Source organism: Physella acuta, unplaced genomic scaffold, assembly GCF_028476545.2.
Source record: "Physella acuta isolate Inbredline_101_S28 unplaced genomic scaffold, ASM2847654v3 ptg000604l, whole genome shotgun sequence".
In the NCBI taxonomy this organism is placed as follows: domain Eukaryota; kingdom Metazoa; phylum Mollusca; class Gastropoda; family Physidae; genus Physella; species Physella acuta.
In genome coordinates, this window is record NW_026732123.1 from 434,278 (window position 1) to 505,670 (window position 71,393).

At 33.1% G+C, this 71,393-nt stretch overlaps 7 protein-coding genes and 1 long non-coding RNA gene across 8 annotated transcripts in view; all 8 read right to left on the reverse strand.

Moving 5' to 3' along the window:
• Positions 1 to 6,589: 6,589 nt before the first annotated feature.
• Positions 6,590 to 9,713, reverse strand: LOC131947648 (uncharacterized). Its single transcript, XM_059308888.1, has 10 exons — positions 9,660 to 9,713; positions 9,467 to 9,529; positions 9,098 to 9,318; positions 8,831 to 8,972; positions 8,367 to 8,587; positions 8,099 to 8,240; positions 7,796 to 8,016; positions 7,462 to 7,624; positions 6,964 to 7,184; positions 6,590 to 6,714 (listed from the first exon to the last, which is right to left on the reverse strand). The coding sequence occupies exons 1-10, from the start codon at positions 9,711 to 9,713 to the stop codon at positions 6,672 to 6,674; spliced, it is 1,491 nt and encodes a 496-aa protein (XP_059164871.1). The 3' UTR covers positions 6,590 to 6,671.
• A 10,230-nt stretch (positions 9,714 to 19,943) lies between these two features.
• Positions 19,944 to 26,805, reverse strand: LOC131947650 (uncharacterized). The gene is made up of 12 exons (XM_059308889.1): positions 26,762 to 26,805; positions 26,417 to 26,576; positions 25,702 to 25,922; positions 25,166 to 25,307; positions 24,849 to 24,917; positions 24,512 to 24,732; positions 23,046 to 23,187; positions 22,389 to 22,609; positions 21,132 to 21,273; positions 20,695 to 20,915; positions 20,442 to 20,586; positions 19,944 to 20,180 (listed from the first exon to the last, which is right to left on the reverse strand). Exons 2-12 carry the CDS (start codon positions 26,561 to 26,563, stop codon positions 19,944 to 19,946), a joined length of 1,908 nt encoding a protein of 635 aa, XP_059164872.1. The 5' UTR covers positions 26,564 to 26,576; positions 26,762 to 26,805.
• A 3,320-nt stretch (positions 26,806 to 30,125) lies between these two features.
• LOC131947651 (uncharacterized) lies at positions 30,126 to 32,760 on the reverse strand. Its single transcript, XM_059308890.1, has 5 exons — positions 32,743 to 32,760; positions 31,292 to 31,512; positions 31,028 to 31,169; positions 30,289 to 30,509; positions 30,126 to 30,185 (listed from the first exon to the last, which is right to left on the reverse strand). The coding sequence occupies exons 1-5, from the start codon at positions 32,758 to 32,760 to the stop codon at positions 30,140 to 30,142; spliced, it is 648 nt and encodes a 215-aa protein (XP_059164873.1). The 3' UTR covers positions 30,126 to 30,139.
• Positions 32,761 to 34,280: 1,520 nt separating this feature from the next.
• On the reverse strand, positions 34,281 to 35,315 carry LOC131947652 (uncharacterized). Its single transcript, XM_059308891.1, has 2 exons — positions 35,172 to 35,315; positions 34,281 to 34,505 (listed from the first exon to the last, which is right to left on the reverse strand). The coding sequence occupies exons 1-2, from the start codon at positions 35,313 to 35,315 to the stop codon at positions 34,281 to 34,283; spliced, it is 369 nt and encodes a 122-aa protein (XP_059164874.1).
• A 4,294-nt stretch (positions 35,316 to 39,609) lies between these two features.
• LOC131947666 (uncharacterized) lies at positions 39,610 to 40,890 on the reverse strand. Its single transcript, XR_009387909.1, has 3 exons — positions 40,789 to 40,890; positions 39,903 to 40,044; positions 39,610 to 39,796 (listed from the first exon to the last, which is right to left on the reverse strand). It is a non-coding gene; the product is annotated as an uncharacterized LOC131947666 (long non-coding RNA).
• Positions 40,891 to 42,037: 1,147 nt separating this feature from the next.
• On the reverse strand, positions 42,038 to 57,729 carry LOC131947653 (zinc finger CCCH domain-containing protein 13-like). Its single transcript, XM_059308893.1, has 19 exons — positions 57,586 to 57,729; positions 56,892 to 57,112; positions 55,863 to 56,004; positions 55,427 to 55,699; positions 55,137 to 55,265; positions 53,307 to 53,446; positions 52,726 to 52,867; positions 52,350 to 52,620; positions 51,855 to 52,189; positions 51,159 to 51,693; positions 50,865 to 51,067; positions 50,235 to 50,793; positions 49,233 to 49,567; positions 48,687 to 49,071; positions 44,228 to 44,388; positions 43,256 to 43,476; positions 42,999 to 43,140; positions 42,359 to 42,579; positions 42,038 to 42,080 (listed from the first exon to the last, which is right to left on the reverse strand). Exons 1-19 carry the CDS (start codon positions 57,727 to 57,729, stop codon positions 42,038 to 42,040), a joined length of 4,602 nt encoding a protein of 1,533 aa, XP_059164876.1.
• Positions 57,730 to 63,081: 5,352 nt separating this feature from the next.
• Positions 63,082 to 65,379, reverse strand: LOC131947654 (zinc finger CCCH domain-containing protein 13-like). Its single transcript, XM_059308894.1, has 4 exons — positions 65,272 to 65,379; positions 64,915 to 65,135; positions 64,616 to 64,688; positions 63,082 to 64,419 (listed from the first exon to the last, which is right to left on the reverse strand). The coding sequence occupies exons 1-4, from the start codon at positions 65,377 to 65,379 to the stop codon at positions 63,082 to 63,084; spliced, it is 1,740 nt and encodes a 579-aa protein (XP_059164877.1).
• Positions 65,380 to 70,260: 4,881 nt separating this feature from the next.
• The window catches only part of LOC131947655 (uncharacterized protein DDB_G0283697-like), a 3,538-nt gene continuing 2,405 nt past the window's right edge, over positions 70,261 to 71,393 (reverse strand). Inside the window, exons 7-9 of the mRNA XM_059308895.1 lie at positions 71,322 to 71,393; positions 70,495 to 71,044; positions 70,261 to 70,304 (exon numbers count right to left, since the gene is read on the reverse strand). The exon at positions 71,322 to 71,393 is cut by the window's right edge and continues 4 nt beyond it. Coding sequence (XP_059164878.1) covers positions 70,261 to 70,304; positions 70,495 to 71,044; positions 71,322 to 71,393 — 666 coding nt within the window. The remainder of the gene's footprint in view (positions 70,305 to 70,494; positions 71,045 to 71,321) is intronic.

Consider the following 71,393-nt stretch of genomic DNA (forward strand, 5'->3'; position numbering starts at 1 on the left):
CAAGTTAATGCTATTATGAATCTTAAACTTAATATTGACATTTTTTCATAATGGTTACAAAGTTTGATATGTTAAAAAACAGAGAAATCAAATTTACGAATTAGCAGCGAAAAACAACCTCCCCACATCATCCAAATTTTCATTGTTTCGTTTTGGATTTTAGGTTTAACTTGCTAAAAATCACACATAAAAACATAAACAGCGAATGTGTACTCTCAATCTTAAACGAAGTATAACAGTTTATTTCATTCATTTTGATTGTTTATTTTGAAATGCGTATTAAGTTTTGAACGGAAAAAGTTTATATTTTATCCACTTAAACTCAGACGACGTTAAACAAAACGCTTTTGGTGAAAAAAGAACAATATCAAATTTAATTTGCAATAGTATTTTTATTTCAAACGTAAAAAAACTATAAAAGTATAAGTGTATCATTTTTTTTTCCAAATACGTAGTTTCCTCTTTAAAGACGCAATGCTTAGCAAGTGTGACATTTAGAACTGTATGTCTCTGTCATGAATTAGCATCTTTGTGTAATCAGCCCGGGCATCGATCCGATATGTCTAAATAGAAAGAAAGAAATATTTATTTTATAATTCATGTGCAAAACGTTTATTGTATTGAGTATTTCCCGTTATAAATTATATAATAAGTCATTGATTCAAGTTTTCTGCATCATTGTATTAGCAAAAGGAAGGCAAATGTATGCTAACAAAAAGAATTATGAATTCAAAATAAACGTACAAAAGAAGAAATAAATATCTTATTGTTTTCTGTTTTCCATATAAATGACATTTTCAACTCGAACTTACACGGAAAACTCAATGTCTGAGATGTGGTTATCTCTGTCAGTGTCGATCTCATCAAACATGGTTTCAATGTCGCTTCTTTCCCAAACGCCATTTTTGTTTGTGTCCAGAATATCGAAGAGTTCCCCCAGTACACTTTTAATTTGAGGATCAGTGTGTACACCATTTACCCAGTCTTCAAATTGGTTAATTGTTACTTGTCCGGTCTTGTACACATCTTTTTCCTAAAAAGGTAAAATAAATTTCACTCTGAGAACTTTCTCTTTCTAATAACGTTTTTGTATGACTCTTAACACTATTGATAGAAAATGGCAAAGTACATTTCAGTACAGATGCTATTTGTATTATTTGCAATGGCCTCTTTTTTATATTATAAAAGCTGATGGATATTAAGATGTTCATACTAGAAACATGCAATATGTAAACAAAATAAAAGAAAAGAATATCTAAACGTATTGTAACACACATTAAATTTTTTTAGTAACACATATAAACTCTTACAAGTAGTTTATCAAGCATTTCAAGTTTTGAAACAAGTCCATCGCCATTAGTATCCATAGTTCTAATAAGTAAAGGTGTGATCATTTTGACATCCATCAACACAGGAGATTCACCGATGCAGTCTGATACAGTGGGTCCACGAAACAATTGTTTAGCAATGTATCTGTGGTATATCGTTGGATAAACATATAAATTAATCTACAGTCAATATCTATTTGTAAAACTGCAGTCAAATATTTATTTGTAACGGCAAAATATAATTTTGAAGCCAGTGATGTTACAAAATAAAACCGTTATAAATGAACTATTTGATACGACGAAAAAAATAACTGACCCTTTATACTCTTCCTTTGTAACGAAGTTATCATTGTCAGTGTCGATCTCTTCAAAGATGATGTCGACGTCTAGACTGTTGAGCACTCCATTCTTATCTTTATCTAAATGGTCGAAATGAGTGGCGAGAACACTTTTAGTAAAAATGTCTGGTTGTTCTACATCCACCCAGCGCTCATATTCACCTCTGGTCAGTTGTCCGGTAATATCCAGATCTTTCTCCTGATAAAATAACTGAAAGAGTATAGCAAACAAAAACACTGCAAGTTTGAAAATACGATATTATTTTCACAAAGCTACTTACAAACAGTTTTTGTTCCATCTCGGTCCTGGAAACAAGTCCGTCGCCATTCATGTCCATCTTTTTAAATGACTGGGAGATCAAAATTTTTACTTTCATTCCCAAGGTCAAGGCTGGGATACGGTGCACCTGCTTAGCCAGGAACCTTTGAAAAGTTTCAAGTATATATTTTAACATGTTTTAAATATATAAAGTGGCTCAAATTAGTTATATTTGAAATTTTCTCGATTGTTAATGAATATATGAAAGCTAATTCTATAAAGATTCTGACCTTTTGTATTCATGCTCAGAAACCTTGAAGTCTCTGTCTATGTCAATCTCATCAAAGATGACTTCAATATCTACACTGTCCAAAACACCGTTCTTGTCTTTATCCAAGTCATCGAAGTGAGTCAATAAAACTCTTTTGGTTTGGGGATCAAAGCTGACAACATCAACCCAGCGTTCATACTCGTCTTTTGTGATCTGCTTGTTCATATCCCAAACATTCTCCTGATGAATCATTTTTAAAGCTGATTTAGTTTAAAGACGCAAGAAAAGAAAAAAAAAACCACTTTTTTCTTGCAAATTTCTTTAAAAATAACAATCGTTTTCCCATGAACTTTGTTTTTGTAAAGAGCGTATGTAGATTTAAAGTTGTAATTATTAAATAGTCGTACTGTGTACACAATGGTATATGTTTAAAATGTAATTGTTATGTTGCACATGATAAAGGTTATTTATACTTTCAAAACTTACAAAAAGTTTATCTTTCATCTCTGATTTGGAGATAAATCCATCATTGTTAGTATCTAACTTTTTGAATGATAGGATGGTCACAAAGTTGAGTTTCATCCCCAAAGTCAAGATTGGAATGTCAGACATTGTCTTAGTACCGTAACTAGATAGAGAAATCGACGTAAAATAAAAATTACATTAAGATTACTTAGATAATTTTATGAACTTTCTACTATTTTAATTAAAATATGATAGAAAGATTTAAAAGAAAAGAAAACAACATTTTACCTCAAGTAGTTATTGCCATAAAGACTTGTGTCAAGCCCGGTTAAATCCGAATCAACCAACATTCTATGGTGAGTACTATCTAAAACACCGTACTTATTGTTGTAACTCTTGCCAAGGAGGTTTCTTAGGTAAAGTTTTGAATGTGGGATGTAGGTTCGTGCGTTAGCTCGGCTCCAATGGCCAAATGGAGTCACAGGACCTAGCACGCTGCCATAGTTGTCCTAAATTTATACATATTTTTATTTTTATGTAAAGTTAATAGTTTATGTATTAGTAATTGACATACAAATATAATTTATTCATATATTGTATATTTATTATTATTATTATGAATTAAAACAGCGAAGCAACTCTTAAATTATTACTTACTCCCCATCCAAGAACCGATCTATCATACTTAGTCATCGGACCCAAAATGCCTCCATATTGATCCTGGAATGAAGTATTTATAGAGTGCTTTAGCCAAAATGCATTTGAATTACACTCTTTTTAACTTAATTCGTAAACATATAATAATTTAGAATCAGCAATCATATGACAAAATAAATGGAGAACTACTTACTCCCCATCCATGTACTGATCTATATGAGAGACCACCAGGGTAAATACCCGTCAAACCCACATATGGTGGATAGAGTCTATCCACATACCTCCCTACGCAAAGGGCAGGTAGGACGAGAAGAAGAGACAATGCAGCAAACATTATGCGGTGTATTACTGAAAGACAAAATGTCGACATATAAAATCTACTAACTTACTTCTGAAATTCAGTCTTTGCATCCTAAATTAAAATCAGGATATTTAAGTGTTTCCAAATAATATGGTGGCCTAACATTTAAATATGAATCTCTGTAGATATGTTAACAAACGTTCAAACATTAGTGTTCTATTTCTGTAAAGGATGACTTACCTGATAGCTTCTAGAGTTAGCAGTGATTTGAAAATATGGTCCAGTCGGCTTTTATTTGTTTTGATATGTGGACCAGATGATTCTTTTAAGAGGGCAGCCTGATAAGGACATTGAAAGTACTTCAAAACTCTCTTTTATCAGACAGAATTTACTGAATTTGCAATTTTGGTTTCACAAAAATCTGCAAGTGGTAAATAAAAAATATTAAGTGCCTCAAAACTTTAAAACGACTGTCCTTGACAATGTCACATCGTTTTTTTTTTCCAAATATTTTATTTTAAAAAAAATTTGACTTAATAGAAAATTAAAAGCTTATGAAAAGTATGTATACAATTTGAAGATTAAATATTTCAGGTCAAAATAATTTTTAAAGTTTTATCAAAACTTAAGACTATACGTATCAGTAAAAAATATTTCTTACAAAATGTTTAAAACATATTATGAAAGAACAAAATATTATAAGGCATAAATAATACATCGAAACACGGTGTATAGATTGAACAAACGATATAAGGAGAAGATATAACAACGCAAAAGATGATGAATATATCGTAAATACAAATTATGCTAAATATTTTAATCGAAAAATAAATAACAAAAATTATTTTTTATATAAAGCTTTGTAAAAAGAAAAATCCCTTCTTACAACTTTATTTCGAAGTAAATACAAAACGAAAAAACCAAACTCAGTATAGATAAAATGTGTATAACGTTTTTATCTATTCTACATGGAAAATTATTTCTCAACTTATTTTTATCATACAGAATCTACTGAATTTTCAATTTTTGTGAACAAAATACTGCAAATGATAAATGGTAAAAGTAAAACTTAGTGCCTCTAAACATTAAAACATACGTCCTTGACATTGCTTTGTTTATAATTAATTTTTAAAATATGTTACATAATAGAAAATTAAAAGCTTATGTAAATAATGTATACAACTTGAAGGCTAAATATTCAGGCTAAATATATTTGAAGAGTCATTATTAAAATTTAAGACTCAATGTATCAGTACAAATATATCTTACAAAATGTCTAAGCCACAATTTAAAAAGACAAAATAGTTTACGGCATAAAGTAATAAAACTAGGTACGTGTTTATATTATAAACAAACGATAGCAGGAAAAAACTATATCAAACGCAAAAATGCATGAATATTACGAAAATAAAAACCATTTTAGAAAACACATTATTTTAATTCTTATAAAAACCAACAAATGAATTGCATTAATTACTTTGTACAAAACGCATAGTGAAAAAAATTCATCTAACCACTTTTTTCGAAGTAAAAACAAAGTGAAATAAAAAACCTTATATTAAAAGTGTATATTTTTAATTCTATATTTATGAATGATCCGAAGATACGTAGCGATAATTTTGACTACCTCGCTTAAAAAAAAAATCAACAATAAAAGGTACTAAAACAAAAATTACCTTGCAAATACAAATATTTATGTTTATCAAATTCGACAACTCGTAAATATAAGGCTTCTTATATGGTAATTAATTTTTGTTCAATTTTCTGATCATAAAGTTTAAATGGGGTTTTCAGGTTATTTTGAAGGTATAATTTACGATTTCTTAAGGTGTCCTTAGTTTATTTCTACCCGGACGTGCATATCTTTAAAATGAAAACGCGTGGACAAATGATAAAAATTTAGTAAACGCCATTATTAAAATACATTCCAGTTTCCAAGATTCGTTTACTACATTCGGTTTCATTTTGAAATTTTTGTCGGTCCTAAGTTTCTTAAGCAGAATGGATAGTTTAACGTCAAGCGTATGTCTATAAATGAATGAAGAAAAAAATATATGTTAAGAGATAAATTCAATTTTGAAAAAAATAGATTGAAAGAATATTCAGAAAATCGTAATTTATAAAAATTAAAACATTCTTTAAATCTTATTAAAATGACATTTTGTCAATTAAAAACTTCTAGATGGTAAAATATAAATTTAAAAAAAAATTCATTACGCATTTATTAAACTTGAAGCATATTTGGAGAAACACTTTCTTTACTGATTTTGGTCTTGGTATTTTATACCTATCACTGAAATATAACAATCTAAATTAATTATGTAAACAAATGGCACGTTATTGTAAAATTTAAATGGTTTGATTTCTTTTATCAAACACGAATTCATTTTTTTTTGTTAAAAATAATAAGTATTATGATATTTTAATATTTTTCTTTGTCCGTTTACTTTACATAACGATTTTAAATATAGATTATTGCAGTATTTATATAATTTTCACGTTTTCGCCGTTAATCCTAAAATGTTTCTTATTTTAGCAAGTTAATGCTATTATGAATCTTATACTTAATATTGACATTTTTCATAATGGTTACAAAGTTTGATATGTTAAAAAACAGAGAAATCAAATTTTCGAATTAGCAGCGAAAAACAACCTCCACACATCATCCAAATTTTCATTGTTTCGTTTTGGATTTCAGGTTTAACTTGCTAAAAATCACACATAAAAACATAAACAGCGAATGTGTACTCTCAATCTTAAACGAAGTATAACAGTCTATTTCATTCATTTTGATTGTTTATTTTGAAATGCGTATTAAGTTTTTAACGGAAATAGTTTATATTTTATCCACTAAAAATCAGACGACGTTAAACAAAACACTTTTGGTGAAAAAAGAACAATATCAAATTTAATTTGCAATTGTATTTTTATTTCAAACGTAAAAAACTATAAAAGTATAAGTGTATCATTTTTTTCCAAATACGTAGTTTCCTCTTTAAAGAAGCAATGCTTAGCAAGTGTGACATTTAGAACTGTATGTCTCTGTCATGAATTAGCATCTTTGTGTAATCAGCCCGGGCATCGATCCGATATGTCTAAATAGAAAGAAAGAAATATTTATTTTATAATTCATGTGCAAAACGTTTATTGTATTGAGTATTTCCCGTTATAAATTATTTAATAAGTCATTGATTCAAGTTTTTTGCATCATTGTATTAGCAAAAGGAAGGCAAATGTATGCTAGCAAAAAGAATTATGAATTCAAAATAAACGTACAAAAGAAGAAATAAGTATCTTATTGTTTTCTGGTTTCCATACAAATGTCATTTTCAACTCGAACTTACACGGAAATCTCAATCTCTGAGATGTGGTTATCTCTGTCAGTGTCGATCTCATCAAACATGGTTTCAATGTCGCTTCTTTCCCAAACGCCATTTTTGTTTGTGTCCAGAATATCGAAGAGTTCCCCCAGTACACTTTTAATTTGAGGATCAGTGTGTACGCCATTTACCCAGTCTTCAAATTGGTTAATTGTTACTTGTCCGGTCTTGTACACATCTTTTTCCTAAAAAGGTAAAATAAATTTCACTCTGAGAACTTTCTCTTTCTAATAACGTTTTTGTATGACTCTTAACACTATTGATAGAAAATGGCAAAGTACATTTCAGTACAGATGCTATTTGTATTATTTGCAATGGCCTCTTTTTTATATTATAAAAGCTGATAGATATTAAGATGTTCATACTAGAAACATGCAATATGTAAACAAAATAAAAGAAAAGAATATCTAAACGTATTGTAACACACATTAAAATTTTTTAGTAACACATATAAACTCTTACAAGTAGTTTATCCAGCATTTCAAATTTTGAAACAAGTCCATCGCCATTAGTATCCATAGTTCTAATAAGTAAAGGTGTGATCATTTTGACATCCATCAACACAGGAGATTCACCGATGCAGTCTGATACAGTGGGTCCACGAAACAATTGTTTAGCAATGTATCTGTGGTATATCGTTGGATAAACATATAAATTAATCTTCAGTCAATATCTGTTTGTAAAACTGCAATCAAATATTTATTTGTAACGGCAAAATATAATTTTGAAGCCAGTGATGTTACAAAATAAAACCGTTATAAATGAACTATTTGATACGACGAAAAAAATAACTGACCCTTTATACTCTTCCTTTGTAACGAAGTTATCATTGTCAGTGTCGATCTCTTCAAAGATGATGTCGACGTCTAGACTGTTGAGCACTCCATTCTTATCTTTATCTAAATGGTCGAAATGAGTGGCGAGAACACTTTTAGTAAAAATGTCTGGTTGTTCTACATCCACCCAGCGCTCATATTCACCTCTGGTCAGTTGTCCGGTAATATCCAGATCTTTCTCCTGATAAAATAACTGAAAGAGTATAGCAAACAAAAACACTGCAAGTTTGAAAATACGATATTATTTTCACAAAGCTACTTACAAACAGTTTTTGTTCCATCTCGTTCCTGGAAACAAGTCCGTCGCCATTCATGTCCATCTTTTTAAATGACTGGGAGATCAAAATTTTTACTTTCATTCCCAAGGTCAAGGCTGGGATACGGTGCACCTGCTTAGCCAGGAACCTTTGAAAAGTTTCAAGTATATATTTTAACATGTTTTAAATATATAAAGTGGCTCAAATTAGTTATATTTGAAATTTTCTCGATTGTTAATGAATATATGAAAGCTAATTCTATAAAGATTCTGACCTTTTGTATTCATGCTCAGAAACCTTGAAGTCTCTGTCTATGTCAATCTCATCAAAGATGACTTCAATATCTACACTGTCCAAAACACCGTTCTTGTCTTTATCCAAATCATCGAAGTGAGTCAATAAAACTCTTTTGGTTTGGGGATCAAAGCTGACAACATCAACCCAGCGTTCATACTCGTCTTTTGTGATCTGCTTGTTCATATCCCAAACATTCTCCTGATGAATCATTTTTAAAGCTCATTTAGTTTAAAGACGCAAGAAAAGAAAAAAAAACCACTTTTTTCTTGCACATTTCTTTAAACATAACAATAGTTTTCCAATGTAACTGTATTTTTATAAAGATCATTTGTAGATTTAGAGTTGTAATTTTTAAATAGTCGTACTATGTACACAATGTTATATGTTTAAAATGTAATTGTTATGTTGCACATGAATAAAGGTTATACTTTCAAAACTTACAAAAAGTTTATCTTTCATCTCTGATTTGGAGATAAATCCATCATTGTTAGTATCTAACTTTTTGAATGATAGGATGGTCACAAAGTTAAGTTTCATCCCCAAAGTCAAGATTGGAATGTCAGACATTGTCTTAGTACCGTAACTAGATAGAGAAATCGACGTAAAATAAAAATTATATTAACATTTGTCAGATAATTTTATTAACTTTCTACTATTTTACTTTAAAATATGATAGAAAGATATAAAATAAAAGAAACCAAATTTTACCTCAAGTAGTTATTGCCATAAAGACTTGTGTCAAGCCCGGTAAAATCCGAATCAAACAACATTCTATGGTGAGTACTATCTAAAACACCGTACTTATTGTTGTAACTTTTGCCAAGGAGGTTTCTTAGGTAAAGTTTTGAATGTGGGATGTAGGTTCGTGCGTTAGCTCTGCTCAGATGGCCAAATGGAGTCACTGGACCTAGCACGCTGCTATATTTGTCCTGAATTTATACATATTTTTATTTTTATGTAAAGTTAATAGGTTATGTATTAGTAATTGACATACGAATATAATATATTCATATATTGTATTTTTATTATTATTATTATGAATTAAAACAGCGAAGCAACTCTGAAATTATTACTTACTCCCCATCCAAGAACCGATCTATCATACTTAGTCATCGGACCCAAAATGTCTCCATATTGATCCTGGAATGAAGTATTTATAGAGTGCTTTAGCCAAAATGCATTTGAATTACACTCTTTTTACCTTAATTCGTAAATATATAATAATTTAGAATCAGCAATCATATGACAAAATAAATGGAGAACTACTTACTCCCCATCCATGTACTGATCTATATGAGAGACCACCAGGGTAAATACCCGTCATACCCACATATGGTGGATAGAGTCTATCCATATACCTCCCTACGCAAAGGGCAGGTAGGACGAGAAGAAGAGACAATACAGCAAACATTATGCGGTGTATTACTGAAAGACAAAAATGTCGACATATAAAATCTACTAACATACTTCTGAAATTCAGTCTTTGCATCCTAAATTAAAATCAGGATATTTAAGTGTTTCCAAATAATATGGTGGCCTAACATTTAAATATGAATCTCTGTAGATATGTTAACAAACGTTCAAACATTAGTGCTCTATTTCTGTAAAAGATGACTTACCTGATAGCTTCTAGAGTTAGCAGTGATTTGAAAATATGGTCCAGTCGGCTTTTATTTGTTTTGATATGTGGACCAGATGATTCTTTTAAGAGAGCAGCCTGATAAGGACATTGAAAGTACTTCAAAACTCTCTTTTATCAGACAGAATTTACTGAATTTGCAATTTTGGTTTAACAAAAATCTGCACAAGGTAAAAAAAAAAATATTAAGTGCCTCAAAACTTTAAAACGACTGTCCTTGACAAAGTCACATCGGTTTTTTTTTTCAAATATTTTATTTTTTTAAAAATTTGACATAATAGAAAATTAAAAGCTTATAAAAAGTATGTATACAATTTGAAGATTAAATATATCAGGTCAACATAATTTTTAAAGTTTTATCAAAACTTAAGACTATATGTATCAATAAAAAATATTTCTTACAAAATGTTTAAAAGATATTATGAAAAAGAAAAAAATATTATAAGGCATGAATAATGCATCTAAACACGGTGTATAGATTGAACAAACGATATATGGAGAAGATATAACAACGGCAAAGATGATGAATATATCGTAAATACAAATTATGCTAAATATTTTAATCGAAAAATAAATAACAAAAATTATTTTGTATATGAAGCTTTCTAAAAAGAAAAATTCCTTCTTACAACTTGATTTCGAAGTAAATACAAAACGAAAAAACCAAACTCAGTATAGATAAAATGTGTACAACGTTTTTATCTATTCTACATGGAAAATTATTTCTCAACTTATTTTTATCAGACAGAATCTACTGAATTTTCAATTTTTGTGAACAAAATACTGCAAATGATAAATGGTAAAAATAAAACTTAGTGCCTCTAAACATTAAAACATACGTCCTTGTCATTGCTTTGTTTATAATTAATTTTTAAAGTATGTTACATAATAGAAAATTAAAAGCTTATGTAAATAATGTATACAACTTGAAGGCTAAATATTCAGGCTAAATATATTTGAAGAGTCATTATTAAAACTTAAGACTCAATGTATCAGTACAAATATATCTTACAAAATGTCTAAGTCACAATTTAAAAAGACAAAATAGTTTACGGCATAAAGTAATAAAACTAGGTACGTGTTTATATTATAAACAAATGATAGCAGGAAAAAACTATATCAAACGCAAAAATGCATGAATAATACGAAAATAAAAACCATTTTAGAAAACACATTATTTTAATTCTTATAAAAACCAACAAATGAATTGCATTAATTATTTTGTACAAAACGCATAGTGAAAAAAATTCATCTAACCACTTTTTTCGAAGTTAAAACAAAGTGAAATAAAAAAACCTTATAATAAAAGTGTATATTTTTTATTCTATATTTATGAATGATCCGAAGATACGTAGCGATAATTTTGACTACCTCGCTGAAAAAAAAAATCAACAATAAAAAGTACTAAAACAAAAAATTACCTTGCAAATACAAATATTTATATTTATCAAATTCGACAACTCGTAAATATAAGGCTTCTTAACACATGGTAATTTATTTTTGTTCAATTTTCTGATCATAAAGTTTAAATGGGGTTTTCAGGTTATTTTGAAGCTATATTTTACGATTTCTTAAGGTTTCCTTAGTTTATTTCTACCCGGACGTGCATATCTTTAAAACAAAAACGCGTGGACAAATGATAAAAATTTAGTAAACGCCTTTATTAAAATACATTCCAGTTTCCAAGATTCGTTTACTACATTCGGTTTCATTTTGAAATTTTTGTCGGTCCTAAGTTTCTTAAGCAGAATGGATAGTTTAACGTCAAGCGTATGTCTATAAATGAATGAAGACAAAAATATATGTTAAGAGATAAATTCAATTTTGAAAAAAAATAGATTGACAGAATATTCAGAAAATCGTAATTTATAAAAATTAAAACATTCTTTAAATCTTATTTAAATGACATTTTGTCAATTAAAAACTTCTAGATGGTAAAATATAAATTTAAAAATTATTACGCATTTATTACACTTGAAGCATATTTGGAGAAACACTTTCTTTACTGATTTTAGTCTTGGTATTTTATACCTATCACTGAAATATAACAATCTAAATTAATGATGTAAACAAATGGCACGTTATTGTAAAATTTAAATGGTTTGATTTCTTTTATCAAACACGAATTCATTTTTTTGTTAAAAATAATAAGTATTATGATATTTTAATATTTTTCTTTGTCCGTTTACTTTACATAACGATTTTAAATATAGATTATTGCAGTATTTATACAAATTTCACGTTTTCGCCGTTAATCCTAAAATGTTTCTTATTTTAGCAAGTTAATGCTATTATGAATCTTAAACTTAATATTGACATTTTTCATAATGGTTACGAAGTTTGATATGTTAAAAAACAGAGAAATCAAATTTACGAATTAGCAGCGAAAAACAACCTCCCCACATCATCCAAATTTTCATTGTTTCGATTTGGATTTTAGGTTTAACTTGCTAAAAATCACACATAAAAACATAAACAGCGAATGTGTACTCTCAATCTTAAACGAAGTATAACAGTTTATTTCATTCATTTTGATTGTTTATTTTGAAATGCGTATTAAGTTTTGAACGGAAAAAGTTTATATTTTATCCACTTAAACTCAGACGACGTTAAACAAAACACTTTTGGTGAAAAAAGAACAATATCAAATTTAATTTGCAATAGTATTTTTATTTCAAACGTAAAAAAACTATAAAAGTTTAAGTGTATCATTTTTTTTTCCAAATACGTAGTTTCCTCTTTAAAGACGCAATGCTTAGCAAGTGTGACATTTAGAACTGTATGTCTCTGTCATGAATTAGCATCTTTGTGTAATCAGCCCGGGCATCGATCCGATATGTCTAAATAGAAAGAAAGAAATATTTATTTTATAATTCATGTGCAAAACGTTTATTGTATTGAGTATTTCCCGTTATAAATTATATAATAAGTCATTGATTCAAGTTTTCTGCATCATTGTATTAGCAAAAGGAAGGCAAATGTATGCTAACAAAAAGAATTATGAATTCAAAATAAACGTACAAAAGAAGAAATAAATATCTTATTGTTTTCTGTTTTCCATATAAATGACATTTTCAACTCGAACTTACACGGAAAACTCAATGTCTGAGATGTGGTTATCTCTGTCAGTGTCGATCTCATCAAACATGGTTTCAATGTCGCTTCTTTCCCAAACGCCATTTTTGTTTGTGTCCAGAATATCGAAGAGTTCCCCCAGTACACTTTTAATTTGAGGATCAGTGTGTACACCATTTACCCAGTCTTCAAATTGGTTAATTGTTACTTGTCCGGTCTTGTACACATCTTTTTCCTAAAAAGGTAAAATAAATTTCACTCTGAGAACTTTCTCTTTCTAATAACGTTTTTGTATGACTCTTAACACTATTGATAGAAAATGGCAAAGTACATTTCAGTACAGATGCTATTTGTATTATTTGCAATGGCCTCTTTTTTATATTATAAAAGCTGATGGATATTAAGATGTTCATACTAGAAACATGCAATATGTAAACAAAATAAAAGAAAAGAATATCTAAACGTATTGTAACACACATTAAAATTTTTTAGTAACACATATAAACTCTTACAAGTAGTTTATCAAGCATTTCAAGTTTTGAAACAAGTCCATCGCCATTAGTATCCATAGTTCTAATAAGTAAAGGTGTGATCATTTTGACATCCATCAACACAGGAGATTCACCGATGCAGTCTGATACAGTGGGTCCACGAAACAATTGTTTAGCAATGTATCTGTGGTATATCGTTGGATAAACATATAAATTAATCTTCAGTCAATATCTGTTTGCAAAACTGCAATCAAATATTTATTTGTAACGGCAAAATATAATTTTGAAGCCAGTGATGTTACAAAATAAAACCGTTTTAAATGAACTATTTGATAAGACGAAAAAAATAACTGACCCTTTATACTCCTCCTTTGTAACGAAGTTATCATTGTCAGTGTCGATCTCTTCAAAGATGATGTCGACGTCTAGACTGTTGAGCACTCCATTCTTATCTTTATCTAAATGGTCGAAATGAGTGGCGAGAACACTTTTAGTAAAAATGTCTGGTTGTTCTACATCCACCCAGCGCTCATATTCACCTCTGGTCAGTTGTCCGGTAATATCCAGATCTTTCTCCTGATAAAATAACTGAAAGAGTATAGCAAACAAAAACACTGCAAGTTTGAAAATACGATATTATTTTCACAAAGCTACTTACAAACAGCTTTTTTTCCATCTCGGTCCTGGAAACAAGTCCGTCGCCATTCATGTCCATCTTTTTAAATGACTGGGAGATCAAAATTTTGACTTTCATTCCCAAGGTCAAGGCTGGGATACGGTGCACCTGCTTAGCCAGGAACCTTTGAAAAGTTTCAAGTATATATTTTAACATGTTTTAAATATATAAAGTGGCTCAAATTAGTTATATTCGAAATTTTCTCGATTGTTAATGAATATATGAAAGCTAATTCTATAAAGATTCTGACCTTTTGTATTCATGCTCAGAAACCTTGAAGTCTCTGTCTATGTCAATCTCATCAAAGATGACTTCAATATCTACACTGTCCAAAACACCGTTCTTGTCTTTATCCAAGTCATCGAAGTGAGTCAATAAAACTCTTTTGGTTTGGGGATCAAAGCTGACAACGTCAACCCAGCGTTCATACTCGTCTTTTGTGATCTGCTTGTTCATATCCCAAACATTCTCCTGATGAATCATTTTTAAAGCTGATTTAGTTTAAAGACGCAAGAAAAGAAAAAAAATAAAACTACTTTTTTCTTGCACATTTCTTTAAACATAACAATAGTTTTCCAATGAACTGTATTTTTGTAAAGATCATTTGTAGATTTAGAGCAGTAATTTTTAAATAGTCGTACTATGTACACAATGGTATCTGTTTAAAATGTAAGTGTTATGTTGCACATGAATAATGGTTATACTTTCAAACTTACAAAAAGTTTATCTTTCATCTCTGATTTGGAGATAAATCCATCATTGTTAGTATCTAACTTTTTGAATGATAGGATGGTCACAAAGTTGAGTTTCATCCCCAAAGTCAAGATTGGAATGTCAGACATTGTCTTTGTACCGTAACTAGATAGAGAAATCGACGTAAAATAAAAATTATATTAATATTTCTCAGATAATTTTATTAACTTTCTACTATTTTACTTTAAAATATGATAGAAAGATATAAAATAAAAGAAAACAAAATTTTACCTCAAGTAGTTATTGCCATAAAGACTTGTGTCAAGCCCGGTAAAATCCGAATCAAACAACATTCTATGGTGAGTACTATCTAAAACTCCGTACTTATTATTGTAACTTTTGCCAAGGAGGTTTCTTAGGTAAAGTTTTGAATGTGGGATGTAGGTTCGTGCGTTAGCTCTGCTCAGATGGCCAAATGGAGTCACTGGACCTAGCACGCTGCTATATTTGTCCTGAATTTATACATATTTTTATTTTTATGTAAAGTTAATAGGTTATGTATTAGTAATTGACATACGAATATAATTTATTCATATATTGTATTTTTATTATTATTATTATGAATTAAAACAGCGAAGCAACTCTGAAATTATTACTTACTCCCCATCCAAGAACCGATCTATCATACTTAGTCATCGGACCCAAAATGCCTCCATATTGATCCTGGAATGAAGTATTTATAGAGTGCTTTAGCCAAAATGCATTTGAATTACACTCTTTTTACCTTAATTCGTAAACATATAATAATTTAGAATCAGCAATCATATGACAAAATAAATGGAGAACTACTTACTCCCCATCCATGTACTGATCTATATGGGAGACCACCAGGGTAAATACCCGTCATACCCACATATGGTGGATAGAGTCTATCCACATACCTCCCTACGCAAAGGGCAGGTAGGACGAGAAGAAGAGACAAAGCAGCAAACATTATGCGGTGTATTACTGAAAGACAAAAATGTCGACATATAAAATCTACTAACATACTTCTAAAATTCAGTCTTTGCATCCTAAATTAAAGTCAGGATATTTAAGTGTTTCCAAATAATATGGTGGCCTAACATTTAAATATGAATCTCTGTAGATATGTTAACAAACGTTCAAACATCTGTGTTCTATTTCTGTAAAAGATGACTTACCTGATAGCTTCTAGAGTTAGCAGTGATTTGAAAATATGGTCCAGTCGGCTTTTATTTGTTTTGATATGTGGACCAGATGATTCTTTTAAGAGAGCAGCCTGATAAGGACATTGAAAGTACTTCAAAACTCTCTTTTATCAGACAGAATTTACTGAATTTGCAATTTTGGTTTTACACACATCTGCAGGTGGTAAATAAAAAAAAATTAAGTGCCTCAAAACTTTAAAACAACTGTCCTTGAAGTTCTTGAAGACCTTTCTTTTTATCAGACAGACTTTACTAAATTCGCATTTGTTGGCATAAAATGTGATAAAAGAAAAAGAAATATGTACCTCCAAACTTTAAAATCATTTGTCCTTGAGCTTTTTCTGTTTAGATTTTATTTTATTAGTATGCAGTCTAAAAGAAAATGAAAAGCTTATTTATGTTTCTGAAGATTAAATATTTCTCAGCAAGAAATATTTTTGAGAATATTTATGAATAATTGTGCAGTAAATGTATCAATTCGAAAAATATTTTACAAAATGTCTGAGTCACCATTTGAAAAGACAAGTTAGTTTAAGTCATAAGGAATAAAACTTAGCACTTGTTGCATAATTAGCAAACATGTTCATGAGAAATTTTAATAGAGTATAGATTTTGTAAATACATCGTAAATTTGATAATTCAATACATTTGTTTATTCTAAAAATTAAGATAAATCAACTATTTCTTCTAATATAGTGCATTGAAAACACAATGTCTTGCAACCACTTGTTTCATGGAAATTAATACATAACGAAAATATAAAAGTATATTTCATTATACGTTTTAGATAAGATCCAAAGATATTTGGAAACAGAAAATCGGGCGTGATTTATCGTAAACTATTTCGTATATTGTTTTAAAACAATAAGGGTTGAGATTGCACTTCCATTAAAATTGGTATTTCAGAAACCGAAAATAGAGTAAAATACCACTTCAGTATATTTGAGGTCAATTTAAAAGTAAACGAAATACAAGTATCATATAAACGAAATTTCTGTTACTTAATTAAAACATTACTTAAGATAACGTGTTCGCAGAAGGATACACAAACAAACCCAGACACAAACACATGCACATACAGAATAATTCTAAACATGCATTTTTTTTTTACTCAGGAAGGTGTAATACGTCATTTTGTATTTTGCACGATTACAGTATTTATCTCTATACTCAGTATACGAGAAAGTAAAAATTGAATTTTACTTAAGCGTATTTTTATTTTATTTCGAAAGAGGTAAACATATACACATACTTGTTTAAATGCTGATTCAGCAAAATGGAAAACAAAAAAAAATGATGAAACGTCTTGCCTTTATTTGCAATTGTACATAAAGTACTTTTACTTCTTGTAAACTCTTGATAAGATTTATCTTCATTTGGTATTAGTAAAAAAATAAGAATTTCATTTTAGAATACTTTAGAAAGGAAAAACAAAAGAGAGAAACAAACAGAGAGAAACAAAAAAAAAGAAAAAAAAAGAAATAAAGAAATAAAGCTGAAATGAAAAAAAAAAAGAAACTGTATGTTTGCACAAAATTGCTGTGTTGCTGGTAAGAAAGAAAGGAACAAATTAATTTATCAATGCATGATAGAGAAAATTGTGGGGACAGCTGTTGCCAACTACAAAATTACAAAAGTTAAAAACTTCATTAAGTTTGCGTCAATTAAAATAAAGGATTTTCTTAACTATTCTCAAATTTCATCATTAGGTTAAGTTAGGAAGGCTTAATTTTAAGGATTTTTAAAGTATTTTCTAAACTAATTCTTTTAACACATATTTATTTTGGATAAAACCAATTTATATGACGTTATCACATTTTCTAGTTTTAAATAAACTGCAACCAAACATCAATATTGTTGCAGTTTTAAAATGTACGCTGTTTAATGTGAAAAAAACGTCTTTTTCTTATATAATAATTAATGTCTTGCCTGTACCACACTGAAATATTATTCTCTATTTTACTGAAAAAGGTTCCGTAATTTAATGTGAATATTTTTGAAGCACATTTACTTAACTTTCATATTGGTTATAGTACTATTAATTGAACTACAAAATAATTATAAAGCCTAATGTCTACCTTTTCAAAAATCAAACCGGTTTACTTAATTTAAAAGAAAAACATTTTAAATAAAGATTGACATAGTCTTTATATTTAAAAGTAGTCTACTTAGATTTAAAAACTGAATTATTAACATATTGAACAATAAAACAGAAAAAAACGCCTTAAAAATAACTTCAGACGGAGAGATGCAAGGAAATAAAAATTAGAAAATAAATATTTAAAAACTTAATGTATCAACTTAAATACGTTCTTTCAAATTATGTTACGATGTTAAGAAATGACATGATTACTGTCTAGTAGTTAAAACATGTTTCCGATCAAAGACCTTTGACAACAAAATATTATTTTCTGCATCCATTGCATTACAGAGAGATAAACAGCATGTAGATGTTGCAGGGCTGACAAGGAAGAGGTGGGATATTTGGCACTGTTTTACCGAAATTTTACAAACCAAGAAATAATACAACAATAATTTATAATAATTAGGCATTGTTTTTACAAAATACTTTACTTATTTTAAAAATTATCAAAATAAGCGAATGTTTAAAATTAGACTACTCTGTCAATTTGTAATTAAATAAGTTACTTGTGTTAAAGAGTATGGAATAATAGTATCATTTTTTTCAATGCCGTTTTCAATGTAAAGTCTAAACAATATTTACTGCATCAATATTACTTGTATTATGCTTCTATAGTTTGAGGAATTTCGGATTCTTTTATTGGTTTTTGTGTTTATTTTACTATACATTTTTTTACACTTAACGAAATACGTTGATTGCAACATTGGTTTTAGCTATCTATCTATATCTATCTCTCTCTCTCTCTCTCTCTCTCTCTCTCTCTCTCTCTCTCTCTCTCTATATATATATATATATATATATATATATATATATATATATATATATTTATATATATATATATATATGTGCGTGTGTGTGTGTTTCTTTGAATATGCAATTAATTGTTTTTTATAGTTTTGTATTGATTTTATTGGATCTATGTTTATTGAAATGTCAATAACCTTGTTGATTAGTATGAAGTGTCCTCTAGTGTATGTTCGCACAACTATTTTTTACATTCACATTGAAGTTTTATTACCTAGCTGTTTACATATTTTATCATTTCCTATGGTGTAAATCACTAGCTTGTATATTTTATTGAGTTTCTATTTTTAAACACCTTTAAGTCTTACCAAAAACTTAATTTGAAACTTAATATTTTGAAATTGTAAGTGTTCTAATTCTGAGTTTTACTAAATATATGTGTTACAAAAACAAATCTTAAAGCAATGTAAGTAAGTAATTTACTTTATTTCTTGCAAATACAAAAATACAAAAATAAAAATGAAGTTTAACTATATAATATTAACTGACAATTCTAAAACACTTTACAATTGAAGACACCAACATTCCCTATATCAAACAAATTAAACTTCTTCAGAGAGTTAAACTTAAATGATGTTGTAATTTAAACTAACATCCTTCTCTCATGAATTTTTTTGGCTTTGTTTGCAGATATCTAAAACAAAAGAAAAATAAAATATATACAAATATTAACAATCAAATACAACATTCTACCTTTAACGTATATGGGTTCATATTTGCAATTAAAACGTGGTAAATTCGAGAACTTGATTTTTAAATAGTATTTTCTACTATTTGTTACTTGATTTAGAATATAATGATCTATTAATAACGTGCTTGCCTTTCAAACTCAGTCTCCGAGATGTGGCTATCTCTATTTAAGTCAGCCTCATCAAACAGCGAATCAATGTCACTTCGGTCCACAGTTCCGTATTGGTTTTTCTCCATACTGTCGAGACGATTTTTGAACATAGTTTTGGTGTGTGGATGTAAATATTGAGCCTGGCTCCAGCGATCGTTCTCATCTTGTGTCATTTCAACATTTTTGTCCTCGTCTTTGTTCTTAGATTTGTTACAAAGTCATTTTATCAAAAATATTTTGCTAATGCGTAATACATTTTTTATAATTCTAGTTATACTCATTAGCATAAAAATCAAAATTTTAAAATAGTATTTTTTTTTTCAAAGATACGTTTGTGTACAATTACTTTAAAAGAAACAAAATATTTTAATTTAAAGTAAGATTCTATTTTTTATAATTCTCTTTTTTTTTATTTTACATATTCTATGTGAAACAGCAAACAAAAACAAATTACTGCTTACAATCAACTTCGATTCCATCTCTGGCTTTGAAACAAGTCCGTCTCTGTTGGAGTCCATTGCTCTAAATTCGAACAAGGGAGTAATCGAGTCTTTTCCCATTCCACTGTCGTAAACACCTACGCAGCCTAATTGCTTAGAAATATATCTAAATAAGAAAAACAACATTTTTAATGGAAGCCCAGCTCAATATTTCAGCACTTGTAAACCTACTAAACTAATGTAATTCAGTAAATTATATATTGTTTGTTTAAACCTTTTATACTCGTTTTCTGAGATCTTTCCATCGTTGTCCGTGTCCGCCTGATCAAGGGTGATGTCTACGTCTTTGCTGTCCAGCACTCCATTCTTGTCTTTATCCATGTCATCAAAATGATCTTTGAGTATTTTTTTCGTTTGTTTGTCGAGATTTTTAGCATCGACAGAGCGTCTGTACTCATCTCTGGTGACTTTGCCATCTCTGTCTACGTCCTTTTCCTGGGGGAGTTCACAAATCTTAGTCTTATAACAACGTGTTATATGTTAGTACATTTATGGGGAATGAAATTCCAGTGCTATCAAAGATAAGTAATATTGAAGTGCGTTAATATAGAATTAAAAGAATTCTTTTTCATTATTCAAAATAAACACAATGTTTCTTGTGAAACATGAAATAAAGATTATTCAAAAATTTAATTTGTTACTGCTACTCACATGTATTTTATTAATAATTTCTTGTCTTGAAACATACCCATCCATATTTGTATCGGTTTTTAAAAATGAGTGCAAAATGAGAATTTTGACTTTCATTCCATGGCTCACTCTCGGATTTTGATGCATCACCTTACTAAAGTACCTATTGTATTAAAATGGACATTTATTCAACATGTATTTTGTCTATTACTGGCATTTCAAGTATGCATTTCAAATATTCAACCCTGTTATTAAAATCAATTTGACACTTATAAATTAGGTGAAATACCCTTCAACTCTACACTTAGATTAACTGACCTGTTCTACCCATCAACTCTACGCTTAAATTAACTGACAAGTTATATACCCTTCAACTTAACACTTAGATTAACTAACCTGTTCTACCCTTCAACTTAACACTTAAATTAACTGACCTGTTCTACCCATCTACTGTACGCTTAAATTAACTGACCTGTTCTACCCTTCAACTTAACACTTAAATTAACTGACCTGTTCTACCCATCAACTTAACACTTAAATTAACTGACCAGTTATATACCCTTCAACTTAACACTTAGATTAACTGACCTGTTCTACCCTTCAACTTAACACTTAGATTAACTGACAAGTTATATACCCTTCAACTTAACACTTAGATTAACTGACCTGTTATACCCTTCAACTTAACACTTAGATTAACTGACCTGTTATACCCTTCAACTTAACACTTAGATTAACTGACCTGTTCTACCCTTCAACTTAACACTTAGATTAACTGACCTGTTATACCCTTCAACTTAACACTTAAATTAACTGACCTGTTATATACCCTTCAACTTAACACTTAGATTAACTGACCTGATCTACCCTTCAACTTAACACTTAGATTAACTGACCTGTTATACCCTTCAACTTAACACTTAGATTAACTGACCTGTTATACCCTTCAACTTAACACTTAGATTAACTGACCTGTTATACCCTTCAACTTAACACTTAGATTAACTGACCTGTTCTACCCTTCAACTTAACACTTAGATTAACTGACCTGTTATACCCTTCAACTTAACACTTAAATTAACTGACCTGTTATATACCCTTCAACTTAACACTTAGATTAACTGACCTGTTATACCCTTCAACTCTACACTTAGATTAACTGACCTGTTATACCCTTCAACTTAACACTTAGATTAACTGACCTGTTATACCCTTCAACTTAACACTTAGATTAACTGACCTGTTATACCCTACAACTTAACACTTAGATTAACTGACCTGTTATACTCATCCTCAGTGACCTGGTTATCTTTATCCCTGTCCGTTTCATCAAAGATGGCGTCAACGTCTTGTTCGTCCAGAAATCCATTCTTATCTCGGTCAATATTGTCGAAATATGTCTTGACAATCCTCCTTGAGGAAGGATCAAAGTGTTTACCATCCACCCAACGTTCATATTCGTCCTTGCTCACTTGTCCGTTCATGTCCTGGTCTTTTTCCTTTGACGAAACATATTAGAAGGCTATGTTATAAATCTATGCTTTCGTATACCGAGGTCACAGAAAAAGGTAAACTTTACTTCATTTGCTCCGTGGACCGTCCGGTTCAAAATGGGAGCTTCTTCTATATTTTATGTTATAAAAATTGATGAGAACGAATAATTTCGACGGGTTATGTTACAAAACTCTCCATACTTTTGTCGATGGTAATTACATTTTCTCTAAACAATTAGTTTTAAATCTGAATGCAACCGTATCTAAACAGACCGTTTATCCTAAATAAACCTATAAGAATGATATATAAACATTGATACGTATAATTTAATAAGGATTTATTGTATATTTATAAGTAATTTTATTATGGTGCAAGAAATAGTGAGTATTGTTATATTTTTAAGATTGTTGAGTCAAGTGTTTTTACAAAACAATTCCTTACTTGCAGTTTTTCTAACATCTCTGGCTTAGTCACGACACCGTCACCATTGCTGTCTGTTTTTCTGAAGGACTGGTTGGTCAGAATTTTAACGTTCATACCAAAGAGTACAGTTGGCACACGGCTAAGCTGTTTAGCTATATATCTGGGGAAAACAAAAGTCGTATTCAAAAGTGAGGTAAATGTGATGGTGTAGATTAAACGTAGATTGCAGGTTAGGTTTGACGACACATGCGACGAGACTAAACGGGTCATGGCAGGAGCGAAAGGGGGATGTTGTAGCTGAGTCATTGTTAATGCTAGCGGGTTATTCCCCCTCTCACCTGAATCGGGACTGACCGTGACCGAATAGGAGACAGTACCGGTCACCTGGCCGCGACCGGCGTTCTACCCCAACTGACCGGGTATGTAAATGGGGGGAAAACCCCGCTATTGTACGGGAGGGGTTAAGTCGGGGACATGGACGCGAACCTGGATGATTAGGAGAGGACAAAGAAGTAGAACAGTGAGGGTTGGGGACAGTCGAGGGTTGAGACTTGGTAGAGAAAGGACGTAGATAAGGGTAGAGCTAGGAAACAGTGTAGTGAGAATCGTGTAGAGAACATTAACCTGTAGGGTAGGCAACAAGTGTATATTGTGTAGTGACGTAAATCCTATTATATGCAAGCATTAGATGTATAATAATAAATGTTGTGTATCAAGCGGATCTTCGAGTTTTATTGAGTGCACGGAAATAAGTACGAACTCGTCCTCATCACAATAGCAAACTACATGTGTGGAAACTAATAGAATAATAAGAAGCGAGTAAGTTCCCCACACCACAGTAAACCTAACATATTAGCCAGTTTGTTGGCGTTACACAGCTCTATAAATATTTTAAAACTGTTTTCATTAGCTATTAATAGTCAAAATTGTGAGTTTAGTAAACAATTTTTTTTAAAAATAATTTGAGATTAAGGAGATTTACAAAGCCGTGTAATTATTTTAAACTTGTAATATTACAAATCGCTAAGCTGCTAACCCAAAAGGCCCGAGTTCGAATCCGGGTCCAAGTCAATGGAATGTCCAAGAGTGCACCAAGCTCGGATAGATACCTAACTCATGTCATAGAAAGTAAAGGCGGCTGGGCAAAGAGACGACTACACCTTCCCTCATAGGCCGAGGCCAAGAAACATGTGACCTCTACTTCATCTGCCCAACGGATCGCTAGGTCCAAAGAGACTTCTTTACTTTAAAAATGCCAGTTTTTATTGAACTAATTTTGAATCTGGAGAAGTCAGAGTTCTATTATTAAACCACTTGTTTTATAAATGTCAATTTTAAACGCAATAATGTCTACCACAATTTAAAACTAAGAAGTAAGTTTAAGTGATGATGTGCTTTACAGAATATGTGATGTGTGTTTTATTAAAATATATTGGTTATTCATAATTAGTTACAGTTCAAACCTCCTCCGTAATGAAACTGACCTTTTGTACTCGTGATCTGAGATCTGGTCATCTTTGTCAAGGTCCGCCTCATCGAAGAGCTCGTCAACATCTTGACCGTCCAGAATTCCATTTTTATCCTTATCCAGTCCATCGAAGTAGTTTTTTACCATCATTTTGGTCTGGGGGTCGACGTTTTCCACATTGACCAAACTTTCAAACTTTTCTTTGGTGATTTGCTTGTCCGTATCCTCGTCGTTCCCCTTAACAAAAAAGTTGGGTTTAAATTTTATTGTGTCCTACGATGCTTGTTACGATTCGCTTACTGTCAAAATTTAAAATAATATTTCTAATTCACTAATGGGAATAGGCTCTATGCATTTTCCACATTGACCAAACTTTCAAACTTTTCTTTGGTGATTTGCTTGTCCGTATCCTCGTCGTTCCCCTTAACAAAAAAGTTGGGGTTAAATTTTATTGTGTCCTACGATGCTTGTTACGATTCGCTTACTCTCACAATTTAAAATAATATTTATAATTCACTAATGGGATTTTGCTCTATGCATTTTCAACACAAAACGCCAAATACTTTAAAGCTTAGATAATATTGATCTTCATTATCGTAAATATTTTAAAAATTCAGTCAGCTTAAGCCACGTTTCCTTGCACGAAAAAGTATGACATAAAACCACTTACAAACAATTTGTCTTTTATTTCTGTCTTTGATACCAGACCATCGCCGTTAGTGTCCATCTTCTTAAAGGATTCGGTGGTCAGCATTTTGATTTTGATCCCAAGGGTCAAGATTGGCACTTTATGCATCTGTAGTTTTGTGTATCTGAAGAATAAAATTAAAAGATAATTAATTGATAATTACTAAGTTGGATAGTCATTGAATAATTCCTAAGATTTTGTTTATATGAAGAATGGAGTAATTTAGTTCAAATTTCATGTCAATGGATAATTAACAAGTTTAGTATAAAACGTAAAATGTTTATTAAAAAATTATTTGATACAAAACGACTTGCTGAACGAAACAAATTACAAGGGGTTATAAGTACCTGTTATACGTGACTAACAAAGAAGAAAGTCAAGTCAAAGTATTCCTTTGAGGAAAACAACTAGTTTGACATCTTTATTGAGATGATCTCAACTGGCTATTTTATATTAACTTATGCTAAATGAAATAAAACTGGCATTTGTTCTTAAACCAGCAGAAACATATCTCTGACCTCTTATACTCGTCTTGAGAGATTCGACCATCCCCATCCACATCCATCTCATCAAAAAACTTTTCAGGGTCACTGCTGTCCAGCACACCATTCTTGTCTTTGTCCATTTTCTCGAAAAGTTTCTTCAGCAGCTGTTTGGTGTTTAGGTCGTAGGGCTTTGAATCCACCTGACTCTCGTATTCAGGTTTAGTCAACGGTCTGGACGTGGTTTCGTATTTCGACTGAAACAAAATGACAATATGTTCTGTGCTGAACACTTGTTTACATATCAGTTATACAAATATTACAGTAACATTAATTCTAATCCTCGTTTCATAATGTGTTTTGGTCTATGTTTTTTTAAATGTGTAACTGCTGTGAGAACAATAACTTTAATAATCGGATCTGAAACGCTTACAATATTTTTCCGTTAGATCTTAATAAGCATTTAATAATCCCTTTTAATGGGATAGAGCTCAGGACTGCTAACATTAAAGTCTTGAGTTCGGAACCTGGGCTTAAATCTATAGCAAGTCGATGCGCCATACAAGCTGTGATAGTTGAGTCAAGCCAGTACTTCATATGACAAACCACAATTGGTATCTGAAACAAACACTACCGCCACGTCCCAAAAGTTTAACTATTCATCGTTTTAATATGTTCAATACATTCCCGTCTTAAAGCACAAAGTTCGTTTAATAACCCTGGTATATGTTCAGTACAAATCCACTTTTACCTTCCATTGGTCTGTCATCTCGGACTTGGAAATGAATCCATCGCTGTCAGTATCCATCTTCACAAATGACAGAGTTGTGATTGTATCCACATTCCATCCCACATCCATCAAGGGCAGAAAGAAAATAAGTGCTAATGTAGGCAGCATTGTATTACAGACTCTGAAATATATAAGGGCATTAGGAGTTTGTAGTGTCTAAATTCTAGGTACTTAATCTTTAAAGCGTTTCGCTTGTATTTAAATAAAAATGGTCACTAAACTATTATAATTTTTAAAAAATATCCTACCAACAATGAAGGAAGGTGACACTTAATAATTTAAATATTGAATACAAAATGCACCCACCTTAATTTGTCATTAACAGACAATGGTTAGCAGTAGCAATACATTAAATCTACTGGACAAACAGCTTTTTATTCATTCCAAAATGTGGACCAAGTAAGTAAGGGAAGGAAATAATGACCTTGAGAGATGATGTACTTTACAATATTTTCGTCTAGAGTTTTCTAAAATCAGCTGATGCTGTTAAAACTGTTGACAGCAGAAACTTATGTATAAAAAATGTTTTTAAGTACTGATAAAATGCTGATCTATCGAGTCTTATCCAGCAATAATTTTTTTTTTTGCAAAATTCAAGGCCAAATTCAATGACAGAAACAAATTAAGAAGCAGGCCTAAAAGGTTTTGCTTAAACGCAGTAGAAATAGACAACACCGTGTTTCATTAGTTTGTAAAAGAGTTTATTTTACAAAAAAACATTTCCTTGTGAAAGAATTTTCCGCATATTTCTGAGATAAACGAAATACGTTTCAGATCTTAGCCATTAACTATCCATGTAAACTTTACTGACAATACCTTTTTTTCTGGAAGATTTTTTGGTTTAGAAAAAGCGTTTAAAGTTAGATTTCACTTTCAAATTTTTTTATTATAAATACTGGCCAAAACAAAAGTTTAACTTTCTAATTTTAACAACATTTTGTTCTTAAGACGCTCATTTTAAGAACATTTTGTTTTGAAAACACTAATTTTAGGAACATTTTGTTTTGAAAACACTAATTTTAAGAACATTTTGATTTGAAGATACTAAATTTAAGAACATTTTCTTCTGAAGACACTAATTTTAAGAACATTTTGTTTTGAAAACACTAATTTTAAGAACAGTTTGTTTTGAAAACACTAATTTTAAGAACATTTCTTTTTGAAGACATATCGACAATTAAAAGCTAACAATCTTGTAAGAATAAATTAGGCATTCTAAAGAAGTAAAACATTATTTTAATACAAATATGGACTGTTTTATGTGACTTGTTTATAACTGTAATTAGACTAGTTAATATTCGCCACGTTGATTAGTGAACGCGTATTTTAAAACTGCAATGCGTTGTTAGAACCCGCTGGATAATTAAACTACATGCTCGTATAGACTAAGCTAAATTTAAAATGTTATCTATACTTTGTTTGGGTCTGGCACTTGATTCTTATCTTGTTTTGCCAGATATTGTTAGAAAAAGAGATGGTACTTGGAAATTAAAAACGCAGTAGTTTTGTTCAACTGTATTTGTTTTCATTAGAAAAAGTAAGCTCATCAACTTGTTTTGATGCTGCTACCACAAAATGGAAACCAATACAATTAGATACAGGTTTTTGTTTTCATTTTTTTTTTTACTTGGGTTTGATTAAAGATTTAGCTTTAGGTTACGTTTTGGCTATTTTTAGACATTGGTTTCAGGGTTAGGGTAAGGTTTTCGTCGGGTGTATGTGGTGTTTAGGTGTAATGATAATTTCAGGTATGGGTTTTGGGTAAAGATAATTGTGCAGGTAAGGTTAGGGTTTTAGTCTCGGGGTTTATGTTTAGGTTTTGGGTACATTCAGCTAGTGTAAAGATTAGCTCAAGACGGCGCGCTTTGTGCTCCTACATTATACCACTTACTCACAAAGTCAAGTGAAATTACCAATCCAGGCTGGTGGATCATTTGGGGTAGGTGAATTAGAGTTAATCTGTTTCTGTGATCTCGACGTCTTAGGGGATAGTGTGTTCAGAACTATGCCACAACCACCTTTACTTTCACTAACGTGAGTCAGGTACCCATTAGAGCTGTTTGAACACAGTAGCGCTCTTCAAACCGACCAAGCAAGCCTATGAAGTCACTCTGCTATTATATATTAAACAAGCAAGAGTTCGATCTCTGCACTTTAAATTAGAATCTTGTGTAGCAGACCACACTACAGTGTCACATTAGTATAAATAAACTGCGCTTCTTTTGGAATCTCCTATCATTATTTATTTTATCATTTAACTCTAAAAAGTCAGAATATAACGGAGTGAACATCCAATTTATATAGTTAATCATTCCTACTTGCTAACTACATAACTAGACGCCTGATTTTTGTAGGCAGATATCAGAGAAAGTATTTCGCTAGTAAATTAATCATTCCTAGAATAATACGTAGCCAATCTTTACATCTACTTAAGCAGCTTTTTTTTAACACTGGAATGTTTTTTTTCTCTCTCCATATTTTGCCTGTGACATGTTGTCTACAGCGTCGGTTTACCTTGCAGTTTTCCATGTAGTATTACAGTTTTCATCATTGGCTTGTGAGTAACAGATTTACAATAGTAATACTACTTTCTGACAAGTTTTTTTCATTTATCTGCGATGTTTTAGATATACATTATACAAAACGTCTAATTACAATTTTATTTTTAAACCTAAAAATACAAATGTGTAATTAAAGGGTAAATCAACGATCTGTTAAAAAAAAACATACAAAATAGAAAGGTATATTTTTGGTGTGGTGGGTGGAGGAGGTATGGGTTTACAATTGGAGCAGAAATAAAGAAAAAATATTATAATGTTATCAGCAGCCTGGGTGTTATGTTGAGACACATCAAATCAAACATTCTTCCGTTTCAAACAGCTATATCTATAGCAGCCATCCCAGAGTTTGTTTTTTTTTTCAAATTTATTTTAAACATTAAAAAAAATAATAATTTATTTTGGAGTTTTATGTTGTTTAAAATGCATGATCATAAATTTTATATATATTATTTAAAGAAAGTAAAATGGCAAAAGAACTAAAATAAAACAGGGGATGCAACTCTGTTTCTTTTGACTGTCTAGTCCACTGTTGCCCATCCTCAGCAAAGTGACATTGTGGCTACCCATGGGCAGAAACAAAAACGACCGTGGGAGAAGAGTGTCTATAATACTGATCTATCATTCCTAAATTTTCCTTGAACCAAAATTGACCCCTAGCAATGTGCGTAAACTAGCTTTGATTTATTCGCCAGTCTGGGTAAGGGAGGAAGAGGTGTGTATCTCTACCTAACATTCAGATTGTGCCCCTTTGAAACCCAACAGACACAAGGACTGTTCTCACATTCATTTACTTGAGGGCTCATTAAGTAAAGTTTTGCTTTAGAATGTCTAAAAACATGTATATATATATATATATATATATATATATATATATATATATATATCAACAATGATAACAACACGATGACTATGTAATTATCCGGCATTTTACTGAGCCATCAAGTGTTGTATTCTGTTGTGTGTGACTAAAAAAAGTGAAACTCTACGAATACTCTATCTCATTGTAAGGCTGATTTTTTTCTTTCAAAAGCGATCGTGATGAACACATTATAGAAACACAAATTTTAATTGCAGTATTTGTTTTATTTCAAAAATAAAAAAGTACAAAAATTGATTACACATTTTACTTTCTCTGTTGTGGCCATTGGTTTGCAATAAACATGAGATATCTGCATAGAAAAAATAAATTGTATTAATGTTTAATATTTTAGCTTCAACACATAGCTCAGTTTATTTGTCTCATTTGTCGTTGCTTAAAAAAAACGCACCAACCTCAAGTATTCAATATCTGTGATGTAACCATCCCTGTCACCGTCCACCTCATCAAAGATGACATTGACATCTTTCCTGTCCAGGATACCGTTGCTATCTTTATCTAAGTTATCGAAGTTATTTATCTGAAGTCTTCTAGCCTGTGGGCTTGGGTTACCGGCATCCACCCATCTGGTGTACTCTCCTCTAGACACTTGATTGTCCCTGTCAGCATCCATCTCCTGCACAATTAGATGTTATTTATATAGCCAGGGCAGGGGCGTAGCGAGCAGGGGGGGGGGGGGGGTGGCGTGGGGTGCGGACAGCACCGGGTGACACCATTTAGGGGGGTGACACCAAGGCAAAAAATAGCAAAATATATAGAGAAAAACTTGAGGGGGGGGGTGCAAATCGAAAGTTTGAGGGGGGGTGCAAACCGAAAACTTGAGGGGGGGGGGGGTGCACATCGAAAGTTTGAGGGGGGGTGCAAATCGAAAACTTGAAAGTTTGTCCCCGGGAAGGGTCGCAACGCCTCTGGGGGGGGGGGGGGTGACACCATTAAGTACCGAACCGGGTCACACCCGACCTCGCTACGCCACTGAGCCAGGGTCAAATCCATATTTATGACACGTACTTAAGAGAAACGACTTGAATGTGTTTAACAATACACTCCGTGGGCTTTGATGCTGGGTGAAATTTTTTTTTTGACTTCATGTACAAACGGTAATGAGCTCCTAAATCAAGGCCACGTCCTACTCACAAACAATTGATCCTCCATCTCCGCCCTAGAAACTCGTCTGTCATCATTAGCATCCAGCTTCCTCTGTTGATGTGGCTCACTGTTCTCATGATGCCTCTCCCAGTTTCTCCTTGGGACGCGACTCAGTTGTTTAGCTACAGCTCTGTCAAAATACAACCAAATTAATGAAATAAATTACAGGAAAGAAGAAATCTCAGATAAAACTAAACGATAACATCCTAAAGTCTGTCTAAATGTGTTCCTGTCATACCAGTGACAACTGACCTTTTATACTCGTCCTCTGATACCCGGCCATCACTGTCAGTGTCAGCTTCATCAAACAGGACCTCGGTATCCCGTCTGTCTAGGACTCCATTGCTGTCTTTGTCGAAGTGCTCGAAAATATTCTGTAGAATTCTCCTGGTTTGTGGGTCGCTGACCTCGTCACGAACGTGACCTAGATACTCTTCCCTGGTCACGGATCCATCCTGGTTGATATCTTTTTCCTGGGTAATTAAAATGTGTGGTACTCACTAAAACAATTTTAATTGTCTCTTATAAGAATGTATACGAAGATTATAATTTCTAAATTTTCTAGAGCATCAAGATGCTCTACGGTATAATAAAAAAGAGTGTGAGAGAGCGTGGGTGTATAGGTTGGAATCCTTGCATTATAATCACACTCTTGGGTTTGCCGGCATAGTTTAAAGAATGCTTAAGCTTTTGTTTGAAATCAAATCAGTACGAGAAACATACGAGTTAAAACCAAAGTTGGTCATCCAACTGCAAATATTATTTAGAACAAAAGCAGCAAGGCAATAGCTATTTAATTATTATTTTTTTTTACTTTTTTTCTCCAAGATGGCGTTTTTAAGCTCAAAGCCTTATATGCCCGCGTTGCCGAACTCGGGATTTTCGCATTAGCAATCGTGCGCTCTGTCGCCTAACCACGCCGTCCACAATACACATTATAATGTACGTGGAATAAATAAGTGACCAAACATCACCACCAAATCAGAATAACGATATTCATATGCAACTGTTTATGAAGCTCGCACAAATACATAGAGATATATTCAAACATAAAGAAAAATAGCGATACTAACATTCAACTAACCATGAAACGTAACGGAACAGCCATACATACAACTTGCCATGAAACGTAGCGAAACTTAACAATACTCACATTCAACTTATCATGAAATGTAACGAAACTTAACAATACTCACGTTCAACTTGCAATGAAACGTAACGAAACTTAACAATACTCACATTCAACTTATCATGAAATGTACGTAACAATACTCACATTCAACTTATCATGAAATGTAACGAAACTTAACAATACTCACATTCAACTTATCATGAAATGTAAAAAAACGTAACAATACTCACATTCAACTTATCATGAAATGTAAAGAAACTTAACAATACTCACATTCAACTTATCATGAAATGTAACGAAACTTAACAATACTCACGTTCAACTTACAATGAAACGTAACGAAACTTAACAATACTCACATTCAACTTATGAAATGTAACGAAACTTAACAATACTCACGTTCAACTTACAATGAAACGTAACGAAACGTAACAATACTCACATTCAACTTATCATGAAATGTAACGAAACTTAACAATACTCACATTCAACTTATCATGAAATGTAACGAAACTTAACAATACTCACATTCAACTTATCATGAAATGTAAAGAAACTTAACAATACTCACATTCAACTTCTCCTCCATCTCTGAACGTGAAAGTGACATGTCCCCATTGCGGTCAATCCGCCTGAATGATTGAGACGCAGCATGCTCCAGCAAGGTCAAGGCCACAATACCATTTAGCTGTCTGGCTATATGCCTGTTGTTTAAACACAAAATAATACATTTCTAGTTTATCACTAAATGCTGGAACTCATGTAAAGTGTCTTAATTAGAAGAACAAATTAAAGAACAAAGTTTTGAACCAACCTGTCGTACCATCCTGTGATAGCCCAAACCAAATTAGAGAACAAAGTTTTGAACCAACCTGTCGTACTCGTCTTGTGAGAGACGGTCATCTCTGTCCGTGTCCGCCTCATCAAAGTTTGCTTCAGCGTCTCTTCTGTCCAGAACACCATTTCTATCTTTATCCATGTGCTCAAAAAGCTGCTTCAATATTCTTCTGGTCTGGGGGTCGGGCTGTTGCTCATCCACCCTACGGTTATATTCTTCTCTGTTCAATTGTTCGTCTCTGTTGCTGATTGGCTCCTTGAGGAGGCATTTAAAAACCAAGACCATGTAATGATATAATGTAATATAATTCTACTATTGGTTTAACTTAGGGGTCATCCATAAATGACGTCACGCTTTTTTGACGATTTTTACCTCCCCCCCCTCCCCTCCGTCACACGTCGTCACAAAAAGCCAGACCCCCCCCTAAAATGACGTCACACCTCAACCCTCAACCCCCCTAAAATTGCAGTTGAATTTTTTTAAAACATCGATATTTTTCTAAAATCTTGTCTAAACTATTACAATTTATTAAAACAGTAATATCGCGAAATAACGTCTAAAATTCGATTTCTAACATTGCTTTTTTATAATGCAAAAGTGTGTGTGAAGTCGCAACATCTGAACCCCCCCCCCCCCTTGCCCCTCATCACACATCGTCAAAAAATTACGGACCCCCCCCTCCCCCCCTACGAGTGTGACGTCATTTATGGATGACCCCTTAGTAGAAGTACTCTCTCAAAAAAATAATACAACGTCAGTGTCTATTCGGGCATGTGTCCCATTCGGGCTAGTGTCCATTAGAGAAAGCGGCTTTCGAGCAAAATACATTCCCGTAAGTGTCCTTCGGAAAACTCTCCCCCCCCCCCCACTCCTTAAAAGGTAGTTTAATATTGTTCAATAAATGTGCCAATGCTAGTATTAGATAATCTTAGTAGACGCACCCTCTCATACAATACTCGATAAAATAAATAGATTGACACACTATTGAGCATAGAGAAAAAATAATGGAATAAAACAAGAAACTTTTGATCACATCAAACTTACAATCCACTCATTCTTGATCTCAGATCTTGTGAGTCGACCATCGTTGTTTCTATCAATCTTCCTGAAGGATCTCGAGATTAAAGATTTTAAGTACACGCCCAGGTTTGAAATCGATCTAGAAATCAAAATATTTTAAGTCATAGAAACTAAACCATATATTTGTATTACATTGTGTAGATTTTGTTTAGGAATAAAAGTTAAAGAAAGTAACAAAAAAAGATTTTATGTTACTTGTCGTATTCGTCATGATTGATCCGGTCATCTCTATCTGAGTCAGCTTCATCAAAGATGGCGTCAATGTCCTGGCTGTTTAAAACACCGTTTTGATCTCTGTCCAGATGTCCGAACAGTTTCCTTAAGTCACTTCTCTCCGATGGATCTCTGTTCTCAGCGTTAACCCTCCGCTCATATTCGTCTAGTGTCACCTGCCAATTTCCGTCTACGTCGTTTTCCTGTGATATAATTATTGCAATCATACATGACTTATTTGAAATGGCGTTGTCTCTTAATATTTTCTTTTGCTTTTAGTAAAACACATTTATAACATATCTACGTTTCAATATGTAAGGATAATAATAATAACAACAACAACAACAACAACAAAAATAATAATAATAATAATAATAATAATAATAATAATAATAATAATAATAATAATAACAAAAACAACAACAATAATAATTATAATAATTTTGTTATTATTATTATTAATATTATTAATATTATTATTATTATTTTTGTTATTATCATTTAAATAATTTCAGTAACAAAAATAATAATTGATTGCTACAATGTTACATAAAATACATTTCATCACAGTGAGTAGTTTAGTTTTGAAGATGTACTTGATGTTTTTATATGGATCCCATTTGTAAAGATTAAAACTTTGGAAGTACCAAGCTTATATAAGAATTTGATACTTTCTGTTGTCTTTTACATGTCTTTTCTTATATTTAGTTACATAACATTGTGCATTCAAATTTAGCAAGTAATGTCTGTTTCTGTTTCTTGTTGATGATATACATCTACGTTATACTAAAGTCTAATTACTTTCTGTATTAAATTATAAACTGTAATTTTTACATTCTTGTAAACTCCTAATAGTCCAAAATATTTACCAGCAACTGGTCCTGTATCTCTGATCTAGAAATGTGTCCGTCGCCGTTAGCATCCAACATCCTGAAGGACTGGGACCTACCAGGGTTAATATTCCTGCCCCAGGCCAATCCAAAGATACAGAGAATAAGTGCGTGTCGAAACATCTTTTTTTTCCCCGTAGAATCTGAAGTAAAGGTTAAGAATTTTGTTGCTTAATCGAACATCTTAATTTAACGTTTTTATATGAACGGTTTGAAATCTTGTACCCAAAGCGACCACAAAAAAAGTTTAAATTGTCATACATCACGAACTAAGATACAACAATGAAATAAAATTAGATGTAAACAAATTTTAAAATATTTAAAGCTTACATATCTGCTTGTTGTTGAAGTAATGATTGTATTTGTCAACGATCAGGTTTTTATATGTTCTACAAAGTCCACCATGTACTTAGTGCACAAAGGCACATCGTGATCACAGCATGGACTGTTGTTTTTGTGTGTGGCAAGTTGTTGTTGTTGTTGTTATTTATATAATATTTCCTATCTAGTAAATTTGCTGAGACATGCAAACCTCATTAGAAATATTAAACGAATAAGGAGATAACGCATATTTTTCTCTTGATGTTTTAGTTAAAAACAAAAACTTTTTAAATTGATAAGCATCGGCTTAAAATAGTGTAGATATATTCTAAAATACGTCTTTGTTTGAATAAAATGTGCTGATTTTCTCAAGTTTGTGTTATAAGCGTGCACATTTCGCCTTTATTTATCTCTCCAGCTTGACTACGGTATTCATATTGGGTCAACTAACCTGGCTCAGATTAGGTCAACCGTCTTTAGAGTAAAAATGTACTTTAAAAGCAAACATCGACTCTTCCCATACTACCAAGTGGGACAACATTAAAAGTTTAAACCAATCACTGAAAACAACGGCTGGTGTTTTCCGCCAAGTCCGCCATCATGTCAGTGGCGGAACTAGAAAAAAAGGGCCACCCCGCAAAAAAGATTATTAGCCCCCCCCCCATATATAAATAAATAAATAAATAAATAAATAAATAAATAAATATATATATATATATATATATATATATATATATATATATATATATATATATATATATATATATATATATAGGGTTAATAAATTGTAATAGTTTAGACAAGATTTTAGAAAAATATCGATGTTTTAAAAAAATTCAACTACAATTTTGTGGGGGGGGGGGGGGGGGGTTGTAGGATGAGGTGTGACGTCATTTTGGGGGGGGGGGGGGTCTGGCTTTTTGTGACGACTTGTGACGGAGGGGAGAAGGAGGTAAAAATCGTCAAAAAAGCGTGACCTCATTTATGGATGACCCCTGGAAGCCCACTTAACACCTTGTCGGTCAAAATAATATAAAACATGAATACTTTGTATAAGTAATGGTATCTCGTGTTATGTTTATTTTTTTATTTTTTTTTATTTATATTATTAATTTTTTAAATATTATTGATTTAATACTTTTCCTTTTTATAAAATGTCATTCTTTAGTAATTACTTATTAAAAAAATAATAATTAAGAGAAGTAATTGCTTTTTAATTTGTTTAATACAAATCTATTAAAAGGAGCTTATGATCACTCCCATTGACTATTTCAAAAAGAAGGGAAATAAGTAATGGAAGTGGTTTGAACATTTGCTTATCTTTGATAAGTTTAATTGTATGAGAAAGACTCGGCTTTCACTGTACTTTAAAAACAAAGGGAAAAAGAATATACAAGAGCGTGGGGTGGTGTCTATAGAATAAAGATAATCCTACCGCAGATACGGTAATTTTTTACAAAACAACCATCAAGTCAAAAATGAAAGAAAATTTACTTTTTTTTTTAACTATACATTTTTTTATTATGGTCGGCTCTGGGCCCCTAAATGGCGTGCCCCCCCCCCCCCCACATTGCGGGGTCTGGCGGCACTATAGTTCCGCCCCTGCATCATGTTTAGCCAAAGATAAACTTTACAATACAAAATGTATACAGTCAAGTGGGGCTGGAGGTAGGTTTAGAGTTCGGTGTGGTGAAGTTAGGTGCCAGCACTAGTTGAGGTCTTCGTTGATACCCATGATACGCTCGCCCATCTCACACATACAACCTTTGTACTAACATCACCAATTGCACGTGATGTAGAGAGGTCAACAACTAATTTCACATAATTTCAATTTACATGCAATTCTGACTTCAGTATATTTGTCTCACGTAACTATTTTTAAGCGATAGCCAAGTCCAAAATTATGTTTGTCTTTTTCGTTTACTCTTCAATCATCTGCTGTGTGCTGAAAAAGAACTTTGGATCGAAGAATTCATTGTGAAAGTAATTGTATTTATTGATGAGGATACTAAAGTACCTGATTTATTTGCATAAACCTCACTGCAGCTACCACTTTTTTATTTACTATACCTGCCCTGTTCACCTGCTAGTCTGAGAGTACTTTGTCTTCACTAGCTTCTAAATTAAAGGTAACAGAAGAGACACATGTTATTTAGACTTGCAAAATATTTGATTGCTTAAATAGTTAATCGCAGAACTAGGGCAGACAGATAAATCATGGTATTAAATTTACAGTGTGAGTGAAATAAAATTATATTAGTCTTGAGGTTTTGGTATCTTACCGTGTGATTGTCAAACTATTGTTCCTGATTTACCATTGTGCAGAGACTGAAGTCGAGTAGTATGTTGAGCTAGACTTATGTTTAATATGTTAAGACAGACAAATATCGTATCGGCTGTGTCAGGGAAGTGACATCGTTTGATGTGTCAGTCAGATGTCATGTTTATTGTGTCAGTGATATTAGTTTTTGTCGCCTTTCTCTCTAATCTACGAACCTCACTAACATTGATTAATACTACCATCTGGTATGAACTTTTTCCTGCATCTCTTACAGTATATCATGATACATTTAAACAATACATATTTCGAAATTACCTTAGTTGTTTTATTATTAATTAAGCAACATGAAGCCCTTACAGAATTTTACCATTTCGAAATTATGTATTGATGTTTCAAACAAAGCTTTGATTTACATTCTTGGCAATCAACAAGTAAAGCTCTAAAACTGTTTGCAATAATTCCATGTTTATTAAATTCTTGATTACATTTAGTTTAAAAGTATCTAATTACATAAATAATAAAAATATACATTGAACTATTTGCCCTCACCACTTTATTTGACCTTCTATAAACTGCCAATTAATTCTACCCAGTCAGTAACATCATAACTGACACATACAAATGAAACTGTTATTTCATGATCTTTAAAAATTTTGATTTAGGTAATAAAAAAACATAGTCAACATTATGTCTTTACATACAACATGTATATTTATCTGTGAGAGGTTTCAACAATGCGGCAACTATTTTATATGCTTTTAGCATAAAGTACGTGTTTTTAATCACCAATGCTGTAATGTTTCAGTAAAAAATGGGCCATTTTTTATTGATGCATGGGAAGTTATAGCTGTATTGAAAACAAATGAAAAAGTACATTTATACGGTGCTAATGACATAATGTACCACGAATCGCAAAAACAATACAAAAATGTACGTTTTGTATTTGATTTTCATATAGAAAAACTAGCATGCCCGTCCCCGCGCGTTGCAGCGGTCTCAGAAGAAAGGCTGGTAAAATATTTTAAATCGTTGCTTTACCAGTCATAATTATACTTTTAGACGTGTGCCCTAGTTTTCTGAAGCGGAATTATTTAAATGTCTAGAGTCATATTTGTTGGACCGTGATTCTAACCACACTACAGCTCAGCACGCCAGAGGGTGTTTAGTAGTTCAGCCTTGGGTGTACGTTAATCACTCTCGTAATAGTTTGGCAGAACGCACTTCCGCAACCGCCCAGGTGTCAGGAACGGAGAGGTGTGCTCTCAGGAGCCCCAGGTTTTACTACCTCAGGGGCGCCGCGTTTTACTGCTGCCTATAGTAGTACCCCTTACCCGCTATTCAGGACGCCCAATTAACGGATATCAAGTGTTAAGATATCCACCCTGGAACTCTGGGTTTCAAAATGGGTTTTGACAAATATCGCACAGTCCCGGACGCCGTCCATAAGAAATTTTAATTTTTATTTCCGCAGAAAATTCTTGGGAGTATGCTCATCAATTTCCCAACGTTTCATGGCAATAGGATGAACGATTTCAAACCTCATTTGACTTTTATTTTTATATTGCGTACTTAGAGAAAATTCGCATCTTCCTGGGGCGCCGCTCTTGCAAAATAAAATAAAAATATTTTTTACACAAACATTCTCTGGAGTATTCACATCATCTCCCAAAAGTTTCATAGCAATCAGATGAACGGTGTCAAAACAGCAATAAACTTTTATGTTTATAACCCGTATATCCAGCATGCTAACATCTGTCTCTCTCATCCTGCCTGCTACTATCTCTATATTTCTCATATTGCCTTAACCATCCCTGTCTATCTTCCAAGCCTAAATAAATATCCAGTCTACGTCCGTACTATCGAGAATGCCATTGTTATCTTTATCTGTGTTATCAAAATTATTCTTCTGAAATCTTCGTTCTTGAGGGTCAGGATATCTGGCATCAACCCATCTTTCATTTTCATATCTGGACACTTGACCGTTCCAGTCGCCATCTTGTTCCTAAAAAATACGTTAAAATATGTCCTAATAATATAACTGTTTCAACTCATCAAAAAAATATAGACTGTTTTTAAACAATCTCTACATAATTCTTTGTTTAACTCACACGAAGTTTCTGTTTTAGCTCTTGTTTCAAGACTTTTCTATCACGATATTCGTCCCAGTTTCTGGAAGATTGTTCTAAATACGCTTGGTGTTTTCTCACAACATTTAAGATATTGATGCGATTCAGTTGTCTGGCAATATATCTGATTTAATGAGATAAGAAAACACGTATAAAAATATGTAACTTTGTTGTTTCTACTTTTTGAATATGTATTGATAATAACTAAATGACTATAAATAACAGTTGTGAAATAAAAGGAAATAGAAATGTGACATTTTGAAGAGATGAATCTCATGGTTGCTAAACCGAAAAGTCACGAGTTCGAACCCTCGCGCAGACGAGGCTCGTTAGCTGGGGACAGCCACTCCTCTAGGAGAGACAACTCCAAAATCAAACAAATGCTGCCTTGTATTTTTTCGGCTGAAATCGGAGTCAATGGCCTCAATGGCACATAACCTGTTGACACGTATCCTTAATTGTGATGGAGGCTTGGTCGAGTCGGCAAAAAAGCTCATGGTTGATAAATTCAAAAATAAAAGTCTCGAGTTCAAAACCTCTGGCAGATAAGGCTCGATCCCCTCTAACACTAAAAATTAAGAACGAAGAAAAAGAAGAGATTAAAAAAAGGTTGTTTTGACTTGATATTTAAGTCGAAAACGATTTCAAGCGTGTAGGCTACACAATTTTTACAAGGACATGTATTTACAAAAAAATAAGCAGAAAAACGCAATCAAGACATAAGTGTGCTAAGGTATTACGCAGCATACAAGCTACACATTACTGTCTGCAATTGAACCAAATTGAACCAAATATTGAAGGGTAAACGTAAAAAGTCTAATTAGTTAACTGCAAAAGAAACACTCGTGAGAATTTATTATTATCTGACCTTCTTTGCTCTTCCTCAGATACACGACCATCTCTGTCAGTGTCAGCCTGATCAAAGATGGCGTCAACATCTCGTCTATCCAGAACACCGTTTCTATCTTTATCCAGGTCATCGAAATGCTCCTTCAGAATTCTTCTGGTCTGTGGGTCACGGCGCTCAATGTCTATGTGATGGTCATATTCCTCTCTGTTCACTTGACCGTCGTAGTCGTAGGCATTGTCTCTATCCTTAATAATTCATATATATATATATATATATATATATATATATATATAGAGAGAGAGAGAGAGAGAGAGAGAGAGAGAGAGAGAGGAGAGAGAGAGACGCTTTTTAATATATCCAAAGTTAAAAGTAGTCTTACAACTTACATTAAAATCTTCCCTTGATTCCGACCTTGAAATGGCCCCGTCACCATTTCTGTCCATGTTTCTGAAGGATCGTGAACTCAAGTTTTCGACTTGAATGCCTAAAGTCAAGGCTGCGATGCGATTAACGTGTCTAGCAACATGCCTGAATATGTAAATCGTATATCCATTGATAAGCATTTGAAAACCCAAACCAATAACAAATTAAATCGTTCATGTTGTGAAATTTTGTTAACTAATTCGCTTTTTTGTTCTATTTGTTAAGTCGTCAATATTCTTTCCATTATTTAAAACGTATTTTTAAAATATCTAATCTTTGAAAAACTTATTTATTAAGATCGCAATGCCTGGATGTTTGTTTTGATTGTTCGTGAATGTGTGTCAAATCTTGTGACGTAGTTTTGACCAACTTCTTATGCCACGATTAGAATTTACTTAAAAGATAAGGAATTAAACAGTAGATAACAAGATTGATGGCTAGGGATTTATGAAGATAATGAAGATCTGTTTATTACACAGCTGGTTGTTTTCCGGCTGGTTGTCAAATACGGACTAAGAAGGGGCAGATAATTATCTTACAGAGAGTGCAGTCTACTCATTAGGTTTTTGCTCAAATATTTTTAGTCGTATGTTGTGTCATGCTCATTTATTGCAAATTAATAACAAAGGAAAACAAAACAAGTAAAAAAAATACTTGTCACGCTAATAAGCGTTGAAATGTACTGAAAAACCAAAATAAAACAAATTTGCTTACTTTAGGAAAATCATTGTCCGCGCTTAATTTCCCTTACATTTTAGGTAATTATTGTACGTTTTAAGATAGCAAATAGTATTATTTTCTTATATTGAATTCATTTAATTCCTTATTTTTGAAACTATTCTGCTTACTCAATTGATAAAATCAGAATTTTACAATATGAACTGTTACTGGAAAATTTTTATAGTACTTTTAGAAGTAATAAGTTGCAATAATGAAAACAATAATAACAAACACGAATGATTTATTCTTAAGGTTATTTAACAACATACTGTACCCGTCCTGTGATAGCCCATACCGAATTTGAGGGGGAAAAAGTTTTGAACCAACCTATCGTACCATCATGTGATAGTCCAAACCAAATTAGAGAACAAAGTTTTGAACCAACCTGTGTCGTACCATCCTGTGATAGCCTAAACCAAATAAGAGAACAAAGTTTTGAACCAACCTGTCGTACTCGTCTTGTGAGAGACGGTCATCTCTGTCCGTGTCCGCCTCATCAAAGTTTGCTTCAGCGTCTCTTCTGTCCAGAACACCATTTCTATCTTTATCCATGTGCTCAAAAAGCTGCTTCAATATTCTTCTGGTCTGGGGGTCGGGCTGTTGCTCATCCACCCTACGGTTATATTCTTCTCTGTTCAGTTGTTCATCTCTGTTGCTGATTGGCTCCTTGATGAGACATTTAAAAACACACGCTTTACAATATCATTTGATAATTTTCCAATAACCTTAGTTTATTATAGATAAACGCAGAACGTGTAATCTATTACTATTCAAAAAATGCTCCCATTCTACTATGCGTTTAAATTAGCAGAAGTACTCTCTCAAACCATACAATAACAGTAGTTGATTTTGACCTCGAAAAACAGATTGTGTGGTGGAAACGTCGACTGCTGTTTATACTTTCTCACTACTTGTGCTAATCCTAGCTGTAATTTTTTACCGACCCGACCAGAAATCTAGTTCTGTCAAAGAGTCAATTGGACTATGAAATGTCTAACAGACGAGCATGAGGTTCGAGCTTCAAACTACAGAATCAAAAATGTAATAAAACCGTGGAAACTTTTGATCACATCAGATAAACTTACAATCCACTGATTCTTGATCTCAGATCTAGTGAGTCGACCATCGTTGTTTCTATCCAACTTCTTGAAAGATCTCGAGATTAAAGATTTTAAGTACACCCTCAGGCTAGATGAACGAGGACGTGAATACTGTCTTGAAATTGATCTAGCAATCCAAAAATTTTAAGTCATAGAAACTAAACCATATATTTGTGTTACATTGTGCAGATTTTGTTTTAAAAAAAAGTAAACGAAAGTAACAAGAAAAGATTTTATGTTACTTGTGGTATTCGTCGTGATTGATCCGGTCATCTCTATCTGAGTCAGCTTCATCAAAGATGGCGTCAATGTCCTGGCTATTTAAAACACCGTTTTGATCTCTGTCCAGTTGTCCGAACAGTTTCCTTAAGTCACTTCTCTCCAATGGATCTCTGTTCTCAGTGTTGACCCTCCGCTCATATTCGTCTATTGTTACCTGCCAATTTCTGTCTACGTCGTTTTCCTGCGATATAATTATTGCAATCATGCATGATTTATTTGAAATGGCGTTTTTATTTTTCTTTCTTTTTGTTTTGTCTTTTGCTTTTAACAAAACAAATTTAAAACACATTTACATTTGAACAAGTGATAATAATAATAATAATAATAATAATAATAATAATAATAATAATAATAATAATAATAATAATAATATAATAATAATAATAATAATAATATAATAATAATAATAATAATAATAATAATAATAATAATAATAATAATAATAATAATAATAATAATAATAATAATAATAATAATAATAATAATAATATTGTTATTATTATTATTATTATTATTATCATTATTACTACTACTATTATTATTATTATTATTTTTATTATTTTTGTTTTTATTTTTATTATTAGTTGTTGCTACAGTGTAACATAAGTTACATTCTAAAATTGTGCGCTGTTTAATTTTGAAGATATTCTTTGATGACTTTATATGGATTACATTTAGTAAAGACTGTGGTTCTGGGCGCACCAAACTTGTAAATTTATTTAATAATATGACACTTTAATTTGTATTGTTCATGTTTCTTAATTGCATGTACATGATATTGCACATTCAAATTCAGCAGCTTATTTTAGCTTGTTGTTGTTGATGTAAATGTACATAATAATAAAGCCTAATTACTCTCTTAATTCAATCATAAACTGTTATTGTGATGATTTTTATATTCTTATAAACTCTCAACAGTACGAAATATTTACCAACAGGAGGTTCTGTATCTCTGATCTAGAAATGTGTCCGTCGCCGTTAACATCCAACATCCTGAAGGACTGGGACCTACCAGGTTTAATATTTCTTCTCCAGGTCCATCCCAAGAAAAAGAGAATAAGTACGTGTCGAAACATATTTTTTGGTATAGAATCTGAAGTGAAGGATACCAATATAAGCTAAGTCGAATATTTTAAATTAACGTTTTTATTTGAACAGCTTGAAACTCTTGTTCCCAAAGTTACCACAAAAATAAAGTTTAGAATGTCATATATCAGGAACTGAGATACAACGATGACATAAATGTAGATCTAAAAAAGTCTAAATATTTAAAACTCACATATCTGCTTGTTGTTGAAGTAATGATTATATTTGTCAATGAGCAGGTTTTTATATTTTGTAGAACGTCGACTCTAGGGTTTTAGTGTAGATAGGTCAAGGACAAAGTATTTTGAGTGTGTGGACTGTTGTTTACTTACTTACACATAGTACGTCATTACGAATATAAAACAACTAATAAGAAGTTAATACACATACTTTTCCTTGACGTTTAGCTAATAGCAAAATCGTTTTTTTTTTAAAGATAATTTTTAAAAAAGTAATTAAATTTTCGTTTACGTATTTAGCTGTATTGAATCAAATGTGTTGAATTTCTTATGTTTGAATGAAAGCGTACATTTTTCGGCGTCGTTTATCTCCCCTGCTTAACCTTAATGTATTCACATTTGCTCTACTAGCCTGGTTCTGATTCCGTTTACAGTCCATAGAGTAGTGTCTAAGTAGTAAAAATGTACTTTAAAAGTGTAACAATAGTTGTCCATCTTGGTTTATACAAGCGTGTATACCGTAGACCAAATTAATATGTACTGACATATGTTTATTGTGGATTCTTCTTTTAAGGAAAGGCGATAAACTGATGGTTTATTTCATAACTTTATTTACAATAGTTAAATACATAATCAATGCAATTCATTTCAGTTTTTTATCACCCATCGTTGATACATCACTTAAAATCAAAGTGCATTAACACGCAAGATAAGAATCACATGAATAATATTGGGCTCATATCAAGTTCTAACAGTCCAAACACAAAGCGCAATAGTTAATATAATAGTTTTGATTAAATGTAACTCTGACGTACCTAGGCTGTAATTTTATGCTGTAGCTAGTAATGATGGTTGTGTTAAAGCTAATTTTTAACACGTTTTTCTTAACTCAGCTTCGTGTGTGTTTGTTGTTAAAATTGACATCGAAAATTAGCCCACTTCTGATTGCTCTAGAGATCTGAAATTTGGCATGTAGGCTACTTTCGCCTAACAATTTCAGATGCAATCATAAAAACTAGCAATTAGAGACCGTAATTAGCTTAATTTAATTACGCCCCAAGGACCATAAAATTGAGGACATGATTTCTAAAGATACCGACAAGACTGGAGGCCTATTGACACAGTTACTTCGGCCCCAATCGATGTGAGCGCGCTGGCCGTGATCGTATAGTGGTTAGTACTTCGCGTTGTGGCCGCGACAACCCAGGTTCGAATCCTGGTCGCTCAAGATTTTTAGTCCGTGTATTAATAAACACTTAGTAAAGTCATACTTAATCAAGTCATTAGATAAAGTAGAAAATAAACTATATAAAAAACTTTTTTAAAACCCACGTTTTTCATGTGTAGCAACAGACTAAAAAGGAGAAAATAAAATACTTAAAAAAACTTTTAAAAAAACCACGTTTTTCTTGTGGACTAAAAAGTAGAAAATAAATTTTTCTTTTGTGCTTCCTCGAGCTGTGCAGATTCTTGTGATGACTGACAAAAAACGTGGGTCGGGCAGATGGGTCGGGAAATTTGATGGTGAACGTACCCACGTTTTTTGTCAGTCATCACAAGAATCTGCACAGCTCGAGGAAGCACAAAAAAAAATGTATTTTCTACTTTTTAGTCCACTAGAAAAACGTGGTTTTTTAAAAAGTTTTTTAAAGTATTTTTTACTTCCTCAATGTAAAAGATAGATATTAGATGATTTCGATAGTTCATCCTACAAGTACTGTAGAAAGTTGGGACGTGATACCAAATTTATAAAGTGTACGCGATGCAATCGTCTCCAACGTGAAAAGTCTTGAAAAATCATAAAATATAAAAAAAAAAACACGGAAAATGTATTATTATTAAAATACATGTGTTTATGAAATCTTATCTTTAGTTTTTGTCTGACTGTATTCAAAGATTAACAAATTTGAAAATTGTTTTTTTTTAGAAATTTCGAAAAGAATGTAGTTTTTTTCTCGTCATCACTTGGCAATGGAGACATAAAGACATCCTTCAGTTCGATAGGCTAGCATAAATTATGAGGAAATACCTCACATGCGCAGTAAGTTACTATTTTGATAATATTCATTTTAGCAGTAGTAGACGCGATAACTTATAAGCATATTGATTTTTTATTATTACTATAATGCAGCTACGATTTAGAATACTGTCTCTAATATAGAAAGAATTTCGACTATATAATAGAAAAACAAAGTCGCATTTTTTAGACAGAATTTAAGAACAGAAAAGTGGAAAATATTACATCATTATAGCTCTAGGAAAAGCCAATCCTGAAGTACATATAGGCGATAACTCATTCTTATAGTGCTAACAGTGGCGGAACTAGAAAAAAGGGCCACCCCGCAAACAAAAAGGTTTGGGCTCCTATATATATATATATATATATATATATATATATATATATATATATATATATATATATATATATATATATATATATATAAACAAACACACAATACAAACATATAATACTCATTTCGAGCCTGATCGAGTGTTGAAAAAAGTTCTTTGCTTTTTTTTTTTTTTTTCATTTTAAACAAATTACGACAACAAATCATACGCGTGAGTGCATTAGTCTGTTTTTAAAATCTCCGTTTTATTTTATATATGCCGTAATACATGCACATGAAAGCTTTGTATTTGTAATGGTTACTCGTGTTATATTTATTTTTATGCTGTTTTGCATTTATGTTATTCATTTTTAATACATTTCCTTTTTATACAACGTCATTCTTTAGTACGTATTTCCAGAAAACAAATAATTAAGAGATGTAATTGCTTATTAATGTGTTTAGTACAAATCTATTAAAAGGAGCTTACGGGTATTCTTTTTTTGACTATTTAAAAAAGGGAAATAAGTCATGAAAGTGCTTTGAAAGTTTACTTATCTTTCACACTACAGCTCATGCATATATTTATATTTTTTTCTATAACGCAACAGCTTGTGTTAGCTACTGTAGAGCATCACTACTGTAGTAGATCTGTTTGTTTTTACAAAAACCACTAGAAACATGCCAGTTGCGGAACTAGAAAATGAAGACTATTGTAAAATACTAAAGGGAGAGAATTCAAATTATACACATTTACTACTATGACTTTTTTGTAAAACAAAAAGAAGTAAACATACATAAAACCGAAATTATTGTTATTGTATTATTTTTAATTATTATAGTATAGAATAGTAGTTCTACGAATACAACAAACGTACATTTTACTTTGTAAAACCTGAAGCGATTGTGGGCACCTAACCAATAAATTATGGTCGACTGAGGGCCCCCAAATGGCCTGCCCCCCCCCCCCCCCCCCCGCATTGCGGGGTCTGGTAGCACTGTAGTTCCACCCCTGAGTGCTAAGCACATAATGAATCACGAATTACAAAACAATACAAAGCTAATATTTTTTCATTTGAATTTTATTAAAACAAAACATTCCAAGAAATTATGTTGATAAATACAAAAGTAAAAAAGTAAAAAAAAATGTCTGCCGGAAACTTAAAACTCCTGGCGTTGACGGCGAGAGCTAGGGCGTCTGATTGTATGTAGTAAAAAATGAAACCACAATTAACTAAAGTAATGATTTAATGATGTCATTAAATAGCAACTTAACAGGGATGTCTTATCTCACAAAAGGAATATAGGCCAATGTTATCTGTCCATGTCAGTTATATAAGAGTTAACATTATGGTTGTCAAAATACTAAAAAATGGTTTTGAATGTTACTAACCTGTTTCTCTCATCCTGCCTTCTACCATCCCTGTCTCTCTCATCCTGCCTGTTACTGTCTCTCTCACCCTGTCTGTTACCTTCTCTGTCTCTCTCATCCTGTCTGTTACCTTCTCTGTCTCTCTCATCCTGCCTGCTCCCATCTCTGTCTCTCTCATCCTGCCTGCTCCCATCTCTGTCTCTCTCATCCTGTCTGTTACCTTCTCTGTCTCTCCCATCCTGCCTGTTACCTTCTCTGTCTCTCCCATCCTGCCTGTTACCTTCTCTGTCTCTCTCATCCTGCCTGTTACCTTCTCTGTCTCTCTCATCCTGTCTGTTACCTTCTCTCTCATCCTGTCTGTTACCTTCTCTGTCTCTCCCATCCTGCCTGTTACCTTCTCTGTCTCTCTCATCCTGCCTGTTACCTTCTCTGTCTCTCTCATCCTGCCTGTTACCATCTCTGTCTCTCTCACCCTGTCTGTTACCTTCTCTGTCTCTCTCATCCTGTCTGTTACCTTCTCTCTCATCCTGTCTGTTACCTTCTCTGTCTCTCCCATCCTGCCTGTTACCTTCTCTGTCTCTCTCATCCTGTCTGTTACCTTCTCTCTCATCCTGTCTGTTACCTTCTCTGTCTCTCCCATCCTGCCTGTTACCTTCTCTGTCTCTCTCATCCTGTCTGTTACCTTCTCTCTCATCCTGTCTGTTACCTTCTCTGTCTCTCCCATCCTGCCTGTTACCTTCTCTGTCTCTCTCATCCTGCCTGTTACCTTCTCTCTCATCCTGTCTGTTACCTTCTCTGTCTCTCTCATCCTGCCTGTTACCTTCTCTGTCTCTCTCATCCTGCCTGTTACCTTCTCTGTCTCTCTCATCCTGCCTGTTACCTTCTCTGTCTCTCCCATCCTGCCTGTTACCTTCTCTGTCTCTCTCATCCTGCCTGTTACCTTCTCTGTCTCTCTCATCCTGCCTGTTACCTTCTCTGTCTCTCTCATCCTGTCTGTTACCTTCTCTCTCATCCTGTCTGTTACCTTCTCTGTCTCTCCCATCCTGCCTGCTCCCATCTCTGTCTCTCTCATCCTGCCTGTTACCTTCTCTGTCTCTCCCATCCTGCCTGTTCCCATCTCTGTCTCTCTCATCCTGTCTGTTACCTTCTCTCTCATCCTGTCTGTTACCTTCTCTGTCTCTCTCATCCTGCCTGTTACCTTCTCTGTCTCTCCCATCCTGCCTGTTCCCATCTCTGTCTCTCTCATCCTGTCTGTTACCTTCTCTCTCATCCTGTCTGTTACCTTCTCTGTCTCTCTCATCCTGCCTGCTCCCATCTCTGTCTCTCTCATCCTGCCTGAAGTTACCATCTCTGTCTCTCTCATCCTGTCTGTTACCTTCTCTGTCTCTCCCATCCTGCCTGTTCCCATCTCTGTCTCTCTCATCCTGTCTGTTACCTTCTCTGTCTCTCTCATCCTGCCTGTTACCTTCTCTGTCTCTCTCATCCTGCCTGCTCCCATCTCTGTCTCTCCCATCCTGCCTGCTCCCATCTCTGTCTCTCTCATCCTGCCTGTTACCTTCTCTGTCTCTCTCATCCTGCCTGCTCCCATCTCTGTCTCTCTCATCCTGCCTGTTACCTTCTCTGTCTCTCTCATCCTGTCTGTTACCTTCTCTGTCTCTCCCATCCTGCCTGTTACCATCTCTGTCTCTCTCATCCTGTCTGTTACCTTCTCTGTCTCTCTCATCCTGTCTGTTACCTTCTCTCTCATCCTGTCTGTTACCTTCTCTGTCTCTCCCATCCTGCCTGTTACCATCTCTGTCTCTCCCATCCTGCCTGCTCCCATCTCTGTCTCTCTCATCCTGCCTGTTACCTTCTCTGTCTCTCTCATCCTGCCTGAAGTTCCCATCTCTGTCTCTCTCATCCTGTCTGTTACCTTCTCTGTCTCTCTCATCCTGCCTGCTCCCATCTCTGTCTCTCTCATCCTGCCTGTTACCTTCTCTGTCTCTCTCATCCTGCCTGTTACCATATCTGTCTCTCTCATCCTGCCTGTTATCTTCTCTGTCTCTCTCATCCTGCCTGTTACCATATCTGTCTCTCTCATCCTGCCTGTTACCATATCTGTCTCTCTCATCCTGTCTGTTACCTTCTCTGTCTCTCTCATCCTGTCTGCTACCATCCCTGTCTCTCTCATCCTGCCTGTTACCTTCTCTGTCTCTCCCATCCTGCCTGCTACCATCTCTGTCTCTCCCATCCTGCCTGCTACCATCTCTGTCTCTCCCATCCTGCCTGCTACCATCTCTGTCTCTCCCATCCTGCCTGCTACCATCTCTGTCTCTCTCATCCTGCCTGTTACCATATCTGTCTCTCTCATCCTGTCTGTTACCTTCTCTGTCTCTCTCATCCTGTCTGCTACCATCCCTGTCTCTCTCATCCTGCCTGTTACCTTCTCTGTCTCTCCCATCCTGCCTGCTACCATCTCTGTCTCTCCCATCCTGCCTGCTACCATCTCTGTCTCTCCCATCCTGCCTGCTACCATCTCTGTCTCTCTCATCCTGTCTGTTACCATCTCTGTCTCTCTCATCCTGTCTGCTCCCATCTCTGTCTCTCTCATCCTGTCTGTTACCATCTCTGTCTCTCTCATCCTGCCTGCTACCATCTCTGTCTCTCCCATCCTGCCTGCTACCATCTCTGTCTCTCTCATCCTGTCTGTTACCATCTCTGTCTCTCTCATCCTGCCTGCTACCATCTCTGTCTCTCCCATCCTGCCTGCTACCATCTCTGTCTCTCTCATCCTGCCTGCTACCATCTCTGTCTCTCCCATCCTGCCTGCTACCATCTCTGTCTCTCTCATCCTGTCTGTTACCTTCTCTCTCATCCTGTCTGCTACCATCTCTGTCTCTCTCATCCTGCCTGTTACCTTCTCTGTCTCTCTCATCCTGCCTGCTACCATCCCTGTCTCTCCCATCCTGCCTGCTACCATCTCTGTCTCTCTCATCCTGCCTGCTACCATCTCTGTCTCTCCCATCCTGCCTGCTACCATCTCTGTCTCTCCCATCCTGCCTGCTACCTTCTCTGTCTCTCTCATCCTGCCTGTTACCATCTCTGTCTCTCTCACCCTGTCTGTTACCTTCTCTGTCTCTCTCATCCTGTCTGTTACCTTCTCTCTCATCCTGTCTGTTACCTTCTCTGTCTCTCCCATCCTGCCTGTTACCTTCTCTGTCTCTCTCATCCTGTCTGTTACCTTCTCTCTCATCCTGTCTGTTACCTTCTCTGTCTCTCCCATCCTGCCTGTTACCTTCTCTGTCTCTCTCATCCTGTCTGTTACCTTCTCTCTCATCCTGTCTGTTACCTTCTCTGTCTCTCCCATCCTGCCTGTTACCTTCTCTGTCTCTCTCATCCTGCCTGTTACCTTCTCTCTCATCCTGTCTGTTACCTTCTCTGTCTCTCTCATCCTGCCTGTTACCTTCTCTGTCTCTCTCATCCTGCCTGTTACCTTCTCTGTCTCTCTCATCCTGCCTGTTACCTTCTCTGTCTCTCCCATCCTGCCTGTTACCTTCTCTGTCTCTCTCATCCTGCCTGTTACCTTCTCTGTCTCTCTCATCCTGCCTGTTACCTTCTCTGTCTCTCTCATCCTGTCTGTTACCTTCTCTCTCATCCTGTCTGTTACCTTCTCTGTCTCTCCCATCCTGCCTGCTCCCATCTCTGTCTCTCTCATCCTGCCTGTTACCTTCTCTGTCTCTCCCATCCTGCCTGTTCCCATCTCTGTCTCTCTCATCCTGTCTGTTACCTTCTCTCTCATCCTGTCTGTTACCTTCTCTGTCTCTCTCATCCTGCCTGTTACCTTCTCTGTCTCTCCCATCCTGCCTGTTCCCATCTCTGTCTCTCTCATCCTGTCTGTTACCTTCTCTCTCATCCTGTCTGTTACCTTCTCTGTCTCTCTCATCCTGCCTGCTCCCATCTCTGTCTCTCTCATCCTGCCTGAAGTTACCATCTCTGTCTCTCTCATCCTGTCTGTTACCTTCTCTGTCTCTCCCATCCTGCCTGTTCCCATCTCTGTCTCTCTCATCCTGTCTGTTACCTTCTCTGTCTCTCTCATCCTGCCTGTTACCTTCTCTGTCTCTCTCATCCTGCCTGCTACCATCCCTGTCTCTCTCATCCTGCCTGCTCCCATCCCTGTCTCTCTCATCCTGCCTGCTAGCATCCCTAGCCTCACCAAATATTCTGTCTATGTCCCTACTGTCCAGAATGCCATTGTTATCTTTATCTAAGTTATCAAAATTCTTCTGGAATCTTCGATCTTGAGGGTCAGGATATCTGGCATCAACCCATCTTTCATATTCATCTCTGGACACTTGACCGTTCCTGTCGTCATCTTGTTTCTAAAAATACGTTAAAATATGTCCTAATAATGAAACTGTTTAAATTTATACGTAAAATGAGAACTATTTTCAAACAATCTCTTCTCCATTTATTGTTTAACTCACACGAAGTCTCTGTTTCAGCTCTTTTTTCAAGATTTGTCTAGCACGATTCTCGTCCCTGTTCCTTGAAGATTGTTGAAAATACGGTTGTTGATTTCGCACAACATTTAATATTCTGATACGATTCAGTTGTCTGGCAATAGATCTAATTTAAATGAGAAAAGAAAACACGTTATTGAATATTTGTTGTTAATTACTAAATTATTTTTAAAATAAAAGCAAATCTCTTAGTGTCTCAAATAGATGCAAAATTGGGAAATGTTAAAAATAATTTATAAAATAGTTTGAACATTTGGAAAAAAACTGAAATGTAATAAAAAGTAAATTTTGCTTGCTATTTTAAAAAGTTTAAAACGATTACAAGCAAGTACACATTAATTACGAGGAAATGTTTATACAAAAAAGATAAGCAGAAAAAAGCAATCTAGATAAAGTAATGTATTATAATGCAATATACAACATGCACATAAGACTTAAATCAGCTGCATAAATAAATCAGTTATAACCAAATGCTTCCTTGTAAATGTAACAAAATAAAGTCACTAATTGCGAATAGAAACATTCATGAGAAGTTTATATCTGACCTTCTTTGCTCTTCGTCAGATACACGACCGTCTCTGTCAGTGTCAGCCTGATCAAAGATGGCGTCAACATCTTGTCTATCCAGAACACCGTTTCTATCTTTATCCAGGTCATCGAAATGTTCCTTCAGAATTCTTCTGGTCTGTGGGTCACGGTGCTCAGCGTCGACGTGACGGTCATATTCTTCTCTGGTCACTTGACCGTCCTGGTCATCGTCTTTATTCTGAATATATCATATATATATATATATATATATATATATATATATATATATATATATATATATATATATATATATATATATATACATATATATATATATATATATATATATATATATATATATATATATATATATATATATATATATATATATATATATATATATATATATATTTATATATATAAACATAATTATATATATATATATATATATATATATATATATATATATATATATATATATTTATATATATAAACATAATTATATATATATATATATATATATATATATATATATATATATATATATATATATATCATATATGTATAGGCTTAAATATAAGTATCGAAAAATAAAAGTACAACTTACATTAAAATCTTCCCTTAATTCCGACCGTGAAATATATCCGTCACCATTTCTGTCCATCTTTCTGAAGAATCGTGAACTCAAGTTTTCGACTTGAATGCCTAAAGTCAATGCTGCTATGCGATTAACTTGTCTAGCGACATGTCTGAATACGTAAATCAAAAATACATAGTTGTATAGTTGAAAAACAAAAACAATAGCATATTGATATGTGAAAATCGTTAAATTATGTAACCGTTTTCTCACAAAATTTAAGTAGTCAATGTTTTTTTCATAGGTTAAAATTTATTAATTTTTTTAAAGCTGAATTTAGATGACAATGTGGAATGTTTGATTGTCTGTGGATTTGTGGATAAACTTGTGACGCAATGTTGACCTAATTCTAATGTAGCGAGTTGTTTTCTAATGACAATGCAACAATATATAATGTTTAATCTATAGACTATATATTAGATTGTCATAATAATTTACTTTAACGATGACATATAAGAGGGGAAATAAGATTTATCGCTCTATCAGCCTCAGGATGATGATGTACTGTTTATTTCACAGCTGTTTGGTTTTCCTACTGATAAGGGGCAGATATTTATTTTACACATTTTGCAAGAAACCAATGAGGTTTTAAATTAAAATGTTTTAATCGTATTTGGTGTCTATTTCATTTAAAACAAAATACTAAAGAAGAAAGATAAAGCTGCTATAAAAAATTAATACTAATAAACTTAAATGCATTACATTTTGAAAATAAAACTAATTTTCTTTATTTAGTAAAGACATTCGCCGTTCATGGAATCTCTCACATATTTAAGCGACTAATGATTTTTAAAAAATAAAGCAAGTTGTTTATTTTCTTATTTTCAATTCATTTAATAATTTATAAATTATACATGTTTTTATACTTAATTGATGAAATGATGAGCACAAATTCCCCACTGGCCGCTTATACAAAAATGCATGGTTTTATTTTATAACCGAAACAAAATTTAAGAACAAACAAAGTTCTCAACCAACCTATCGCACAATCCCGTGATAGCCCAAATCAAATTAGAGAACAAAGTTTTGAACCAACCTGTCGTACCATCCTGTGATAGCCCAAATCAAATGTAAGAACAAAGTTTTGAACCAACCTGTCGTACCATCCTGTGATAGCCCAAACTAAATGTAAGAACAAAGTTTTGAACCAACCTGTCGTACCATCCTGTGATAGCCCAAATCAAATGTAAGAACAAAGTTTTGAACCAACCTGTCGTACCATCCTGTGATAGCCCAAATCAAATGTAAGAACAAAGTTTTGAACCAACCTGTCGTACCATCCTGTGATATCCCAAACTAAATGTAAGAACAAAGTTTTGAACCAACCTGTCGTACCATCCTGTGATAGCCCAAATCAAATGTAAGAACAAAGTTTTGAACCAACCTGTCGTACCATCCTGTGATAGCCCAAATCAAATGTAAGAACAAAGTTTTGAACCAACCTGTCGTACCATCCTGTGATAGCCCAAATCAAATGTAAGAACAAAGTTTTGAACCAACCTGTCGTACCATCCTGTGATATCCCAAATCAAATGTAAGAACAAAGTTTTGAACCAACCTGTCGTACTCGTCTTGTGAGAGACGGTCATCTCTGTCCGTGTCCGCCTCATCAAAGTTTGCTTCAGCGTCTCTTCTGTCCAGAACACCATTTCTATCTTTATCCATGTGCTCAAAAAGTTGCTTCAATATTCTTCTGGTCTGGTGGTCGGGCTGTTGCTCATCGACCCTACGGTTATATTCTTCTTGTGTCACGGGTCGGTTTCTTTCATCATCCTATTCGAAATACCGTATTATAATTTAGAGTAGCGGTTTGGAAAAATTATATTTTATATTATATGAGAGAGTAGCTATCTAAAATATACATTTTGTTAAACATTTTTGTAACGACTAATTTGCATTCACTAGTATATAAAGATTAAAGAAAACCTTGAATTACATTTTGATTTTCCCTGGCTTCTGATCTAGAGATGTGTTCATCTCCGTTCGCATCCAAACGTCTGAACGACTGAGACGACATAAGTTTGACCATTCTACCCAAACCTGAAGAATCTTTACGAGACTGTTGTCTTGAGATAGATCTAAGATGCAATAAATGGTTGCAATTTTGCTATTTATATTTTTTTAATTTTATGTAAGCAACATTTGTTGATATGTGTCTATCTTTTTTTTTTAAAGATAAGCAAGTTTTAAATAATATTAGCAACCTACACTAAAATACGTGCTTTTTACTTTATTTTAGGGGTCGTCCATAAATGACGTCACACTCGTAGGAGGAGGGGGGGGGGGGTCCGCATTTTTGTGACGGTGTGTGATGAGGGGAGTGAGGGGGGGGGGGATCAGATGGTGCGATTTCACACTTTTGCATTATAAAAAAGCAATGTTAGAAAACGAATTTTAGACGTTATTTTGCGTATTAGAAAACTGTTTTAATAAATTGTATTAACAGAGTTTAGGCAAGATTTTGGAAAAATATAGCTGTTTAAAAAAAAAATTAAACTGCAATTTTGAGGGGGGTTGTAGGCTGAGGTGTGACGTCATTTAAGGGGGGGGGTCTGGCTTTTTGTGACGACGTGTGACGGAGGGGAGGGGGGAGGTACCAATCGTCAAAAAAGCGTGACGTCATTTATGGATGACCCCTTATTGAATATCCACGAATTTAAATAATTTAAACTTTGTGATCGCCCCTTGCGCCGTTCTTCTAATTTACTAGTATCGTGTAGTCCGGGACACCATATTTATGTGAAAAATAAGGTTTAAAATATTTTTAGCAAATGTTTGTTGATTTTTCTTTTAGAAAATGTTTGTAGAAAATGTTTGTTGAAAATGTTTATGGAAAATGTTTTTAGAAAATGTTTGTAGAAAATGTTTGTAGAAAATATTTGTAGAAAATATTTGCAGAAAATGTTTGTCGAAAATGTTTGAAGAAAATGTTTTATCGATGTTTGAAGAAAATCACTCAACTGACCTGTCATACTCATTTTCATCTATTCTCTCATCTCTGTCTGAGTCAGCCTCATCAAAGATCTCATCGATGTCTCCTCTGTTGAGAACGCCATTTCTGTCTCTATCAAGATCATCAAAAAGTTTCCTCAAAACTGTCCTGGTCTGTGGGTCAAGGTGTTCAGCATCCACCCTGCGGTCATACTCGTCTCTTGTCAGTTGTCCGTTCCTGTCTTCATCCCTCCACTTGCGAATATAACAGTCAAATAAAAGTTGAGTTGTATAAACCAACGAACTCATGGTAAAATAATGTATTTTTAAAAATGTGTTTAATAACAATAATCCCCATTTAAGTAAGTATATTTTTATAAATACTGTGTCTGTGTCATTTAAATGTATACTGCAGCTCGTAAATTTCCATAACAAATTATTATTTTCAATTTAAAAAGATACCCATGGTGGTTTATACACGAAAAGATCAGTTCAAAGAGCAAAAAGAAACGATTATTGAAATGGGAAAAACATTAAATGCACTAAACGATATTAATGCCTTTTATAAGCAATATATCTACGTGAATTTATGTTGTCGACATCCACTGTTCGTAGCTCTGGTGTTAAATGATATTAGCTGATGTTGTTTGATGTTTCCTGGTGCTTTCCTAATGTTGCGTGAGATAAAAAAGAGATTTCCGTTAACAATATATTTTTTAAATGCCTACTTGTAAATGGTTCTGTATCTCTGATCTAGAAATATGTCCATCGCCGTTAGCATCCAACTTCCTGAAGGGCTGGGACCGCCCAGGGTTGATATTCCTTCCCCAGGCTATACCCAGGATGCAAATAACAAGTGTAAGTCGAAACATTTTATTCGTTGAGAAATCTGTAAAACAAAATTTAAAAAGTTAAGCCTATAAATAAAATGTAAAGATTGAAAATAATTATTAAAAATTCTATTAATGAAATTGAATGTTAAGAAAACAAAAATATGCAATATTAATTTCTTTGTTTTTCTTCTACATTAATATATATATATATATATATATATATATATATATATATATATATATATATATATATATATATATATATTTCAAATTCTACTCAATAGGATTGTATAGTCTTTCTCGGTGATCTAAAAGAAAACACTTCATACCTAGTAGCTGTTGTTGTAGTGATGGCCGTTGTAGGGAGATGGTTTTTATATGCTTTAGTCAAGTTTTACAGGTCATATTATTGTTGGCCTCTTCATGATCATGGCGTGGACACCGTTGTTTTTGTATCTGATTTTTTGTTTATTTAGTCATAGTTTACACTCTCAGTTGATCTTAAAACAATAAACAAAAATATTGTTCTTTCTTGTTTATAATTTTAAAGTACAAAAATTCTATCTTTGAACTTATTTATTTGAAGAGGTCGCTAAAATTGAAATGTAAGGAGTTATAGACTTTATAAACAAATAACCATGCAAAACATCGTCTTAATAGCGACCTTTTATTAGTTCAAGGTACATTACTGTCACGCTATTTACGAAAGATTTTTCACTAAACACTTTAAAACAAATGAATGATTCAGCGTTATCATATTTTACGCAGTTCTTTGGCTCAGTTTTGTAAAGTTTTCATTAACTTGTCCGTGTAAATTTAATGATAAAATGTGCACTTTTATAAAGAAACATTTCAACTTCTCACAACCTTTGTGCTCTGTGGTCGATAAAGTACATACAAGCGAGAATACTGAACAATTCTTATCTCGACTGTGTGGCCCCTCTGCCCTTTAACACAGTTAAAACAAGCTCCAAAATATGCGATGCTAGTTTTTACACCGAGAAAATAGGTGGTCACTGCGTGTGACAAAAATATACAAATATTTAAGAGTACAATATTTACACCTGAGTGTTATAGGATCAAAAGAAGCAGAGTTTATCATTTCTTTGTCCAGGATTTGTAAAATTTTCTTTCTATACTTTTTTATGTCGCATTTAACTACCAACCTTGTTGAATACCAAATTTCTTACATTTCTTGTTTAATCAGAAGAATCAGTGTTTCTTCCAGGCATCTCTTCGAACAAAGTCTACCCCCTACCCCACGAACGAAATGGAATTTATATAGAAAATATATACTTTTAACAGTGTCCTCCCCCAAGGAAATGTTTCGTCCATCTCCCCCCTCCCCAAAAATTTAAAGTGCCTCGACCCCCGGAGAAAAAAGTCTGGAAGAAACACCGAGCAGAATTGCCCGACGATACAGGTGTGCTTTTCAAATAGCAAAACAAAGGAAACAGCATTTGTATGATAAAACAATTTTTTTACAGACATTTTGTGTAATTAAATGCAATATTAAACAAAGTGGCCTACTTCAGGCAAGAAACAACTGACGTATATAAACAAAGATGTTTTAATTGTTTTTTTATTTCAAATGTATTTCTAATAAAATATTGTATTCGGTGTACTTTACAAGCTAATGCATCGACTAATAAGATTTTTAAATCTCTACAATATGTACATTTAAGGTACATTAGATAGATATAGTTTTACCAAATGAATGCGTTACGTTTTACGTTCTCAAAAGTTATGAAACTCTTTACATACAACTTTGAACAAATATGATAAAGAGAGAGGAACAAACACATAAATATGTGTCTGAATTTTTTGTACGTGTAAATATATAAATAAACAATAAAGTAGGATATTAAATAAATAAAGAAAGATATATTATATAGAACAATTGAAAAAAATACTAAAAGTGTTGTTTTTTTTATCTTTTGTACTTTTTGTTAATATTTTGATCGTACACTATAACAAAATATATTAAACACGTTTGTTCAGTGGAAGTTAATATACCAGAAGACTAGATAACTTAATTGCAGTTTAAGTAGGTTGACAAAATTTTAAATAGAATTTTTATATCAAATGTTGCAATTTTGCCCTAGATATATAGTTTAGCGATGTCCGTTAAGTGAAAGTGGTACTTACTCTCCTTCCGGTTTCTCAAAATGTACCATTTAAGTTAGATGGAAGATATTTCACACATTTTCACATATAAGACTACATTGTTCGCGAATGTTTTTTCTTCACACTTTGAACGTAAAACGTGAAATTGTTCATTATTTTCGTTTTAACACTATAACCTGAGTAATGTTTCAGTTACGTAGACAAAATTTCATATATAAGTATAAGGTATCCTACTTTCAATTTTTGAATGAACATCGATAAACAAAAGTGGTAGCCTACTTTACTCTGTTTCTGGTTTCTAAAATACCATAACGTGAGTACCGTTTCAGTTAGATTGACGAAGTTTTACAAATATGTATAAGAGCTAATTATTTGATTCTCTTAAATTTTGAGTAATTTCCGGCAAACGGAAGTGATTTATTTTGCTTTCCTGTTTGGTTACAGGATAAAATCTGCACTATTTGTACAGCTGTAAAATGCGTATTTATGTAGAGAATAATGTTCTTTTTTACCAAACTGTTAATCACAAATTCATTTAAAGAAGTTTATTAATTTATTGATATATTCATTGGTAGAAACACCACTTTGATTATAAAATTTCAGAACAATTACTTTATTTATAGTGACGTCACATCATTTCGTAATTTTACAACAATTATGGTGGCTTCTTCCATGGAAGATCATGTTGCCCGTACAAAAGTTTAACGCATTATAAAGCTAGATTTTCTGTCGGCTATAGCTTTAACGATACGTCGGTTTGCTATTTTTATTAGATTCCAACACTATTTTCAATTTTCATTAGGATACGCTGGGCAGTTCTTCTTAGTTGACTATAAAATAAATGTATCTAGCCTATATATCTAGAGATTCTAGATCTACCGATAGGCTAAACCTAAATTAGATCTAGATCTTATTAGTTAGATACAAAAAAACACAATAAACTAATTTAGTGCTTAAATATTTGATATAAATCTTAGCTTTTTAGCTTCAATGATAATCTAATTCGAGAGTACAAAGGATTTATCTATCAAGATTCTAGATCTAGAGCTACGGAAAAGCTAGACTTAAGCTAGCCGTAGATTCTAGATCTAGAATCTAGATCTAGCTCTATCTAGATCTAGAATCTATGCCAATAATGAGTTTCTTCTAAATTATTTCAGGCCTTAATTATTTTATATAAAGCTTTGTTTGTTTGACTATGGAATTGGCTAATTTGGGATATAATTTAATTTGAAATAATGGACCTTTTCGCGTAACTCAAGTTTCTTACGCGGACTCTCTAAGTACACTATCCCAGTAATTTTGCACTTAATCGGAAGTGCCTAGCTGAGTTGTGAGTGTAATACGGGTTCGAGACACATCATGTGCCTAGATAGCTGAGTTGTGAGTATAATAGTTACCTTGCGGGTGGTACGGGTTCGAGACACATCATGTCAATGTTAAAAAAAAATTCAATTTTTCTTTTTAGATGTAACTGATAAAGTTACTTATCGTGATTTAGCGGAACTTGGGGCAGGTGAAGTAGAGTTCACCTGCTTCTATGTTCTCAGCATATGAAATGATAGTATGGTCAGAACTACCCTCAGCCAAAATAGGTGTTTTTTAACGACAATAACATGTTGCCTGATGTTGCATGTGGGGTCTCAGTTTTCCTGAAGATGTGTGATAGTGGGAAGCGAAGTGGAAAGATAAAAATCGTCAAATAAACATGACCTCATTTATGGATGACCCCCGAAACACACGGTTATTCAAGAATAACGGGTAGTCTAGTCCTATTTAATACGATAAATGTTAGGGGAGATCACTCCTTCTTTATTCAGTCAAGGAATCCTAAACTTATTTTAAAACAAGTTGGGTAGTTTAATGGTTTATCTTTTGTTTCTCCTATACAGAGTAACGGAGAATATATAAACGTTGATCAGGATAATGAAATCAATTTTTTTTTGTATTTCTGTCTGCGTGTTTGGTGTCTGTTTACACGACACCTTGAGTAACGTTTTATTTATTTTTAACGACATTACATTTACAATTATAATATCCAATTATGAATAACTTTTGTGATCTTTCCGGTAAGCATATGTGGCACACACTCTACCCTTATGTTTGTTTAAAGCCAATAAATTGAGTAGGCCTATCGTTTAAGTTAGGTTGAGAAAATTTCACGCCAAAGTCTATAGATTGTATGCGCATGTTTCTTTTAACTTTTAATTAATTTCCGATAATCGGAAATGGTACACTGCTTCAATAAGGTAGACGAAAGTCCATATATATGTATACAATCTAATACTTATATTACTTTAAAAATTCTTAGGGAATTACCGTAGCCGGAAGTGGTATTTTACTGATTTCCGATTTCTCAATAACATTCAGTATAGAATATCTTTTATTATATTATCAAAAGTATATTCTAAGACATTTTGCGTGTCCTAAAAAACTAGTGATTTCGTCACATACGTATGTATTTCTATAGCGCGATTAAACTGAACTTGTCATGGGCTTAATTCTTATTTAAGAATATACAAATAAGTTTAGGAGAGCTGACTAAGGCTTCATTTCATATTTTATTCGAATGGTGTTTAGATATAAATTAATTTTTTTTAAATGTGTTTTGTTTCGTCTGCTAAACAGTAAATTGTTCCTGCAGAATCCACGAGGCAATTTTCTTATTTACTGAACAAATTAAAGACAAGTAATAGGAAAATAGCTAAAGCGATTTTTACAATGGTAGTGTGTTGAACAAAAATAATGAATTAATTGCTCTTAGCTAAAAAGGTATTTTCTTTTGTGTGAAAAAATCTATAGGTAAACAAACGTTATTTGATTTCATTTCGTTATTGTTGAAAATTATTTCCTAATGTGGTTTGGCGAATAACATCACTTACATCTTTGTCTCTTCTCTCATTTACAACCATAAGAAACATTTTGTAACACTCGTATTTTTGTACAATATATAAAACTTTATTGAAAATAATAAAAAAGTGACAAAATAAATCTGATTACAAAGTATAAAAAAATTCTGTTCAATTCCTTGATGACGAGCCAGGCAGCAAGGATATCAGATGCGCTGTCTACAAAAAAAATAAGTAAGAATATTACATATATTGTACTTGTGAAAATACAAAAATATTATTAATTTTGAAATAATATTTTTATATTTTTGTAAAGTTCATTGATTTATTGGTTATTAACAGATGGTGTACCATTACCTAAATATATATCCTAATTTATTTGAATTTTAATTCACACTAACCTTTCGTAGTTTTGTTATTGTCGGTATCTGCCTTCTCTGTCATCCCTGTCTCTGTTTTCATCTCTGTCTCTGTTTTCATCTCTGTCTCTGTTTTCATCTCTGTCTCTGTTTTCACCCCTGTCTCTTCTATCATCTCTGTCTCTGTTTTCATCCCTGTCTCTTCTGTCATCTCTGTCTCTGTTTTCATCCCTGTCTCTTCTGTCATCTCTGTTTTCATCCCTGTCTCTTCTGTCATCTCTATCTCTGTTTTCATCCCTGTCTCTTCTATCATCTCTGTCTCTGTTTTCATCCCTGTCTCTTCTGTCATCTCTGTCTCTGTTTTCATCTCTGTCTCTGTTTTCATCTCTGTCTCTGTTTTCACCCCTGTCTCTTCTGTCATCTCTGTTTTCATCCCTGTCTCTTCTGTCATCTCTGTCTCTGTTTTCATCTCTGTCTCTGTTTTCATCTCTGTCTCTGTTTTCACCCCTGTCTCTTCTGTCATCTCTGTTTTTACCCCTGTCTCTTCTGTCATCTCTGTTTTCATCCCTGTCTCCTCTGTCATCTCTGTCTCTGTTTTCATCTCTGTCTATGTTTTCACCTCTGTCTCTTCTGTCATCTCTGTCTCTGTTTTCACCCCTGTCTCTTCTGTCATCTCTGTTTTCACCCCTGTCTCTTCTGTCATCTCTGTCTCTGTTTTCATCCCTGTCTCTTCTGTCATCTCTGTTTTCATCCCTGTCTCTTCTGTCATCTCTGTTTTCACCCCTGTCTCTTCTTTCATCTCTGTTTTCATCCCTGTCTCTTCTGTCATCTCTGTCTCTGTTTTCATCTCTGTCTCTGTTTTCACCCCTGTCTCTTCTGTCATCTCTGTTTTCACCCCTGTCTCTTCTGTCATCTCTGTTTTCATCCCTGTCTCTTCTGTCATCTCTGTTTTCATCCCTGTCTCTTCTTTCATCTCTGTCTCTGTTTTCATCCCTGTCTCTTCTGTCATCTCTGTTTTCATCCCTGTCTCTTCTGTCATCTCTGTCTCTGTTTTCATCTCTGTCTCTTCTGTCTTCTCTGTTTTCATCCCTGTCTCTTCTGTCATCTCTGTTTTCATACCTGTCTCTTCTGTCTTCTCTGTTTTCATCCCTGTCTCTTCTGTCTTCTCTGTCTCTGTTTTCATCCCTGTCTCTTCTGTCATCTCTGTCTCTTCTGTTATCTCTGTTTCTGCTTTCATCCCTGTCTCTTCTGTCATCCCTGTCTCTTCTGTCATCTCTGTCTCTGTTTTCATCTCTGTCTCTTCTCTCATCTCTGTTTTCATCCCTGTCTCTGCTGTCATCTCTGTCTCTGTTTTCATACTTCTCTCTTGTCAATTGTCTGCTCCTGTCTTGCCCCTAAAACAACCGTATTTTTTAAATTAAAAATTTTAGTTAATTTGTTAGATCTTTGTAGTTTAGTAATGGTTAGCACATTACCTTCTTTTATACCAGAATGTTGTATAATTTTATGACACATTTGTTCTTTTGTACTTTTTATTTTGTTTCTATATACGAATAAACTATAGGATTCAACATTTTTAAAAGAACTTACGCTTCTCTCGTCAGCCTCTTGTCTATCCTCCCTAAAGGATGCTTTAATGTGTCGTAATCGTCTGGCAACTTGTCTGTAGTATTAAAAACATTTTTTGAAAGACTTATTAAAGAATTTAATGTCTAAAATAGTGATCAACTCGATAACATGAAAAGATGGCCTGTATAGATTGTTCACTAAAAGCTGACTACTAAAAGGGTTATGAAATTGTAAAATCTTAAAATTCAAAGCAAAAACATGTGTTAATTGTCGCGGATAAAGTTTAAAAAAAAACTATTTATATAATTATAGGCACCAACCTTTTGTATTCATCCTCAGAGAGACGACCATCTCTGCCAGTGTCAGCCTGATCAAAGATGGCGTCAACATCTCGTCTGTCCAGAACACCGTTTCTATCTTTATCCAGGTCATCGAAATGCTCCTTCAGAATTCTTCTGGTCTGTGGGTCACGGTGCTCAGCGTCGACGTGACGGTCATATTCCTCTCTGGTCACTTGGCCGTCTTGGTCATCGTCTTTATCCTATGTTAGACCAAAAGCATTTGCAGAGAAGGTTTAAATAGTTCTATAAATTATTACTTTTATACGTATATGATATTGATATATAATTGGTAAGCTATATTTCTGTATAGATCACTCATAATAAACATTCATTTACCTGTATTCTGCTGGTCATCTCAGATCTAGAGAGTTGACCATCACGGTTCTTGTCTAATTCCCTGAAGGACTGGGAACTGTCTTGATCCACATACCTACCCAAAGCCATGGATAGGATGCAAAACACACATGCAAGTCGGAAGTTCATAGTTGTGATGATTCTGCGAAAATACATGCATGTTACTATAATTTAAATCTAATCGCCTACATTAATTTTAAATTTGGTTCATATATTAACGGTAAAATTAAATAGTTTCAAATAAATTTAGTTACAGACCTGGTAGATTTCGTAATGTTTAATGACTTGGGTTGCGTTCACGCATGTTTTTATATGTTTTTAAAAGCAATATCATTGGAACAGAGGGCTGCTCACCACATGATCAATGCATGTGCACTGTTGTTTTTGTGAATGATTTGTGGACTAATTTTATATAGTTAATTCAGATTTGCGTTCCATATTTCGATAACTCATAAACAAAAATAGTTTGTTTTTATTTTGTTACATATCTTTCTATTTTTGTTGACTTTGTTATTTGTCAAAGTAAAAAAAAACACAAATAAAATGAAAGTGTACTTATCTATCTAACCAATAAGTCGCAGGTAAAGAAACAAATGTTAATAGAAATGTTTATTTTTTACACAAAATTAGGTCGTTTTCCTTTTTAAAAAATTTAGACAAAATGCAATTTATTGTATGCTTGTATTTTTTTTTAAATACATCTTGGGGTTGTTATCTTTTTATTTTTTCTCGGTTTCTTGACCTAGTTGAAAATGAAATAGATTTTTATGTCAAGGCCAGTTTAGTGCGAGGCTAAGCCTTTAACACACGCATTTCGCCCTTCTTTCAGCTCTTGCTTAGTAAATAACAACATGCCTGTTTTTATTTAATTTTGTTTTAAATGCGATATCTCGTCTCACACAAAAATAGTAGAAAAATAACTGTTTATTCCCGTTTAGTGTTAGGTACAGATCGGCCGTAGGCTATTGCTGAAGATTAGTGTGACATTCTACTTTAATAGGGTTTGGCAGTCTGATGGGGTGATTAAGGGGGGAGCGATGATTGATCAAACAAAATCGCAGGGTTCTGTCCCCGGGCAGATGAGGCTCGTATCCTGCGTTGAGTATTTCTTCTAGAACAGAAAATGTCGAAATCAATCAACTGCTAAATAAAGAGGCGTAGCAATCCATTCCCCAGGGGCAAGCGTTCAATATGACTCCCCAGATATACATACATACTTACATATATATATATATATATATATATATATATATATATATATATATATATATATATATATATATATATATATATATATATATATATATATATACATATATATATATATATATATAGTTTATGCACCTTACATCCTTTTAGATCAATTACTTTCCTGATTGGGATAGATCACAGACAAGAAAAAAATACATATTTTCTGTTTGTTTTCATGTTAGAAATAAAATTATTGAATTTGCATGTAGCGATAAAGTGCAACATGGTAGAAAATAAAAAAAATATTTTAAACAACCTTTATTTATTTTATTGTCTAAATGCAATATTTTTAAAAATATTTTTACATCAATAATAGTTTTGAAACCGTTCATAATTATCCTCCTTGTGATTTGTCTATAATTATGTTTTTTTGCGTATTTGTTTTCGTCTATGTTTGCTTTTATATTTTAGCTTAAGTTTGCGTTTAGATTTGCGTATGTTTGTGTTAATGATTGAGTTTATATTTACGTTTGAGTTCATGTTTATGTTTGATATTTGTGTTGGCATTTGCAATAACTTTTGCGTTAGCGTTTTTGTTTGCGCTTAAATTTATATGTTGTGTACACACGGTGATCCGATGCGTAGTACAACATGTAAGACAAACAACCACAAACGGGTTACAAATATAAGACTGAATGAAAACAAAGGCTCGTTAAAACTAACTAGCTCGTTGCACCTAATACAGTCTATTCTAAGCACAAAATGTACAAGCTAGTAAAACTACGATACAGTGGCTAAATACTATTATAGAAATAACCTATAATAACCTTGGAGATCTAGATAAAACTGAGGCAATCATACACATTTTCATACACCTTATATACCCTTTTATAATCTTGTACAAACCGGACTCACAGCAAAAGGACTGAACAGGGACAGACGGAATAGAGTAACAAGTACAAACAACATTCAGCCCATTCACACCCGTGTATTCGAGTGTTTGTGTGTATGTTTGTGTTGGCGTTTGCGTTTATGCTTGAGTTTACGTTTGCCATTAACTTTCCGTTTGCGTTTCAGTTAATCTTTATGTTTGCTTTTCAGTTTGACTTTATGTTTACGTTTATGTCAGTGTAATTTTTTTTTGGTATTGTTTACGTTTGTGCTTCCGGTTATGTTTGCGTTTATGTTTGCGTACAATTTTGGTATTTGTTTCGGTATAAATTTGCGTTTATGTTTGCGTCTATTATATAGATTATATATATATATATATATATATATATATATATATATATATATATATATATATATATATATACTAGCCGTCCCGGCCAGGCCCTGCTCTGGCTTCTGAAAAAAAAAACCTTTCTGTTAAAGACCATTACCTGTGTGTTTAGTAATCATCATAAACCCGGCATTGCCCACCCAAACCACAACCAACCAAAACCAAAACAACAAAACGCAAACATAACGCTAACGCAATTACAAATACAAACGAAAACAAAAACCTAACAACAAACTCAACCACAAACACCAATACAAACACATAGAAAAAACAAACAAAAAAGCAAACAAAAACCTAACAACAAACCCAACCACAACCACAAACACCAATACGAACACAAAGAAAAAAACAAAAGAAAAAGCAAACGAAAACAAACCAAATCCAAACGCAAAACCAACCACAAACACAAACACAAACCCAAAGAAAGAAAACACAAACGAAAAAGCAAACGACAACAAACCAAAACCAAACGCAAAACCAACCACAAACACAACCACAAACACAAATACAAACCCAAAGAAAAAAATACAAACGAAAACGAAAAAAGAACGAACAAAAACAAACCAAATCAAAACGCAACCACTAACGCAACCAAAACACAAAGAAAACACAAACGCGAACATAAACGCAAAGTGCTCACAGTCTAGCCCGGGGCAGAATCGCCTGTTTCAGCTTAATAAACGACTATAGTACCCCAACTTATTCATAGTCTTGTGCACGCACTTAAACGAACGTAGGTGCCAAACCAAACCAAATGAACAATTATAATACTCCAAGCTTATCCATAAAATACCTACAACATTTGCACTTGATCAATCCCCGCTAATTATGTAATTATTTTTTCCCAACACCAAAACAAAGTAATAAAAAGTAAATTCTTTTCTACTAATGCAATGGTTTTATAAAGTGAAGTAATTGTGCTTTCCTAATTTATCAAAGGGAAGTAAGTGCTAAAGGACTCAATATAAATAATTTTCAGACATAATTAGAATTTTTGTAAAAGATGATATTTTTTTAAAATTGTGTTTAATGAACATGCCGACAATTATTACTATCAGTTTGAAAAATGAAAATTATTTCCTAACACTTTCAATAATAATTTTTTAACTCATAAATTTAGACAATGAGCACGATAATAATCTAACACTTAAATCCAACGAGATATGTCAACGACAAACTTCTTACATGTTACATACAGAATTGAGCTTTATATATTATATATATATAAATATATATATATATATATATATATATATATATATATATATATATATATATATATATATATATATATACTATGCATTTTTTAATCAGAAAGCCAAAGTGCAAATTATTTGTGTTAGTGTCTTGCCTTTTAGGCATATTCAACTAGTGAAGAAAATATATAACTAAGGTTTAAAAAAATGAAAATTAGAAACATAAAAATAAATATAATTTGTTATTTCACCATATGTTCTTCATCATAGCTTTACGTATACATGTATAGTTTTCACTTTTACTCTAATTAAAAAACACCCCGTTATTCATGAAAGTTTTTCCCAATAAGCAATGAAAGTTTAGTATAATTAACAATATTCTGTATATTTGTACTAACTCAAATGGTATATTCCGCATAAAGATATTTAAAATTGTAAATCACTGTGTCGTGTTTTTTTCATAGCACACAATGTCAACACAACGGTTTTTGACAAGCTCTGTGGCCTTTGTTGAAAGTTAATTTACCCAGCTTACAATTTTATTTTCCCTACGACATGTAGAATACATATAAACATCTGTGTTGTCCGGTAATAACGGAGACCAAAGGAAAAAAATAATTCAATATAGTCTAGGCACTCATAATTGCGGCAATAAAAGTTTAAAACTGCTCTATTTAGGATGGTTGTTTCTTTTGTATTGAATTAGGTAACTTCATAAAATATACTTCGTAATGTTTCCTATTTCAGTTTATATGCGTGAGTGGCCTTTCTTGCTTATAAGCTCTGTTTTTTTTTAATCAGGAACGAATTTACTTTTAATAAGATTTTGGGAATTACTTTCTAATTTATATTTTTTCATGGTTATAAAATTTTTTTTTTGTTTTTACATACAACTATGTTGCAATTGAAATGCGTCATATGCTTAAATGAAAGATAATTTAAGATATAGTATTTAATGTAATTGTTAATACCGTGATAGTTGTTTCAAATAGTAATTGTTACCAATTATTACAGATATGGTTGTTTGTGTGCCTTGTGCTTACTTATTTTAGTGATATCAAGTTTTATAATCATGAATAAACATACAATACATTTTAAATAATAATTCATTTTGAAAGTCAGAATACTATGCAATATATCAAACTTTATTTTAACGAAAATAGAAAAGTACAAATAGTCTGTTTACAAAGGATTAAATATTCTGCTTACAACGTAATAACTATTTTGTTTACAAAGTAACCAATGTTTTGTTTACAAAGTAACCAATGTTTTGTTTACAAAGTAATCAATAGTCTGTTCAACTTATAGCTGACTGGTCTGGTCAGTTAAACCATCTGATTCTTTGTCTGGAAATACAAAAGAATTTTTATAAATTATTGCATTTTCTATATTCATGATAAAAATGACTCAAAATATATTTATACTTTTAATTAATTTGGTGTATTTTGATAGCTCTCAATAAGAGCGACAAATAGCAAGCTACGCATTTCTTCGCTGACCTTTCGTATTCATGTTGTTTTCTGTTTCTTCTTTCACCATCTCTGTCTTCACCTCTGTCACGCCTGTTCTCTCTTTCATTTTGGCCTTCTTCGTAATTTCTTGAGTCTCTTCTATCATCTCTATCTTGATCTCTATCTCTGCTGTCATCTCTGTCTCTGCTTTCATCCCTGTCTCTGCTGTCATCTCTGTCTCTGCTTTCATCTCTGTCTCTGCTGTCATCTCTGTCTCTGCTTTCATCCCTGTCTCTGCTGTCATCTCTGTCTCTGCTTTCATCTCTGTCTCTGCTGTCATCTCTGTCTCTGCTGTCATCTCTGTCTCTTCTGTCATCTCTATCTTCATCTCTACCATCTCTACCATCTCTACCATCTCTGCCATCTCTACCATCTCTACCATCTCTCTCATCCCTGCCACGATCCGATTCGTCTCTGATCTCCTCAATATCTCTGCAGTCTACCGCCCCATTTTTATCCCTGTCCAAATCATCAAAATGATCCTTCAGTGTCCTTCTTTTCTGTGGGTTATCGGTTCTAGAATCAACCCAGCGCTCATACTTTTCTCTCGTCAATTGTCTGCTCCTGTCTTGCTCCTATACCAACATGAAAAATTTATTTAACATATTTCAATCATGAATTTTGTTTGTTTGACCTTACACTTATATATTTTTCATTACAGAAATTATGTATTTAATTCTATATTTTACTAACACAACTTCATAAATTTTCTGTTAGAAGTGTGAATAAAATTTACGTTCTATATTTATAGCAGGATGCACTGAAACATTTAGTCTATTACTTCTTGTTAACTAATAATTAACTACGCACGGCTACTCTATATTACACATTTATAAAACAGCTGTCACTTACACGGCATCGCTCTTCCGTCTCTTCTCTATCCTCCCTCGCATAAGCTTCAATTCGTCTGAGCTGTCTAGCAAC

Excerpts from the sequence above, each read along its gene's own strand:
- LOC131947648 (XM_059308888.1), bottom strand. The coding sequence starts at position 9,713 with ATGACGGGTATTTACCCTGGTGGTCTCTCATATAGATCAGTACATGGA. Across the intron at positions 8,973-9,097 it reads TATGGCAATAACTACTTGAG|TTACGGTACTAAGACAATGT; the intron begins GTAAAATTTGGT and ends TTCTCTATCTAG. Across the intron at positions 8,017-8,098 it reads AGATGGAACAAAAACTGTTT|GAGAAAGATCTGGATATTAC; the intron begins GTAAGTAGCTTT and ends TTATTTTATCAG.
- LOC131947650 (XM_059308889.1), bottom strand. The coding sequence starts at position 26,563 with ATGCTGCCTACATTAGCACTTATTTTCTTTCTGCCCTTGATGGATGTG. Across the intron at positions 25,923-26,416 it reads AGATGACAGACCAATGGAAG|TCGAAATACGAAACCACGTC; the intron begins GTAAAAGTGGAT and ends ATTTTGTTTCAG. Across the intron at positions 23,188-24,511 it reads TCAGATCACGAGTACAAAAG|ATATATAGCTAAACAGCTTA; the intron begins GTCAGTTTCATT and ends TGTTTTCCCCAG.
- LOC131947651 (XM_059308890.1), bottom strand. Across the intron at positions 30,510-31,027 it reads AGATGGAGGATCAATTGTTT|GAGATGGATGCTGACAGGGA; the intron begins GTGAGTAGGACG and ends CTAATTGTGCAG. Across the intron at positions 30,186-30,288 it reads ACAGATATTGAATACTTGAG|ATATCTCATGTTTATTGCAA; the intron begins GTTGGTGCGTTT and ends TTTTCTATGCAG.
- LOC131947652 (XM_059308891.1), bottom strand. The coding sequence starts at position 35,315 with ATGTTTCGACACGCACTTATTCTCTGTATCTTTGGATTGGCCTGGGGC. Across the intron at positions 34,506-35,171 it reads AGATACAGGACCAGTTGCTG|GAAAACGACGTAGACGGAAA; the intron begins GTAAATATTTTG and ends ATTATATCACAG.
- LOC131947653 (XM_059308893.1), bottom strand. The coding sequence starts at position 57,729 with ATGTTTCGACTTACACTTGTTATTTGCATCCTGGGTATAGCCTGGGGA. Across the intron at positions 44,389-48,686 it reads GGATGAGAGAGACAGAGAAG|ATTCTATACCAAAAAATATG; the intron begins GTAACAGGCAGG and ends CCTTCACTTCAG. Across the intron at positions 42,081-42,358 it reads TCACAAGACGAGTACGACAG|TAACAGTTCATATTGTAAAA; the intron begins GTTGGTTCAAAA and ends AAAATTTTCCAG.
- LOC131947654 (XM_059308894.1), bottom strand. The coding sequence starts at position 65,379 with ATGGCTTTGGGTAGGTATGTGGATCAAGACAGTTCCCAGTCCTTCAGG. Across the intron at positions 65,136-65,271 it reads AGATGACCAGCAGAATACAG|GATAAAGACGATGACCAAGA; the intron begins GTAAATGAATGT and ends GGTCTAACATAG. Across the intron at positions 64,689-64,914 it reads TCTGAGGATGAATACAAAAG|ACAAGTTGCCAGACGATTAC; the intron begins GTTGGTGCCTAT and ends TTAATACTACAG.